The 72,089-nt window shown below is 35.3% G+C and overlaps 2 protein-coding genes and 1 non-coding gene across 3 annotated transcripts; 2 read left to right on the top strand and 1 right to left on the bottom strand.

The window, feature by feature from the left end:
- The first annotated feature begins 20,700 nt into the window (after positions 1 to 20,700).
- On the top strand, positions 20,701 to 20,807 carry LOC136207737 (small nucleolar RNA R71). Its single transcript, XR_010676865.1, has one exon. It is a non-coding gene; the product is annotated as a small nucleolar RNA R71 (small nucleolar RNA).
- Positions 20,808 to 25,892: 5,085 nt separating this feature from the next.
- Positions 25,893 to 26,973, top strand: LOC136206629 (uncharacterized). Its single transcript, XM_065997769.1, has 3 exons — positions 25,893 to 26,434; positions 26,533 to 26,589; positions 26,662 to 26,973. Exons 1-3 carry the CDS (start codon positions 25,979 to 25,981, stop codon positions 26,770 to 26,772), a joined length of 624 nt encoding a protein of 207 aa, XP_065853841.1. The 5' UTR covers positions 25,893 to 25,978; the 3' UTR covers positions 26,773 to 26,973.
- An 11,893-nt stretch (positions 26,974 to 38,866) lies between these two features.
- On the bottom strand, positions 38,867 to 41,717 carry LOC136206084 (transcription elongation factor TFIIS). Its single transcript, XM_065997007.1, has 3 exons — positions 41,506 to 41,717; positions 41,173 to 41,366; positions 38,867 to 40,055 (listed from the first exon to the last, which is right to left on the bottom strand). Exons 2-3 carry the CDS (start codon positions 41,335 to 41,337, stop codon positions 39,195 to 39,197), a joined length of 1,026 nt encoding a protein of 341 aa, XP_065853079.1. The 5' UTR covers positions 41,338 to 41,366; positions 41,506 to 41,717; the 3' UTR covers positions 38,867 to 39,194.
- Between the last annotated feature and the right edge of the window lie 30,372 nt (positions 41,718 to 72,089).

Here is a 72,089-nt window from a genome sequence, read left to right as displayed (position 1 = left end):
AAAATAGTTTGAAAACATTTATTACATAAATATACATATATGAACAAAGGATTAAAAGCTTAAAAGTTGAGAAAGAGGGACCAAAACAGCATTTTTTACATTCCAGCAGATTTACCGACGGAAAATCCATCGGTAATCAGCAATTAGTGACAGAAAACGCAAATTACAGCAGCACTCCAATTATTTCCAGATTTATTCAAAAGCTTTAAATTAAGTCTAATTCAATCGTTTTGGATTTCCGAACTACCAAAAATGGACCATAGTCAATAACGGAAGTTCCTAAAACGACGTTTTTATTTTAAAACGTTATTTGGAAATTTCTTTTTTAAGAAACTTATAATTACAACGTCTTTTAATACCCGAACTACCTTTTTATCGGATCACGGTTCGTATTGGGATATCAAAACGAGGTTTTTATTTTAAAACAAAACCAAATTTTATTCAACACGAGACGAAAATTAAATAAATACGCAAAATTAAATAAAACGTGGTAAATAAATAAATAGCTAAATAAATAAAATTATAACATAAAAATAAATAAAGGAAAAGAAATAAATTAAATAAAATAAAACGAGTCTAGTCCTCGGATAATACCTTAAGTTCGGTATTGACGATTGAAGTCGGTTGATTCCACGAATCGTGCTTTCCCGGTATTTTTTGTGTTTTTAGTAAAATCTTGACTTTTAGGAAATTCGGAATTTTTAGAAAAAAAAAATGTTTTTTCCCAAAAAAAAGTCACTTCTCTCTCTAAAATGCTAGAGTGAGAAATTCCTCTCCCCAAAAATCCTCTTCCTCAAATGCATGGGGATCCGTGCCTTTTATAAGCATTGGATCCCCGGACGGAATGGGCGACGCCCGAGCAAGATCGGGTGTCGCCCAAAGGGGTTGGGCGGCCGCCCAACCTCTGTTGGGCTATCGCCCAACATTGTTGGGCGATCGCCCAACAGAGTTGGGCGAGCGCCCAACAATCGTTGGGCGCGCGCCCCATCGATGTTGGGCGCTCACCCGACGATGGAACACGGGGCGCGTCTCGCGCCGTCGGGCGCACACGCCCCGTGGCTGTCGAGCGCGCGCTCTGCGCCGCCGGGCTCGTGCGTCCAACGGACGTCGAGCGCGCGCCCCGTGCTACCGGGCGGGCATCCGACCATCGTTGGACGCGCGTCAGCTGCTGCTAGGCGCTCGCACCGCGCCGCTGAGCACTCGCGAGCCGCCCAATCGACGACCACGAACCATCGCAACTTCTCCTTCCTTATTATATATTTTTTTTGTTTTTAAAACTTCCGGAATCAACCGTTTCAACCGTCTTGTTTACAGGTTTTCGTCACAGGTCCTCCGACTCGGTGTCTACAATAGGATTGGCCTGCTAAACCTGAAGCTGACCAGAAGCTGTCTCCTAAAAGAGTCGTTTTGGACTTAACGGCTAAATCATTTCAAATGATCCATCTTCAGGTCTTCATCTATATAAAGACAATCAAAATCCTTGGATCATTGACGACACAACAAAAAGAAAAATACAAGAGAGAAAAATACAATTTCAAAGCACTCAAAAACAAGAAAGAGATCTTACACCCATTTTCTATTCCTGTGTAAATGCTAGATTGATTGTTTGTAATCATCTAAAGTGTTCTTCATTTGAAAAAGAACAACTTGTATCAATCGTGATATTGAGAGTGTTGTGCTGAGTGTTTGGTTGTAAACATTCAGTGGAAGAGAAATCTAAGTACTGGGTTGTGGTGCTTAGTAGGAGTTGAGTAGAAGAATAGAGGACGGTACTCTTGCATATTCAACTGCCTTGTAAACGGTTTGTGCTCTACCTTTAAAGAGCTCAGTATTGGATTCTAAAAGCCTGGAGGACTCTGTGGACTGGACGTAGGCAGAGAGGCCGAACCAGGATAAGTCGCACTGAGTAATTTCTAACTCTCTTAATATATATATATATATATATGTGCATGTGTTGTCTGTTGAATTTACTCAGCATATAAATCATTTAAGTTGATACTGAGTAAATCAGAGTGCTGAGTTGGAAGCTGACCACAGAAAGTCTCAATTCCCAACTCACGGTAAAACAACCTTAGTCAACTTCTGACCAAAGTTGTCTTACGTTAAGATCGGCCGTGCTGACCAAAAGCTGAGTTAACAAACTCATCAAAATTATAATTAAATTAACGAAAAAGTTACATTAGTTCCTAAACCCCCCCCCCCCTTGGAACTAATTACATGGGACCAACACGACCAACATCATAATAGTCAAGCACGTTGACGTCGATGTAGGGGAGAGCCATGACGGTGGAAGAGGAGATATTTTGGTAGGTGAGTGCCTCCCCTTCAGTGAGAATATGAAAGGGGGCGCGGCACTGGCGGGTGAGAGGTGGTGTGTCGTCTTGTTCGGGTGGGGGTGGTGATTGTGTTGGGTTGGAACGGGAAGAGCGGGCATGAGTGGACCGCGGGGGACGTCTATCGGCGGGTCGTTTACTTTGAGTCATGGTGAGAGGAGGAGTTGAGTAGGGAGAGTAGATGGAAAGATGGAGTGGATGTGAGGGAGAAAGGGGGAAGAAATAGGGGGTTTAAATAGGGAGGGGCTAGGAATCCAAGGGTTTTTTGGATTCCCAGGGGATACGCGGGGCGTGAAGGGGCCACCCCACGCGTATCCCACCTCTTGACTAAATTTTGTCCATTAGGGCCAAGGCACACGGGGCGTGCGAGGGGGCACACCACGCATACTTTGGTCTCTGACCGAAAAGGAGTGGAAGGATGGAGAGTACGCGGGGCGTGCATGGGGGTACGCCCCGCGTGGATGGTGGGAGTTGAATCATTTTTTCCGTTTTTCAAAGTTGTTTTTAGTTTTTTATGGGTTTTAATGGTTTTTAATTTTTTTTATGGGTTTTAATGAGTAATTAAGGTGGTGGTTAAATGAAAAATTAATTATGGAGGGAGGTTAAGAGATTTTGAATTTGAAATGAAAGGAAGTGATTGGGGGTTAGAATAGGTGGAGTGGGAAAATGAGGAAAGAAATGGGGAAATGGGGAAGGTGATGTGAGTGGTGGAAGAAAGAGGTGGAGTGTGAGAGTGGTGAATAGGGGGATAGGGTATCATGGGGAGTTGATTTTCGCAACTCTCCATGGACACCCGGAGCATAGCATGGGGCACGTCCCGCGTAACCCTTTATTTTCAAGGAAGTTAGGGAACCGAAGAGTACGTAGGGCGTGGTATAGGGTACGCCCCGCGTAATGTGCTTTTTAGCACCAAAACTGAGCAGGAGCTCATCTACGCGGGGCGTACCAGTGTGTACGCTCCACGCAGATATTTGGAAAAAATGGGATTTGTTTTTTTTTCTTTTTTTTGTATTAAAATTGGACGAAACGATCTCGAAAGAAAGAAATGCGTTACGTTTGTTTAAAAACAGAAGGAAAACGAAAACACGAAAGAAAAATTTAGAAGAAGATGAAAATACATAAGAAGAAAAATAAAAACAATCTGAAAAACGTATATGATACATATAGATAAAAGGTTTGGGAAATACAAATCAGGGCTACGTTTATAGTCGGAGTAGCTCGACTTTCTCGGCGGGTGTGCTTATTGCAAGATATCCAAACCGGAGCCCGATGGATCCGAGCCGTGACTGTTAAGAAGAGTTATTGCTTGCCCGGATTCTCTATTCTTAGCCCGCGGGTTTTGCTCGGTATTGGTCGGGAGAGTTCCTAGCTGTCTCTCCTGTTGTTGTCAGTTTAAATGAGCCACTTGGTGACTCAAATCCCTGCAAAACACTTCATTGTTGGCAAGACGGGTTAGAATGTCCTTTAACAAGGAAGTTACCGATTGGCCTTGCACGTTGTTGGGAGGTTGGGCATTCCGACCGCCGGGGACGCTTTGGGATTGCCCAAGCCCGTGCTCCCTATATTCTTGGTGGAACTCGGGTGGGGGCCTCAATACGTTATTGTTATTACTGTATGACAGATTAGGATGCTGGTATCGAGGTCTCCACCCGTTATCGTTATTATTGTGGTGGTTAGGATAGGAGTTTGAGTTAGAGTTGTACCTTTGGTTACCTCCTACATAACTTACGTTCTCGGTATCACCGACAAAAGGGGTGCCGGTGTTGCAATTTCTTCCGTCGTGATCACCACCACAATGGTTGCACATCAGGACCTGTGCATCTTTGTTGAGGCTCAATTGTGCTATTAAGGCGTCTAGTTTCTTGTTCATCTCAACCATGGATGTCACACCCTTTAAAAAAAAAAAAACATAACTCTGAAATATCATAAATATACATGTGTATATATCATAGTGATAATTATCATATATATATAATAATCAAACCTGTATATTAAAGTAGTCATATAACTTAATATTTATATAACCAACAAAGTTTTGGTTTACTGGTTACAATTTAAAATACCCCCTTTTTCTTCTTCTTGCTGTACATACATATTGACCAACAAGGTCACATAAATAATATTTCTAATCAACTTAGCATTAAATTAGTTCATATATAAGATGTAAAAAAACGTAATAAAGCTAATTAAAAGAAATTAGTTAATCAAAACTTTAACTTCAAATACTATTTTTTTATGAGCGTAAAATGTACCGCAACTTATTTCGCACAAAAAAAAATATAGTTTCGATGTCGATTGAACTAACAATATATAAATTGACAGAGTCTCGGTAATTAATAAGGAAACAAAAAATAAATAGAATCCTAATACTGGCGACTTTGCATATTGACCGATCGGAACCAACATCCCTAATCTTTTATTCCTGAAAAGTGGTGGTGGCAAGGGGGTGAGTTGCCGACTCAATAAGATAGTTAATTAAATACATAGAGCAACCACATACGCATACAATAATTTCGTGCATTTAAATTATAGGTTATCAAGCAACATGTTTATCAATTTAAAATTTAACAGTCCTTTTTATTTAAGGGCCCTGCTTATCACAGTCTAGTAATACTCAATGGTTGTTTGGCCAATAAAATCATATCATGGGATACCCTATCGTAACAAATACCTGGTATCTCGTCTCTTATCTCTAGGTACCCTGTCGAAACAAATACTCGGTACCTTAACACCCTGTCGTAACAAATACCCGGTGTTTATATTTCATGATCACAATATTCATTTTACGCATTTCAGTGGCAACCATTGAATATACTATCCTAGATAAGCTTTTATTCTTATAATTTTTCAGTCCTGCATATTATCCAAAGCTTATCAACTGTATCATAATCGATTTTCATTCTATCCCCAGTAAGTCTCGGTCTAAAAACCATTCATGTCCTCACAACCATCAAAATCAAATTCAATTCATTCACGTCACCACAATCATCATAAATATCAAGTATACATATCAAACATATAAATCAAATCAATAAACAATTATTTCAACGAGTCAAATATAGCACCCAAACATACAAGCACACATACTACATATTTAATTAACCACTTACCTCTAACACCAAAAGCAAGTCTAATTAAATGTTTTCTCTGGATCTATCTTCCGCTTGATTCTCATGTCCTAAAATAATATTTATAATTTCATTAACCAAAAGTTCACAAATGCAAAAGTACTATTCACTTATTTATTAAATCTATCGTCAAAGTTGTATATATAGGAATAGTATATATAGAGAGAGAGAGAGCCATGAACCTGTAACTTTTAATTTAATTGAGTTTCTATCAAAAACTTAAATCACATACCATTAATAAAATAATTATATATTATTTAGAAAAGGACATGAAAGTATAAAAAAAACATTAATGAAAACTTTGTCTAATTCCACATACACATGTAAAACCCTCAAATCCCCAAATTCCAAAAAGAACAGCTGAATAGATTTGACAAATGGTAGCATGGCATAAAAAAACAATTATTTTTTAGTTCATTGCATACCTTGGAATGAGGAAATCCAAAACCCAATAAATAGAATTGAAACCCAAAATCAGTTGTGGCTAAAAGAGTTGCAGGAGGAAATTAGCAAAAGATACTGCACTTTTCTTCTTCTTTTGTTTCAGTGAAAGAAAAAAGATGGCGCACACAAATAATCTTTTCTCTCTCGCCCTTTTTTTTGAACCCTACTTTATACATATATATTTTTTTTTAAAACAAAATATTATCTAATAATATATATATATATATATATCTGTTTATTCGTAAACAAAATAACTTATGTATATATATTATTTAATTGTAATAAAAAAATGATTGCAAGGAATAAAATGTATGAGTGCTTTTATTGTCTACAACTATTATCGTTATTTTTTTTTCCGGGCGTTACAATGGAACCCTTTGGAGCCTCCTTTTCCATGGCGAACGCTTGATGTCTCGGGGGTCCGGTAAGCCGATCTTCTTGCCATTAAACGCTTTTTCTCGCGAGCTCATTGATGAACTCATATGCTTCGCTTGCTGATTTCCTAAACAGGTCCCCACCTGCTGCGAAACCCACGGTAGCACGATTAGTAGGCGTTAAACCATGATAAAAAAAAAGTACTTACAAGATTGTGCTTGGGGATGTCGTGGTGTGGGCAACTTCGAAGCAATTTTCAGAACCTCGCCCAAGCCGTATGAAGGGCTTCGTACTCGAGTTGCCGAAAGGAAGTGATATCATTCTGCAACTTCACCGTCTTGGATGGTGGGAAGTAATAGGAGAGGAACTCCTTTTTGAGCTCGACCCATTATGTGATAGTTCCGGCTTCCAATGAGTGCAACCATTCCAACGCTTGGCCTGTCAAAGAGAAAAGAAAAAGTTTTAGACGTACGGCCTCAACCGGGACACCATTTTGCCGAGAAGTATCGGCACCCATAAGAAATTTATCAAGATGTTCGTTAGGGTTCTCATGAAGTTCTCCTCCGAATTGACCAAGTTGTTGGATCAATTGGATCATGCTCGTCTTTATCTCATATGTGTTGGCCGGGATGGCGGGGGCGACGATTCCATTTCGATTTTATGGTCGATGCGGAGCTAGGATCTCCATCATTGTTCGGGTGTCGTTTCCCCCTCCATTCGGGACGTTGTTTACCGGTGGGTTGGTTTCATTGTTGACGTTGGCCATCTTTTCTCTCCGAATCCTACAAAGAGTTCGTTCAATTTCAAGATCAATAGGAACGAGAGTGTCACTCCGAGATCGGGTGTGCATAAACTCAAGAAGTAAACAAAGAAAATATGAACAAGGAAAAAAATATTGTCAGTAAAAGTGTATATAAACAATTTATACAAAGATAATGCTTAGACTAACAATAAAACGTTTTGGTCTAATATTGCAAAAAAGTATAAATCCCCGGCAACGGCGCCAAAAACTTGATGCATGTCCGGTAGAGTGATAATAATATGATGATAAGTGTGTGCTAGGGTTATGGATGTGATCTTTCTAAATGCTCTAACTCTACTAGACGCTACTACGTAGGGGCGAGTGTACCCCATCGTATCAAGTAATAATCCGGTTAAGACCGGGTATCGAATCCACGGGATTTATAACTACAAGTATTAAACTACTCGGTTTTACACGTTATCTAAACGGTGAATACTTTAGTTGGTTGGGTGACAACTATAAACTACGGGTGAGACAATTTTCATGTATTTCGAGCCCTTTTAGGGGGATACAGGTGATGATAAGTTATAACCTATGATAAACGACACGAAATATACACGATTAATAGTTTACTCTTGCAAAGACGACTATTTATAGACCGAACAACTTCGTGAGGTTCTAGAGTCGTGATTTCCCCTTAAGGCGGCTCTAATTCTTAGGATCAAAAACTAGGGCCCGTAAGTTCCGTGGCTCGTCAATTCCTACGGTTACCGGTTTGTCAACTCCTGTGAGGCAACACCTATGTGATTCCTAATAGATTTCGGAGCTCGTAAACGACCTACACAATAATCAATTATAAGTATCAAAGCAAGCAATAAACATTAACACGTATAGTGAAAACGGAATCGTAAATCATGTATTATAAATATGGAATACAAAAATACGGGATACAACCAAGCCTAGTACATAGAAAGAGTACAAGTTAATTAACAAGTAGAAAGGGAAGAAGAATCGGCCCTTAAGACTAGCTAACTGGACTTAAATTCGTCTCTTAGGACTTGGAGGTGGAACTCTCGAGCTTGGTGAATGCGGATGGAACGGAACTTCGGCGGAGTAACAGGAGGATTATACAAGCTCTCAAGGTGTGACGAACTCTAATACATAGAAAATTGAATACTGAAATGAGTGCTAATCACTCTTACTTATACATCAAGCTCGGGGGTAGAATTGTAAATACACAAGTTGCATTATTTCTGCAGTTTTCCCATGACACGCCCCGCGTGGATAGGCAGGCGCCCCACGTGTTTGCCTATTCCGTTGACAATTTCCTGCATGAGGATCAGATTCAGGCCTGATGTCATAAACATGCCCCGCGTGGACAGGCAGACGACCCGCGTGTTTGCCCATTTCGTTGATAATTGACTATGTGTGGATCAGATTCAGACTGTTTGTCATAACCACATCCCGCGTAGGTTGGAGTACGCCCCGCGTGGTTGAGCTTCTGGGGTTCAATAGCTTGAATCATGCCTTTGACGCCCCTCGTGGCTTGGAACACGCCCTGCGTACCTGAGCTTCTGAAACTTAGATTGAAGAATTGCTTTTGTACGCCCCGCGTGTATCGATGGATTTTACTCCTTTGCTCGTACCTGCAAAATACAATTCTCGACAACCGAGTTAGCTTGACGTTTATTTTTCCGAAATTGACTGAAAACAAAGGAAATTAATCAAAAGCATAAAATTTATTTTTATTTTGTTATTTTATTAAAAATACATTATTTTTGTAATTAAACTCACTTATTTAGTCCATAATTAAACCGTAATTCACGCTAAAAGATAGGGACAAAATGCCCCTATCAATCCTCTATGTAGGATAGTGACGTAAACATATATTGTAAATTGTAAACGCTTTCTTTTATCTATAATATGTAAAGTTTATATGAGATTGAAGTTTATATGATTGGGACTTGAAAGCATGTCTGTAACTGATGTTGTGTGAGATATCATGTGAAGCTAATGAGGGGGTTATAACAATGCTTCTCGAAGCCAATGTTTTCTTATCCTAAAGAACAATAAATTAGACCCGGGGAGACATTTGATATCAAACGAATATAAACTCACCATGTGGCACTTAAGAGAACTGGACTAACACACGAGGAAAGGGAACATATCGCGCCTCTACAGCCAAACTAGACAATACTACTCCATATTAAAGATCTCGACTCGGGAAGTCTTAAAAGATCGAGTGAAGGATCCATTTATTACAACAATCATGCTCAATCCCATGAATCTTGGACCTAATGGACTTGAGGAATATAAGGCTCCGATATCTGAGCACACATTCACCTGTCAACAAGTGACACGTAGCACATCCCGCTCTCAACTCTCAACCTTCTTCTAAAGTTCGATCATATTATAAATAGAGTAAACCCAGCTCAAGATACACTAATTCATTCATTCATTAAGCTTACATTACATCTTTGATTTACTATTGTGTTTATCCTCGATTTCTACCTCAAATTGACTTTGGCATCGAAACGGGTTATGTTGAGCGATTTCCGCAAGTGCACGGTATACGCTTGTAGTAATAAAAGATATCGAACCTACAGGGAACGCTTTTTAACTAAAACTTTATTTAATTCGGTTTAGTCACGTGTTTAGGTTTAATAAAAGAAATACGTTTAATTGATTGAATTGGTTTTGGTAAATTAGGATTAGATAGAAGGATTATATCGAGTTTAGAGAACAGTTCCGTCTTTGTGGTTTTGATTACAAGACAGATATTTCCGCAATTGGAATAAAATAGAACTTATTTTCATAAAGCAAAGAAAACAACTTTAACTTTGTAAGATTATGGACATGTAACAATATAGCGATTTATTCAATTAAATGGCTTCGAACCATAGAAATCCCCCTGATGTTGAGGTGATTCCTACCTTAATCAAACTAGTATTTTATGTCTGATAAGCCGCGATCAGCGATCATGTCATCCATAAAAACTAAATCTGTCAAGTGTTCAACAAAGTTCTTATATGAATAAGATGGAATAGAACGTTTTAATAAAAACACCAATTTATCATTTCGAAAATCATTTTGTCAGAACAATATCAAAATAACAACAGTAAGAATTTATTGAATAAATAAGTATACCATTAATGAAATATGAATTTTCACAAGTTAACAGAGAAGTAGAAACTTGGATAGCATTGTAACGAAAACTTTGAGATCCGGGTTGTCAATCTTTCTCTCAAACTCCGTAGGTGCGTCAAACCTCATGCGCTTCAGCCGTCAATTCTTCTCGCTGGATCTTCGGAAGAGACTGATCTCGTCTACTACCAGAATGAAAACTAAACTAATACTGTTTATAACTAATCTAATAACAATTCGTGTACAACACGATTGTTTATACAGAAATGAAATATAAACTTTCTGATTCTTTTCTGAATCAGAAACTCGACATAACAACTTTCTTCTCTAATTTCTCTAACTTTTTCCAACCTCGATTTCTGAAATGGATCACTTATTTATAGTTGTTGAAGGGTTGTAAATGATGGGTCGTGTCCGCTGGTGAAGGGTTGCTTTTATCCGAATGAACAGACGCGTTTTTCCGATTTAAAACATGTGTTTTGTGTGCAGAAGGGTTCGCTGTCGCGACTGAGATTCTGAAAATCTCAGTCGCGACAGGGGGTATAGGGGCGAGTTTGAAGACTTCGTTTTTCCCTCGAGCTGACCTCCGTAAGTCGCGACTGAGATTCTCAAAATCTCAGTCGTGACAGAGAGATGTTTCCCTGTCTCTCGACTGCTTTTCGTCCTCCTTGAGCGTTCTTCTGACTGATATGCATTCTTGGTACGTTTTTTAGGTTTTTCCTCCATTTTAGCTTCGTTTTCGCTCCGTTTTCGCTCCTATTTGGATTTAACCAAATAATTAAGTATCTTGCATCAAAGAAGTAAATAAAGACGTAAAAGTATTCCAAATGAATATAATTAGCATGATTTTAATGTAAATTTAACGTATTTATGTATGATATTTTAGGTATATTTTGGGCTTAACAAACTCCCACACTTAAGCTTTTGCTAGTCCCGAGCAAAATTTCACTGAATTTATCCTTTAATCAATCTCTTTATAAATAGAACATATATCCATATATTCCTTTTTAAATTAGTTAAACCGAAAGATAAACTTTTCATGGAAAATTTATACGCAAAGCATCAAACTAGCTTGTGTAAAAGAGATATATTACTCGTCTTGTATTTCAATTTTTATATTGAAGTATTCGGGACGGTGTAAGCACGCATGTTTTTGAATCTTTCGTCTCAAGGCATTTCTAAGCACAAAATTTCCTTTCCCAGACCTAAACTATTACAAATATAGATTTATTAAGGACTTAGGTTTAATATATTTTCTTTAGTTACGCCCAAGATAAGGGTGGTCTCGATCGTAACTTTATACGCATTGTATTTGCTTTCGTGTTCGTTTAAGAGGTACCGACCATGCCATGGGTGGACGCAATCGTTACTTAAAACTTTAAACACGTTTAATTTTTGCTTTAATTTTTTAACGTTCCTTTCATACCTCGACCGTGATAAGGTTGGTCGCAATCGTGCCCAAAAGTAAACGGTACTTAATGTTCTTCCCTTTCATACCTCGATTGTGATAAGGTTGGTCGCAATCGTGGCCAAAAGTTAAGAATACGACTACTTGATTTAATTAACATGAAAATAAAATTGGGAAAGAAAAATAGCACATTCATCCTATATTGACTTTAAATTCAACATGTATTATGGCTAAAGTTTCCTTAAAAACTTCAATTGGTTTTTAATGTAAGACGAAAAATAATATCGAGCTAAAAAGCTAAAGTTGTTAGTTCGATTTATGCCTATAAACCTAATTGAAAATTGAAAATAAGATTTATATTTATCATGAATTCATGATATAAAGTAGAGATTTGAAACTAAAGAAATTTTACTTATATACATTTACTCGGGACGTTTTTTATAAAATCGTATCGGAGATTTGTAGAAATATTTGTAAAAATATAGCCCGTATAGAAATATTATTTCTACCAATAATAATAACCTTAAAATATGCTTAACATTATTTGAAAAGTAGAATTTATTTGAAACATATGAAATATATACTTTAACAAAAATTATATGTTTATGAAAAAAAAATTGCTATTATTTTTGAAAAGTGTTGCACATTATATGAAAATGTTGCATTTGTTTTTGCAAAATGTTGCATATTATATTTTACTTAAACAACATGCATTTATACTTAAATAAATGTTGCATTCATTCGCATTTGTTGCATTCATTCGTACTTAAAAATAAAATGATATATGAAATATCCCCTCCCACACTTAATTTGGACCATGTCCTCATTGGTGCAAAAAGCGATAAAACACGAAAAATAGTACGAAAAAACCATACGAACTAGAATTGAAGATAATAGAGTACCATAACATTCAAACATAATAATAAAGAAAATTGTACCAAACATAAGTTGAAATATTGTACCAAATTGAACAAGACATAATAATAAGAATAACGGAAATGAGTTAAAGATAGAAAGGATAAAACCGATCAAGGTGAAGGTGGTGGAGAAGGCGTAGTCGCAACTCCTTGGCGTCGGAAGAAAGAGAGCAACAGGCGACGAGTAGATTTGTGCTCACGACTCAACGTAGTGATCCTTGAACTCATTTCGGCATTGTTGGCAACGACTTCATCTAACCGCAAATTCATGTGACGGTTATGCTCGTTCATTTGTGTCAAAACACGTTGCCAACCAACTTGTTCTTCTTCATTTGGTTCCACATTTGCTTGCTCGGTGGCATTAACATCAACATTCTCTTCCTCCTCGTCCTCGTCATCAAATTCCTCTTCATCCTCCTCATCATCATCTTGGGCACCTAAACCTTGAGAACCCGAGGCTTCACTACTCATGGTAGCAAAAACACGTCTTGTGCGATCCGCATAAGAGATAAAGGCGGGGGGTCCCAATTTCTTCAATAAATTGGCCCTTTGAAGTGTCGTGAGATCCAAAGAAGGTAAACCAACATGAGGCATATTTTGATAATCCGCCAATTCACCTCGAGCGCCCAAAACAATGCCGGTAATTAAATTACCCATAGGCACTTGCTTATTGCGGGACTTGGAAGCTCGAACTAAATTAGTAAATATCATCTCAATACTATCAATTGTCAAACCCTTAAAAATAGCATCAAACACAACCAAATCACGAACTTGCACTTTTGAACTTTCAACCCGACCAAATAAGGAGAATGATAAAAACTTGTGAAAGAAGAATATACAATAATCCTTAATTAGCTTACTAGATGTATTCTTTGGACTAAAAACATCTAAACCGGTTAAAGTATTCCAAACCGAGTGTGAATCAAAAGGCTTGGGCTTGGAATAAAAATTCCGAGTAGGAAAACCAAACCAACGGTTCATGGCCGCATACCCAACATCATAACGAACTCCATCACTACGAAAAGAGATAACTCCTTTCTTCTTGCCATAGGTTAGAGTAACCAAAAACTCAATAATATGCGATTTAAGACTAGGAAAACGCATACTAGCAAATCGTTTCCAACCAAGAATGGAAAGAAATTCATCAATACGCTCGGTAAAGGAAAGTGTGTTTACCGTGTCAGTGTCCAGAAAAAGCATGTCGATGAAATCTATTTGGACATTAGAAAATCGGCGATATTTGCGTCCTTCGGCTTCCGACGTAATATCGAACGGTGCTCCATATTGAACCCGTAATCTAGTGATCTCGGTTGCCTTAGCTTTATTTGCAACGGTCTTTTGTCTAGGCATAGTGATTTGTTTGTGAAATTTGGGTAATGGAAAGAAGAAAATAGGAAAGGATGAAAGTTAGAAGAAAAGATAATGGTGGTGAATTGAGGAAGAAGAAGATGAATAGGGTAAATATTTATGGGGAAGATGAGTGAATCTTGGTATTGGGAAGAGAAAAGAGGATTGATTGGTGTAAAAAGAGGTGATTTAAATAGGTGTAAGTATATGTATTGATTAGGATAGGTAAATAGAGTAGTAAATAGAGTAGGAATAGGAAAAGAGAGTGAAATTTCGCCCAATCCCGTCCCTGGAAGTCGTAAGTCGCGACTGAGATTTTCAAAATCTCAGTCGCGACAGCAAGTAGGGAGAGGGGCGAAATTTTGCTGAAAAATTTTTCCTCTGCTGTCTCAACTGAGAATTCGAAATCTCAACCGAGATTTTGAAAAATCTGGGTAAAAGTGGGACTGTTTTTTATGATTTTAACACTTCAAAACCAATTCCTCTGTGAAGTAAGTGACATTAATGTGAATATTAATCCCTGAAACTGAGATAAACAAAACTGAAATATTAAATCAAAGGAAAACCAAAGGTTGTTCCTTAAATAAAAGAAATAAACTAATGAATTAATGCACTTTTATTTATTATAATCAATACCATGATATATATTTACATAGAAACATTATAAAAACATAAATTACAATCAAACAATCATATATATATTAAAAACAACAGACAGAAACGCATAAAATATATCCCTAAGTAGATGACAGACGACGTGCATTGGCTCTGTTAATCTTCGCTTGAATGAAGACTTGCCTCTCTGGTGCAGAAAGGAATGTTGGACCAGAACGAAAAACTCGTTTGACAAGTCCCTCGTTCTCCAAGAACTCGCAGTCTAAAATAGGGAATGGTTCTGTATCAGTCCAAGGGACAGAAATGGTGCCCTTGGCTCCTAATATGATTCCACAAATGATGTTGGCAAACCCAATCTTCCGTTTCTTCGAACGGGAAGCAGCAACTAACCCCTCCATTAGAATCTTTGAGGAGTTCACAGAGTTGCCTTGGAAAATGTCGCCCAACACATAGAGATCAGTATCTTTCACAATATTGCTACTGACTCGACCAAAAAGGCTGTGACAGAGGAACTTATGCAGATACAGCATGGAATTAGAATTAATGGATTTGTTGAAGGCAAGACGTGGATTGAATTGCCAAAATCCTGTTAGCATCCTCCATATATCTCTAGAAGTCATATCCCTTCTAGGATGGTGTTGAGTTGTGTCTCGGGGTGGAAATCCAAACCAATTGTGAAGTTCTGGATATCCAAAAGTGAATACCTCCCCCTCACAACGAAAACTGAGACGAACACGTCTCTTGTTGACGAACCTAACGGTGGAGAAAAATTCCAGAACCCAATTTCCAATTATAGGAAATTTCATAGAAACAAATTTGGACCAACCCAAATTAGTGAGATAGCGATCAATGTCTTCGCTTATCCCGAGTTCCTCGTTCAGAAACTCGTCTAGATACAACATGCCAAAGAATTGAGCATATCTGAATTGCATAAAGCGTTTCCCCTCGTCATGGTTATAAATTGGAAACCATGCACCATAACGATCGGAGATATCAACTTTTCCTTTTTGAGAAGAAGTGCGTTTTTGAACATTTTTCAAAGACTTAGTCATGTCTGTGAGAGAAAAGAAAATGAAGTTTGTAGGATTTGAGAATTTGAGAAAGAAATTCAGAAAGATGAAATGAAATGGAAGAAGTCTGATCCTACAGGAATATATAAATCCTATAAGTGAAAGATTGTGTCTGTTAGAAAGAAAAAGGTGTCAAAGTGATACCTCTTTGATTCAACTGACAGAAATTTTAAAGAAGGAAGACTATAATCCCTTACAGTTATTTCAATTGTAAAAAGACAGAAAATCTCAACTGAGATTTTCGGAATCTCAACTGAGATTTTCAAATCCTGAAACATGGAAAATCTCAACTGAGATTTCTGCATATTTAATTTCTCAATAATACTTAATACTTAATGAAATCATTTTCAAAACATGACTAAATTAAAATTTTAATGTTAATAAAACTCATTTGTACACAAAAAAAAATATATAAAAATAAATAAAAATTAAAGTAAACAAACATTAAAAAAAAAATTAAAAAGAAAAAGAATAATAATGATGAATATAAAATAAAAAAAACTATAAATTAAAAACATGAAAACTAAAGAAATTAATTTTCATAAAATTTATCCACGGATTCAATTGCTTGAATTGGAGCTCCGTCGAAGTAAATCTTGCAACGATTACTATTGACCTTAAATCGTTCGCCATTAGACTTTTCTAGCTCCAATGTTCCGTAATCAAATGTTTTAACAACCAAAAATGGTCCAGCCCATCTAGATTTTAGCTTACCTGGAAATAATTTTAATCTCGAATTAAAAAGTAAGACCTTATCCCCAACATTAAAGTTTTTAATTTTGATTTTGGCATCATGCCACTTTTTAATTTTCTCCTTATAAATTCTTGCATTTTCGTAGGACAAGTAGCGTAATTCATCCAACTCGTTTAAGTCAAACAAACGCTTTTTCCCTGCGCTTTGCAAATCATAATTAAGGGTTTTTATAGCCCAATATGCTTTATGTTCTAATTCAACCGGCAAATGACAAGCTTTACCATAGACTAATCTATAAGGTGTCATCCCGATAGGCGTTTTAAATGCAGTACGGTATGCCCATAATGCATCGTTAAGTTTATGTGCCCAGTCTCTTCTAGAAGACGAAACTGTTTTCTCAAGTATCCATTTGAGTTCTCTATTTGAAATTTCTGCTTGACCATTCGTTTGAGGATGGTACGGTGTAGAGATACGGTGGTGTACCCCGTATTTTCTCATAAGTGACTCAAAAGCTCTATTTACGAAATGGGTACCACCGTCGCTTACCATAACCCTAGGAACTCCAAATCGACAGAATATTGAATTTAAAAACTTAACAACTACTTTAGAATCATTTGTCGGGGTTGCAATTGCTTCAACCCACTTTGAAACATAATCTACGGCTACTAATATGTAATTTTTGCCAAAAGAAGGAGGAAAAGGACCCATGAAATCAATTCCCCATACGTCGAAGATTTCAACTTCCAATATGTTCGTAAGAGGCATCTCATCTTTCCTTCCTATATTCCCTGTTCTTTGACACTTATCACAGCGGATAATAAATGAACGGACATCTTTAAACAGAGTAGGCCAAAAGAATCCGCATTCAAGTATTCTAGCTGCTGTTTTGCTTACGCTATTATGACCTCCGTAAGCGCTAGCATGACATTCTAACATTATAGAGTCATATTCAAACTCACTAACACATCTCCTAAATATTTCATCGCCGCATGTTTTGAACAAGAATGGATCTTCCCAAAAATATTTCTTAACTTCTGAAAAGAATTTCTTCTTTTGCTGAGAAGTCAATCCATCTGGCACAACATGTGCAGCTAAGTAATTGGCTATATCCGCATACCATGGAGCTATGACACTTTGTACTTGCATGAGATGTTCATCGGGGAAATCATCTCGAATGCCTGATGTTTCACCGATGGGACCATTTTCATCCTCAAGTCTTGATAGATGATCGGCGACCAGGTTTTCAACTCCCTTTTTGTCTTTGATCTCAATGTCAAATTCTTGCAATAGTAAAACCCATCTAATAAGACGTGGTTTCGCATCTTTCTTAGCAAATAAATATCTTAAAGCTGCATGTTCAGTATAAATGATGACTTTAGATCCTAACAAATAAGATCGGAATTTATCACATGAAAAAACTACTGCTAACATTTCTTTTTCAGTTGTGGTGTAATTTAGTTGTGCACCGGACAAAGTGTGACTCGCATAATATATAACATGAAGTTTCTTATCCTTCCTTTGACCTAATACACATCCTACAGCTAAGTCACTCGCATCACACATAATTTCGAAAGGTAGATTCCAATCAGGTTTCGATATTATAGGTGTACTGACTAAAGCCGTTTTCAAAGTATTGAAAGCTTGTAAACAATCCTTATTAAAATCAAAAGTTGAATCCTTCATAAGCAAATTAGTAAGTGGTTTGGAGATTACAGAAAAGTTCTTTATAAACCGTCTGTAAAAACCTGCATGACCCAAAAACGATCTTACTCCCTTAACAGTGGTTGGTGGGGGTAATTTTTCTATAACTGAAGTCTTTGCTCTGTCCACTTCTAAACCTTTTTCAGAAATCTTTTGACCTAAAACAATTCCTTCGTCTACCATGAAATGACATTTTTCCCAATTTAATACTAAATTCGTTTCCTCACATCTAGACAATACTTTATCTAAGTTTTGTAAACACGCATCGAAAGAATCTCCATAAACTGAAAAATCATCCATGAAAACTTCCATTATGTCTTCAATGAAGTCGTTAAAGATTTCTGTCATACAACGTTGAAAAGTTGCTGGTGCATTACATAGACCAAAAGACATTCTCCTATATGCAAATGTTCCGTAAGGACATGTGAAGGTTGTTTTATCTTGGTCATCCGAGTAAATGTAAATTTGAAAGAATCTGGAGTAACCGTCTAGGAAACAGTAAAATGCATGACCGGCTATCCTTTCGATCATTTGATCAATGAAAGGTAGAGAAAAATGATCTTTCCTAGTAGCTTTATTTAGGTTCCTATAGTCTATACAAACCCTCCAACCGGTGGTGGTTCGTGTAGGTATCAGTTCACCTTCATCATTTCTTACAACAGTTATGCCTCCCTTTTTAGGTACACAATGGATTGGACTAACCCACTCACTATCCGAGATCGGATAAATGATTCCATTGTCTAAAAGTTTAGTAATCTCATTTTTTACTACTTCTTTCATGTTCGGATTTAAGCGTCTTTGCCTATCCGCTTTAGGTGGCTTGTCCTCTTCTAAGTGAATTCTGTGCATTACTATACTAGGATTAATTCCTTTTAAGTCTGAAATTTGCCATCCCATACTTCCTATCCTATTTCTAACAACTTCTTTCAATTTTTCTTCTTGATCGCTTGTTAATTTGTTAGAAATAATTATAGGTAGAGAATCGCCTTCGCCTAAGAAAGCGTACCTCAAATGACTGGGTAACTCTTTAAGTTCTAATTTAGGGGGTGTTACAATTGAAGGCGGAACTGGTCCATCTTCTCTAATCAAAGGCTCTGGGTCCTTATCATCTAATTCCTCATCTATTATAGGTTCAATTATTTCTTCACTTTGAATTACATCATTGACACATTCCTCGACTAAATCAAGTTTCATACAAGCGAATTCCTCCATAGGGTATTTCATCGCTTTGTTCATGTTAAACTCGACCTTATCTTCTCCTATCCTTAAAACTACCTTCCCTTCCGACACATCTACTAGAGTGCGTCCCGTGTTCATAAACGGTCGACCAAAAATTAAAGGGCAGTTTACATCATATGCAAAGTCTAATATAACAAAATCGGTAGGAAAAATAAATTTATCGACTTTGACTAAAACATCTTCAATTATACCATATGGCCTTTTAGTGGGTTGATCCGCTAATTGCAAAACCATATTGGTACGTTTGATATCTTCTTCTAAACCTAACTTGTTAAAAATAGACAACGGCATTAAGTTTATACTTGCTCCTAAATCACAAAGACAACTTGGGAATTCAATATCTCCCAACTTACACGGAATAGTAAAACATCCGGGATCCTTAAGTTTAGTGGGCAAATTACTTGATACTATTGAACTACAGTCTTCAGTTAACAAAATGGATGAAATTCCTTCCCAACTGATTTTCTTTGAAATCAAATCCTTTAAAAACTTACCATAGTTAGGAATTTGTGTGATTGCATCCATAAATGTCAAATTGATGTGCAAATTTTTAAGTTTATCCAAAAACGTTAGAAGTTGTTTATCATAGTCCTTATTTCGAACTTTGTGTGGAAAAGGTGGCTTGGGTACAAAAGTTTTGGTACCTGCGTCAGATGGTGAACTATTTGTGATTAAGATATCTTCTTTGGACTTTGGTAAATCAGTTCCCGGTAATGTTACATCTTTGGGCATTTCAGGCCCTTGATAATTTTTTCCTGAACGAAGAGTAATAGCCTTCACCTGCTCTTTCGGATTTTCTTCCGTATGGCTGGGAAGACTTCCCTCTTTTCGGGATGGAATTGATTTAGCAAGTTGACCAATTTGGATCTCCAAATTATGGATGCTAGATGAGTGGTTTTTAATAAGCTGATCGAATTTATTTTCGATCCGTTTAAAACCATCGTCGTGATTACTTATTTTTCCACTGATAGCATCTATAAACTTGTCGATTTTAGAAGATAAAGTGCTAATCGTATCTCTTGACTGATTTTGATAATTAGTGGTACGATTTTGATTAGCACTGGCATTACTGTTACTGTTATCTTTCCAGTTAAAGTTAGGATGATTCCTCCATCCAGCATTATAGGTATTAGAATAAGGATTATTAGTTTGGTTTTGCCCTTGGACAAAATTTATCTGTTCGATCTCACTCATATTTTCGTAGTCCACATCCGTTTGGATTGGATTACCATTGGTATCGCGTGGTGCCATAAACTTGTCAATTTTGTGCGATAAAGCAGAAAATTGGGCTTGTAGCATTGCGACTGGATCAAGTTCAACTATACCTTTAACTGATGGTGTGGTTGAGGATGATGGTTTTGCCACCGGCATATGTCCACGTTCCACGGGCCACATACTGCTGTTGATTGCCATTTCCTCCAAAAGTTCTCTCGCTTGGGCTGATGTTTTTTTCATAAATAGCCCTCCCGACATAGCATCTAATGAACCCCTAGTTGTAGGATTCAGTCCATTGTAAAATGTTTGCATTAAAAGTTCAGCGGGTAGTTGGTGGTGTGGGCATAAACGTTGAAGTTCTTTAAAACGTTCCCAAGTTTCATAAAGAGTCTCATTGTCATTTTGAGAAAAAGATGTTAACTCCTTTATGACTCTTGCGGTTTTTGCTAAAGGAAAATATTTAGATAAAAACGCTTGGGCTAATTGTTCCCAAGTGGCAAAAGTTGCGGCTGGCATAGAAGTTAACCATTCTTTGGCTCTATCCTTCAAGGTGAAGGGAAAGAAAGTTTGATTGCTTCTGCAGTCACATCTGGAATTTTAAAAGTATCACAAATTTCAAGAAAATTTGTTAAGTGGGTGTTAGGATTTTCGTTAGGTAACCCGTAAAATGTTACATTATTTTGCAACATATTAGGCAAAGCTGGCTTAATTTCAAATTGGTTTGCGGTGATTCTAGGTCTAACGATACTATTGGTTACACCGGCCACACCTGGCCTAGCGTATTCCATAAGTGTTGGTGGGTCTGCCATTTTTTCTGGCTCGGTATATGTTTTTACTGGGGTCTTATTTTTGTTTTTCTTATTTTTCTTGTTCTTCCTAATGGTTTTCTCAATTTCTGGGTCTATAGGGTCTGGTACAATGCCTGAACTTCGAGAACTGCGCATGAACCTAAAATCTTGCACGAACCGAAACTACCTACAAAACAGAATTTGAAAAATAAATAAATTAGTAAATGAAAACTATTAAATTATAAAAGTTAAAATAAGTATGTTTAAACCTAGATTCGAAATAAAACACGAAAAATTTAAAATTTTGTCAAAAATTTTGGCGTTCCCCGGCAACGGCGCCAAAAACTTGTTGAGCGATTTCCGCAAGTGCACGGTATACGCTTGTAGTAATAAAAGATATCGAACCCATAGGGAACGCTTTTTAACTAAAACTTTATTTAATTCGGTTTAGTCACGTGTTTAGGTTTAATAAAAGAAATACGTTTAATTGATTGAATTGGTTTTGGTAAATTAGGATTAGATAGAAGGATTATATTGAGTTTAGAGAACAGTTCCGTCTTTGTGGTTTTGATTACAAGACAGATATTTCCGCAATTGGAATAAAATAGAACTTATTTTCATAAAGCAAAGAAAACAACTTTAACTTTGTAAGATTATGGACATGTAACAATATAGCGATTTATTCAATTAAATGGCTTCGAACCATAGAAATCCCCCTGATGTTGAGGTGATTCCTACCTTAATCAAACTAGTATTTTATGTCTGATAAGTCGCGATCAGCGATCATGTCATCCATAAAAACTAAATCTGTCAAGTGTTCAACAAAGTTCTTATATGAATAAGATGGAATAGAACGTTTTAATAAAAACACCAATTTATCATTTCGAAAATCATTTTGTCAGAACAATATCAAAATAACAACAGTAAGAATTTATTGAATAAATAAGTATATCATTAATGAAATATGAATTTTCACAAGTTAACAGAGAAGTAGAAACTTGGATAGCATTGTAACGAAAACTTTGAGATCCGGGTTGTCAATCTTTCTCTCAAACTCCGTAGGTGCGTCAAACCTCATGCGCTTCAGCCGTCAATTCTTCTCGCTGGATCTTCGGAATAGAGACTGATCTCGTCTACTACCAGAATGAAAACTAAACTAATACTGTTTATAACTAATCTAATAACAATTCGTGTACAACACGATTGTTTATACAGAAATGAAATCTAAACTTTCTGATTCTTTTCTGAATCAGAAACTCGACATAACAACTTTCTTCTCTAATTTCTCTAACTTTTTCCAACCTCGATTTCTGAAATGGATCACTTATTTATAGTTGTTGAAGGGTTGTAAATGATGGGTCGTGTCCGCTGGTGAAGAGTTGATTTTATCCGAACGAACAGACGCGTTTTTCAGATTTAAAACATGTGTTTTGTGTGCAGAAGGGTTCGCTGTCGCGACTGAGATTCTGAAAATCTCAGTCGCGACAGGGGGTATAGGGGCGAGTTTGAAGACTTCGTTTTTCCCCCGAGCTGACCTCCGTAAGTCGTGACTGAGATTCTCAAAATCTCAGTCGCGATAGAGAGATGTTTCCCTGTCTCTCGACTGCTTTTCGTCCTCCTTGAGCGTTCTTTTGACTGATATGCATTCTTGGTACGTTTTTTAGGTTTTTCCTCCATTTTAGCTCCGTTTTCGCTCCGTTTTCGCTCCGTTTTCGCTCCTATTTGGATTTAACCAAATAATTAAGTACCTTGCATCAAAGAAGTAAATAAAGACGTAAAAGTATTCCAAATGAATATAATTAGCATGATTTTAATGTAAATTTAACGTATTTATGTATGATATTTTAGGTATATTTTGGGCTTAACAGGTTAGTCGAACAACGACCACCTTTGACTTTGTTTCTGTCCAATTTCAGGTCTCCAAACGGTCAGCCACATCAAATAGTAAAAAAGCTAAGGACTAAATTGTGCATTATCAAAATATGAGGACTAAATCGTGAAGGAAAATAGACAAGCCTATGCGCAGCGGAATAATAAAATTTTATCTATTTTATCTATTCCCCTTTTCCAAGATCTGTTAATTGTTATTTCATATAAATAGGGATAGAAAGTAATACCTTCGGTGAAGAACTATCTACGGTTGCAAACGAAGTGCCCACAACTCTTAATCAGTGTATCACGAACAACAAAAGAAACAACACAGAAAAGATAACTAATCAGTAATCAACCTTAATAATAGCAATCACAATGATTGCCTCTAACAGAAATCGATACGAGATCAAAGAGAGAGTAAGAAATAATGTAGATTAGCCGAGACGAAGACGGAACAGTTCCTCCTCCTTTATTATTATGTTGGCCGAATTTATGGGGTTAGGGAGTCTATTTATAGACTTCTCTAAACCCTAATCACAGTTGTGTTAGGTAATTAAATAATTGGATTCTTATTCGGAATAGGATTCCTAATTAGATAATTAAACAAACACTTTACTATTATCTAAATAATAACTAATTATATCTAGATAATTATTATTAATCAAATTAATAATTAATTAATGTTAGGGGTAATTAATTAGAGTTTCAATCACATAAAAACTTCTAATTAATATTATCAGATAATCTTTTAATTTAATTCATAATCAAATTATAATTATTAATCAAATTAATTTATCCCTAATTAATATGTAAATTTCGGTCCATATATAGTGTCTCACTAATTACATTTTCGTCCTCCGATTCCAAGTCCCATATGCGACCCATTAGGTTCTTTATTGCCACTAGCCGTATATATCCTTTGAAATTATTCATCACGATTAATTCCAACACATATATAACGGAATACCGTCGCGAGCTGTTACTAGCAGAACCTATGATATTCCCCCAGAGCAATTAAGAAGTCAGGTTGATAACTGACGTTAACCTTTCTGCATTAGGTACACTATAATACGATCCTTCATCAACTATATCTTGTCGGTCAATTCCTTATAACCATGGAACGTGTCAAGGTTACATATAACGAAGAGTCCGGTTTTACTTGTACAGGTTGAATTCACTCTGAAAAAATAAGTTAAGTGAAATGTTCATTTCTACTCTTAACTGTATCACCTTGCAAGGATTTCAGTTAATTCACCACAAGCGGCCATTTGGATATATCTCCCACTTATCGGGAGTGACGAATGCTCAATCTGACATTAACTATTCTGCAATTACTTTGTGTGGTACCCAACCCTGCTCTCACACACCCCAGGCTCTCACCTGTTGGATCGTGCTCGCACAGAATCAAAGTATCAGACTCCATAATCCAGAATCACTAATTAACAAATGTTTGAGTCTGAGGATTAGTTATACCTACTAATACCAATGAGATGAACAGTTGACACATTAGATAAATCAATCCATTCTGTTATCTCAAGTCGGGTCCCAATCCTAATGAACTCCTTCACCGGATCCATGTAACTGTCTAGATATCTAAATATCTAAAGCTTGTGAGATCAGCTTTCTTTCTCGACAGAAAACACTGTTACATGCAAGTCTCAACAGTAATATGTCAACCCCTATAACATATTACTTGACTTGGGTTGATTTTAAGTCTATTGGTCTATTATAAAGTATAGTCTCACTTCATGCTTGTACGAACACTTTATAACTACTTAAATAAACTTAGGATTACTTTCTTTATAAAACATTTGTGCTTTTATATATAGTTACATTTTAATGCTATATATCTGATTAAACAAATGACTAAATAAACAATTTATTCATTAATATTTATATCCTAAAACAATTGTCTTTAGGACACTAAACTCCAACAAATCGTGTATTAGGTAAACATATAGAACTAGTAAATTAGTTCCCCCGATATTTTAACGGAATGAGATGCAAAACTATTCATAATATTGACAGTCACGAGCAATTTTACTCTTGATGTCTAAAATTGTGCAATTTACCCTTAAAGTTGGTAGTCAAGAGTAATTATACCCCTAATATTGACAAGTTGTGTCAATTTAAAAAATAATTCATTAAACTATTTTTTCAATCATTATTCTTGTTTTCTACATTTCATATGTGCATCATTTTATCATTTATTAGTAACAAATTACAAACATATGGGTAAACGTGAAAAAAATTAAAAAAAAATTATACTGTAATTTATACGAGTTGACAAAAATCTAAATATTTCATCGAATTTAAAATATTAACCTCCAATTTTATTATTAAATATTAATTCAACTCGGTTTATTTTTTTTACCAACTCGCTTTACTTTTTATTTGTTTCTACCATAGCTCTATCTATATTGAGTGACAATTCATTTAGGCTAAATGACTGAATAATAAATAATGTGTCAATTGAAATTTCTTTTTTAATAAATCAAGGTAAAATAGTACTTTAAGCATAAATATTAGTAATAGATTATTAAATAAAGTGTGGTTAAAGAAATACTAAAATATTCCATAATCAATATAATAAATTAATTAAATTATGAAGAATATTAATTATGAATCATGATTAGGGTTGAACAATGATAATTGGGGATTAAGGAGCGTCTTTGTATTCTCAAATACATTAGTATTTTTTTGGTTAGTTGTGTTTTTAAGGAAAATTACAAATTCAAACGCCTGTTTTTAAGGAAAATTACAAATACATTAGTATTTTTTTGGGTTAGTTGTGTTTTTTGGGTGGGTTGTGTTTTTGGGTTAGTTGTGTTTTTGGGTTAGCCGTTAGCGCCTGTTCCCTTTTAAATTCAAACGCTAATATTCCTCTCTCCCTTTTTATTCTCATCTCATCTCATCTCACAACTACAATCCCAAATCTTCTTCAACATGCACAGCCTCCAATCTCCCCTCACCGGAGATCATAAACTCCATCAGAAATCCGGTCGGACACCTCTGCAGCCCAAGAACTCGCCTGCAATTCCGCTTACTGAGATCCAAATTCTAAAGCCGAAGCCAAAGCTGAAGCAGCAAGAATTGATTGTTGCCGAATCTAACAAGGAGAACAATCCGATCCATACCACCAACACTCCATCGAAGCTCATCATCGACCTTCTGGATACGTCTCTAGAGGAGGAATTAAGCGCGATCAGAAAGAAGCTAGAGAGATTGAAGGCAGAGAAGGAGAAAGCAGAGAAGATGTTGAATGAGAGGAATAGAATTTTGGATCTGAAAATGAAAGAGATGGAGCAGAGAGGAGAGATCCAAAAGAGCCTCGAGATCGAGGTCGATAGACTTTACAGATTAAAGGAACTCCAATCTTCTTCTTCTACTACTACTACTATGGTATTTACTCCTCAACTCCAATCTTCTTCTTCTTCTTCTAAACTAAGTACTGGAAAAAGATAACAAGACATAGAATTAATTTGATTTTGATTTTTCAGAGAATCTCTCCATTGCGATCTCTAAGAGAGAAGGAACATGAGAAGAAAATATGCGAGGTAAATGCCAATTTGGGAGTCTTGTTATTTCTATTTGAGTAATGAGTGAATAAGAAGATATTGGCATTGCAGGAAATGAAAGGCAGCAAGGAAATGGAAGAATCAGTTAGTGCGCAAAGTCCATGTATGAGTTCGTGTTCGAGTTCAAAGTCGATTTCTTCCCAACTGGTCACTGTTAAATGATTTTTTTTGTCTTGATGATTTCATTTTGTGTTTGCTTCATCTTCATTTTCTTATTCTACTATCTACAGTATTTCACTGTAGAATTTGGGAACCCACAGAAATACTGAGGAATTTAAATTTTAATCAAATAGGAGATGATGGCCACCAAGTATTTCTTTCATTTGCTGATTATTGAATTATAGATTTAATTGTTCCAGAATACATCATGGATCCACCAACCTCTATTAGAAATAAAGAGATTGTAAAGGAATAAGGAACAAGTAAAGAACAGGGGGTAAAAATTTCAAAAATTCCTTATTACCATTATTAATTTCAAGTCATTTAACTTTGTCTTTAATTATAACACCTTGTAAAACTAACGATCTCTAATGATAAAGTGTGTATTAAAATTCTTTAGAATCACATGAAATCACTTTTTCGATTTGTCGGAACTTTCTCTCACTAAACATCATTCAATCTCTCTTAGACAAACCAAACATAACCTCAAAACAAAATAAAAATAAAGAAATAAGGTTGTTTAAAGTATATGGATAAGTATAAGATAAACCTTGTGATTTATTCGATTGTAAACACAATCGACATGATTTAAAACTTGAGAAACAAGTACTTGATTTCGTAAAAATTATTCAAAATGTTAACGTTGTCAAAAGCAGTCTTGATCACATGCACTTTAATAATAACATAGAATTTGGTCATTCACCGTTAAATCTAGACTTATTAAAATCCTAAGGTGTAGATTCAAAACATCGTGAGACTTAGATTTAATAAACCTAAATCTAACGGTAAATGACCAAATTCTACGTGGTCGCATGTACACATTTCTGTGTCAAAAGTCGAATATATGTAGTAAATTTAGTGAATATAAGGAAGTCAAACTCATATTCAAACCAATCACATTCATCAACCTCACATGATTCCCTCTCCCTTCTTCACAGGTTCCCTCAAAGACATCTAAGTGGTTCTTTCTCTCTTTCAATTATGTTATTAGAAACACCTGCTAAGATGTTAGGAGTTAGTAATTGTCTATCATGTGCAGTTGTGAGAAGTAATTTCTGAAATTGTTTCCTTTGAAGATAATTGTTGCATCAAGAACCATAAACTTCTGCTTTGCATGTCGGAGATGGAACTATCTTTCCCATGGTTCCAATTCTCATAATTACAAGGCATTGAAGTGCAGGAGGAATCAGAGTTCAAATGTAATTTTGTTTTATTTTTCATGTTTTCATCATGGGTTTCTCCTTCTCCATTAACTTCTTCCTCTTATTCAATTACAAGAGGTGTAGCTGATGAAACACTACCAGATCTTCTTTCAATTCCGGTTTGATTTTAACTGGGTTTCACATTTCATTTGAGCTGAAGAAGAAAGAGATAGAGGAAGGAACAGAGGTAACTGATAAAACATAATCTTCTGTTTTCTGATCTTTTTTCTCTGTTTCCGGTCTAGATTCGATTTCTGGATAGTGGTCAGGAAAACCAACCTCGTCCGGAACGAGGGAAGTCACATAATCGCCAGAATTATAATTCGTCCATCTGGGTCAGCGAAAAGAAGTCGTGAAATGAACCTTTTGGCCTCCGTTGGAATTTTGCTTTGAAAGCTTTTCGGTAGATTTTCAATCTCTGTTGAGAAGAAGAAGCATGAACATTCAATTTGACACGTAAGCAATTTTCAATGGTGTTATATTTTGGACTCTTTTTTTTGCTAATGGAATCAACTTTAAACCACGTGGTAGGTTGCAAATCACAATATAAATCCATCAAATCACAATATATATTTTTGTATTTTTCTCTAAAATATAATTCTCATCATTTTTATAATAGAGGACGACTGTTGCGGAAATGACTAGCAAATTAAAAACTAAACCATAAAACAAATAAAGAAAACGCTAGAATTTAACAAGGTTCGGTCAATATTATTTGCGTCTCCCGACACTACCAAATAATATTTCAAATGAACAAATATTACAATAGAAAAAGAAAGAGAAATCAAATAAGCCTTAGAATTATAAGAGACTTGTTGTGGGATGCTTTAAGCCTAAAGCTCAAAGCTCAATATATAACATTAGAAAACTTTTACTAAGTTATGTTTTTCTAATATGAACATCTCATTTTCCTATTCTTCCCTCTTGGCTTCTAATATGGGATTTTTAAAAGAGAGTCGAATTTTTCTACAATGACATGTTATTAGAATTGTCAAGATTGAATGACTTTGATATTCAATGTTATCAGGTTTGGAATTACCAATAGATAGACCTCTAGTTTAGGTCATATTGAGTTTTTTTTTTAAATACAGCAACTAACCCAGTTTTTTATTTTAAAAAAAAAACACATTTTCCTCTAGTACTAAAAAACATAAAAAAAAATTAAAATAGAAATAGAAAAACCTTAATCCAGTAAATAATCCTAACTTCGTATCTCCTTCTCATAATGAATATGTTGTAGGAAGTAAAAACGATGAAAATGATTGGCTGAATATAAGAGAAATAATTAATTGTGATTTTTAAAATTGTGATTTTTTAAATATAATTTGGACTATATTTTAAATTTTAGTTTAATATATTATTTGTGTATATATATATTTTTTTGAAGCAAAATATCATTAATGAGCCAAAAGTCGGCAAAAGTTTAACGCAGAAAGAGGAAACCCACTAGGGATAATATCAAAGTAACACTGACTAGCAAATTGAGAGGCCGCTCTAGCAAAAGCATGAGCTAACCCGTTTGCTTGTCTTCTAATAAAACAGATAGTGTAACCGTTTTGAGATGATAAAAGTGTGCGACATCGTCCAATAATATCACCAAACTCAGACTGATCCAAACTTCCAAAAGTAACAACTTTAACAGTGGACAAAGAATCAGATTCAAATAGAATTTTATTGTAACCTGCCTCCATGGTCCATTCAAGTGCATGTAAGACCGCCCAAGCTTCCACCTCCCTAACTTCCATAATTCCTTCCACCAGATTTGTCAGAGCCGAGATAAAGGCACCATGTGAATCTCTAAGTACTGCACTACCTCTTGTTTTTCCAAGAATTGTAAATATGCTTGCATCTGTGCAACAGGAAACAACATCAGTCGGTGGTCGGTGCCATAATTTCTGGCAGTCGTCCTCCCTAGGTATCGCAGAAGGAATTATACTTCGCTCCCTAGTCGTCTTCCAGTCCGCAAGACAATGTCTACTCCTCATAACGACTCCAACAGTTGTTGCGGATTTTTGATTCCAAAAGTAGTCATTGCTCGCCTCCCACCATGACCACAACAACATCATAAAGATCTCAGAATTTTTTACACCAGCTAATCTGCAAAAATAGAAAAAGAAGCCAGCAAAGTTATCCGCATCAAGGCTTGAATGTTCAATTAAATTAGCAAGGCCCGCCTCCCTCCAAGTCCCGTGCACACATAACACAATCATCCTCCATGTTAATCCCCCGACTCCTGAGCCGGTGACGAGTTGGGATACAATCACAAACAAGCCTCCAACAAAAAATGTCTGACTTTAAATGGCACCTTAGCTCTCCATATCTTTTGCCACTCCCCCTCAACTCTAAGATGTGTACTGCTTGGTATTTCCTCCATTCCAAGGCAGTATGCACTACGAACCGAATAACACCCATTACGGGAAGCATTCCATATAAACTGGTTTTTTCTTCCAGATACACACGGAGTTGACCGAATGATGGCCATTACATCTTGTTCCGAAAAGATTTCTAGTAATAGTTCAACATCCCATTCAATTGTTCTAGGGATAAAGAGATCGCTTACTTTTAAATTTTCCAACCCTTCAACCATTGTAGTAGAGATCGTTATAGAAGGCGAATCTCTTAACCATGGATCTTTCCATACAATAATAGATGTACCATCTCCAATTTTCCACCGCCCCCCTTTTTGCAACAATAACTGAGAACCCCAAATACTTCGCCATATATAGCTTGGTGAGTGACCCAACCTAGCTTTTAAAAAATCCCCATTTGGATAGTATTTTGCTTTAAAAAATTTACTGACCAAAGACTCAGGGGCTGACTGTAACCGCCAACTTTGTTTTCCCAGCATTGCTAAATTAAAGGCAGTGAAATCTCGGAATCCCAATCCACCATCATCTTTATGAATACATAATTTATCCCAAGCCAACCAATTTATCCCTCTTGACCCGTCTCTCTTATTACCCCACCAAAATGAATTCAACATCTTTTGAAGTTCTTCAGCAGTTGAAATAGGAAGCATAAAAACACTCATAAAATAAACCGGCAAAGCCTGACCTGCTGCTCTGATTAGAGTATCTTTACCAGCTTTAGATAAGGGCTTAGATCTCTAAGATTGAATTTTCTTCCATAGTTTATCTTTTAAGAACGCAAATATCACCTTCTTCTTTCTTCCAACAAGTGAAGGTAAACCAAAGTATTGACCTGTATTGATAGGTTGAGAAACTTCCAAAATAGATGAGATCCCCTCTACAAGCATTGGATGTACATTATTGCTACACAGTATGCCTGATTTAGAGAAATTGACAGCTTGTCCCGAAGCATGCTCATACAAATTTAGCAACTTCTTTAATTCTCTACACTCCTCAATATTTGCTTGAACAAACAGAAAAGCATCATCAGCAAACAATAAATGAGAGATTGATGGAGCCCTTCTATTCACTTTAGCTGCATGAATAACCCCCCTTCTTTCAGCATCCAGCATCAAAGCAAACAACCCTTAACAGATAATAGAAATAAATAAGGCGATAGTGGATCTCCTTGCCTCAAACCTCTTCGGGGGGGAAAAGGACCAACAATTTGATCATTAATTTTCGGGTAAAGTTCAAATAAAACCCTTGTGGTTTCACTAATTTTCAGATAAAGGAATGTGATTTACTTTTTGTCAAAACAAGGATTGAGGTTTCAAACTTTGATTAATTCTATTACAACCATCTTTAACGACCTAAAAATGAAAATTTTCAAAAATTAAAGTTGTTCAATGTCATATTTTCTATGGAACTACATTTTCGATTTTCGAAAATCATCTTTTTTGGAATTTTCTCTCTCTAAACATTAACTTTCTCTCTCTTTACCAAACATCATCTAAACAATCTCAAAATAAAAAAAGTTAAAGAATTAAAGTTGCTTAGAATATTAATAGTTCTTAAAATATGTCATTTTTGAAGTCGTCAAAGGTGATTTTAATAGTGTCAATCGAAAAAGTCCTTATTTTGTTAAAGTTAAAAACTTCAATCCTCGTTTTGACAAAAGGTAAACCACAATCCTTTATCTGAAAATTAGTGAAACCACAAGGGTTTTATTTGAACTTTACCCTTAATTTTAATTGAATATTTAACTGATTTAACACACAATATTATATATCCAATCCACACTTCCGAGAATCCCAACTTCATGAGAACATGTGACAAATAATCTCAACTCACTCTATTATATGCTTTGTTTATATCTATCTTAAGTGCAACCTCCCCCCTTTTTTCTTCCAATATTTCTTTTCATACTATGAATTATTTCAAAAGCAATCAAAATATTATCATGAATTGATCTACCTTTAATGAAGGCGGATTGAGATTCAGATATGAGATTAGGAAGCACTTCTTTTAACCGATTTGCAAGAACTTTTGAGATGATTTTATAAATCACATTGCACAAAGCAATGGGTCTCAATTCCTTCATAGACAAAGGTTGTTCACATTTCGGGATGAGGGTAATAATTGAATCATTTAGAGTAGAAGGGAACTTACCCATCTCCAACCAAGATTTACATGCTTGAAAAATTGAAGGACCAATCAACAACCAAAATCATTGAAAGAAGCCAGCATTAAAACCATCCGGGCCGGGGGACTTGTCCGGGTGCATGTCAAAAAGTGCCCTTCGGAACTCATCAAGGGTAAATGGTTCAAATAATCTTTCATTATTCAGAGGTGTGGCCTTTGTTTTGATTAAATTGCAAACGGATAACAAATCACTGATCCTACCTGAATCATTCCCTATTGCCTACCCCATACCAGCATCATCAAACAAATTTTTAAAATAAGAAATCGCCTCTTTGCATAACCCATCCGTACTTGACGTCGAACTCCCATCATCCCTTTGTAATTTCACAATTTTATTCCTCTTTTGTCTACCATTTTCAAAAGCATGAAACAACTTCGTATTGGAATCCCCATCTCTAAACCAATCAATTTTTTCTCTCTGCCTCCAATGGTCTTCCCATTTAAGAAGTCTGTCGATCAATTTTATTCTTACCTCTTCATATTCTTCAGTCGCTGCCCCAGAGTCCGATTCTCTTAATTGTTCAAGTCTTACTGAGCACTTACTCACCTCCTCATGCTCAGCTCGAAGTGAACCCCTGCCCCAACGATCAAGAGAACTTGACATATTTTCTAATTTATCCAGCAACGGTATAAAATCGGCCTTATTCCAACTCTTTTTCACTGTTTCATCCAATGTTGCCTCTCTAAACCACTTCCTTTCAAAGATAAATCGGCCGACTCTCAATATCTGTAATTGTGTTTACCAGAATCGAACTGTGATCCAATAGGGGCGTTGTGATATTAAGCAAAAAGGCTTCAGGGAAAAGTAATAGCCAATCAGAATTGGCCATTGCCCTATCAAGCTTTTCTTGTACTTCATTCCATTTACCTATATGCCTGATCCATGTAAAAGGATAACCCCTCCAAGGCAAATCGAGTAAACCACAATCACTTATCGCTTCTCTAAATCCTTGAAAACACCAGTTAGGGTGATCGTGCTCACCTTTTTTATCATCTGGAGAAAGAAGATCATTAAAATCACCAATAATCGTCCATGGCAATGACGAAGCAAAGGAAATATAGCGCAGTAAATCCCAAGAACCTCTTCTTTTAGCCCTCTTCGGGAATCCATAATATCCAGTTCCCTTTAGCTGAATCCATAATTTCCATATTTATGTGATTATTAGAAAAAGATAAGAGTGAGCACTCTCCAGCCTCTCTTCATAGAACACACATCCCACCACTATGTCCTACACAGTCAACCACAAAGCAGTCAGCAAACTTAATTTTACTCTTAATGAATTCAATACGTGCTTTACACACCAATGTCTCAGACAGAAACACTACATCTGGTGTATGAACTCTAATAAGCTCACAAACAACAGGAATTGCCCTGGCATGTCCCAAGCCACGGCAATTCCAACTCGAAATTTTCATATGGATGGGCAGACCCCGTCGATTGGGCCTGCCTGTGATCCGTTTTTTGGAACGGTCTCCATGTTAGTTATCTTCTCATTTCCGGTAATGTTTCTCCCATATCCATCATGGTCATCACACGTCATCATGCTACTTGGTTTATTTGCATTATCTTTCAATGAATCTACATTTATCCCTACTGTTTCCGCCCTCCTTCTTTTCCTTTCCTCTGGGATAATTAGCACCTCATCCATAACCATCGCATCAGAAGACCCAATCCCTTCCTCTCTTCTAGTAGCCGTAACACCAAAGTTATGGGCTAAGAAAGATAAGTTCCTAACTTGCGTGATTGTTTGCTCCATTCTTCCTTGAAACTCTGCAGCATTCTCACATTCTTCTCTCAACCATCTTTCTTCCCCAATTGCATTGAGGCGTCTATTAGGTTCCCGAATACTTGCATCCCAGTTTCTTACCACAGAATCCAAAGGTTGTTCAAAAAACTTGGCACAATGCCTATCAATATGCCCAATAATCCCACAAATGAAGCAAAAGCAAGGTAATTTTTCATATTTAAAGGTCGTTGTCATCCAATTGCCCCCAGCTCTCCTAACCTTCTTATCTTTTTTCAGAGGTAATCTGATATCAAATTTTACCCTTATTCTAAGAAACATTCTCTCTACTGACCACTTATTTTTATTATCCGAGGCAATATATGTACCAATAAAATTTCCCAGCGCCTTCTCCACATTTTCAGAAAATAACCCTGCATTCAAACCATGCACCTGCACCCAGATGTTCACAAAATGCAAAGGAACTGTAGTTGGTTCTTCTCCTTGGCCAATTTCTTGTAACACAAGCACATTATTATCAAATGACCATGGACTACCTTCCAACACCCAATTGAGATCATGTTTATGGTAAAACCTAAACAAAATCAGCCTCCCACCTAAATCCGCTTTATCCGGTCTCCACAAACTTGCCATACGACTTTTAAATATATTGAAATTAAAAATTTTGTCCGTAATTAACGAACCAACTAGACACAGTTCATATGAAATTACTTTCGGCTGATCTCCAATGTCAGGGAACTCTAATCCATTGTCGATCTATTCCAGTTGATCTGTTGTTCCTTCCATTACTGCAGCCACCGCTCAGAGATCGGACAAGAAGATCAGAATCCGAAGAGGACGGTCAAAAATCACAGCCACACGCACACAGATCTTGTAAACAGAACAACATATCACAGCCGCACACAGATCAAAACAATAATAATAATTTTATTTATGATTTTTATGTAATGAACCCTAGCAGATTCGCCACCAGAGAATACTCTGAGATCGTAAGCCGTCGTCCTTCAATCAGAACTACCCGTCGCTCACAGATCCAAAACCAGAAACCACCGTTTCCCCCTACCAATTTAAGTCATTTAGTTGAACCAAGTGACCCATAACCCAATTATAATTCGATTTGATTCTGACAATATATTGTTGATTAAGCTATTTTATTATATCTATTAAATATTTTTTTTGAAGCAAAAAAGAAATTAGATTAGATATAATATTTTTAATTTTCCTTTGTTACTATTTTGACAACTCATTTAAAAGGCCTCTAAAATAAGTCAATTGCATCTGTTAATAGGAATTTCCTAAATTCATCAAAATCTTCATCAAGCGATGAAGAAACGACCGAGTCAGAGAATGAAGAGTAACAGAAATGTGAATTAGTAATTAATAATGAAACAATAGTTCTGAAAGATTCAGATGATAGATATTTCAATTTGTATATGAAACATGATATGCTATTTATAATTCAAGATTTTGAATTCATAAAACTGTTTAATGGAATTTGTATAGGCTGTGTAATTAATGAATTTATTTTATCGATAAAACTGAAATAGTATTTATGATATTAATATAGTTGTTATGATATAGGAGAAGAAAAATAAATTCATTAATTACACAACCTATACAAATTCCACCAAACAGTTTCATTAATTCAAAACCTTAAATTATAAATAGCATCTCATGTTTCATATGCAAATTGATATATCCATCCTCTAAATCTTTCAGAACTATGGTTTCATTATTAATTACTAATTCACCTTTGTGTTACTCTTCATTCTCTTCGTTTCTTCATCGCTTGATGAAGATTTTGATGAATTTAGGGAATTCCTATTAACAGATGCAATCGACTTATTTTATGTTCCTAATCAATCTTTTTCTTCTTCTCGAAAATGGTAAGGTAGCTACTACCGATGGGGTGATTATATATATTTGGCTGATTACATGCAAAATAAGGCAATGAAGTGGTGAATTTCCAGTCGACAGTGGTGGTAATGGAAGTGGAGGAGGAGAAGGACACGCTTTTTCTATTGAGGACCGGTCTTATTTTTCCTCCTACATCAGCTTCATTCTAATGAATTTGTATTTATGATTTTCTAATTCTTGGGTGATTGATTGTGTTTTTACACTATTACAATTTTGGGGTTTGTTGGATAATTTTTTGTTTATCATTTTTCTTTTTCGAATCAAGTAAAGTTTTTAGCAAAGAGACACCTCTTTGTGTTCTTTTATTTTTTCTTTTCTTCTATTAAAACTAATAAATCTTTTATGGTTAATCTGTTGAAAGTAGGCGTTAAAGGTGGTAATGAAGGATGAGACAAAGAAAGTGATATAGACATGACATGTTTTTATTTGATGATTTTTCCCTTCCATTTCAAGTTTTTTATTGGCATATTGTTCAGCTGATTAATATAATAAGTCTATTATTATTATTATTATTATTATTATTATTATTATTATTATTATTTATGTAGGTTATTAGTCATAGCAATATTCATGGTTCATGAAGTTGCTTTTATAAAATTATTAGTTTTAATTGATTAATTTATGGGATGAATTCAATTTAATAAATTCAAAATTGCAGTTAGTGAAAATTAAATTCATTAAATCTAATACTTAATTAGATAATTTTGACATGTACAAAATATATTCTAGTTGAAAAACTAGAAACTAACAATAGAATCCTATAAATTTATGTACAAAATCAATGATACAAATTTATCAAGAGTTAGAAACACATTATTAGAGTAATTAAATGAGATGAAAATGAAAATTATAAACTATAATTTATCAAAAATGTTTTAATAATTAAGTATTCATAGGGTTATCAAAATTTCTCTTCCATGAGAAATATTCCTCAATATTCTAATTAATTAAGGGTATGCTTAAAAAATTTATAGAGAAAATTATAATGAACCCTATTTTTTTTTCTTCTTTTCCAATTATCAACTGGCCATACAATATTTTACCCGTTTGTACTTGCATTTTTCTTTGTGTAACCAAGTTTGGAGAAGCAAAAAGAATCACGATTTATTGTGGAAGAAACAAAATCATTCTCTCCTTATCTTTCAATCTAAGTTCCCCAGACGATTTTTTTCTTTCTTCATTTTCATATTTTGTTTCTTTTATGTGTTTTTATTTTTATTATTATTAAATTTGAATTATAATTCTTGAAAAATCTTTTGACAGTCATGTTCCTAAATTTGATTTTTCATTTTAGAAAATTAGGCCAAGACATCAAAGGTTATCATAGAGCCAATACACAAGACACGAACACGGAAATAACAAGATATCCAAATTCAAATTTGATGTTATAGAATAGAAATTATTGTTTGGTGTATGTTGAAAATATTAAAAACTGATCCTAAATTTATTTTAAAGAAAGATAAGTTGATTAAACAATATTATATAGAAAGAAAATAAATCTTTCGTTAATGAATCTTGAAAACCAGTAGTATAATTTTATAAAAAAAAATTATCATTGATGACACCTAACACGAGGCGTTTGGTATTTTATTGGGATAATGATAAAGGTTTGGATAAATATAAAAGGATAAATGGTTAGGATAAGGATAAAATATGATAGTCGAGAATTATTATTTAATGTTTGGTATGTGGGATAGAAACATGGATAAAATAATATATTTTATTATTTTAACGTTATGTAAACTTCATAATATTAATTTGAGGTATAAGATGGACTTTTTCATCCTATTAAAATCGCATGAGCTTATCCCACCTCCTTATATCACCCCTTCTGGGTATAGGATTTGAGGGATAAGAGGTTTATCCCTCATCTATCTCACTTTTCTATCTCCTAAACAAACACGGGATAACTTATCTCGTGTTTTTTATCTCTATCCCACTTCCTATATCCCTCCTAACAAACACCTTGTTTGAACTTAAACAATGATTCATCTCGTTGAGTAGTTGCGCTTGCGGTTGAGAGAAGTTGACTTGGCTTTTTGTGTGAAAGAAAAACCTTCGGAAAGGTTTTGTGAAATCTTCTAAAATGTTAATGGGTAAAAGAATTGGAAGCGGTCACTCACCTCATTCAATAAAGAGACACTAAGGCCTTGTTTGATAAACCACTTAATTGCTTAAATTAAAATGTTAAGCACTTATTTAATTTAAGTGCGTTTGATAACGGTTGTTTCTCCACCACTTAAATTAGTTAATTAAGTTAAAAACCACTTATTTTGATAAGTCAAAATATTTAACTTAACATTTTAAGTTAAATATTATCAACTAATATTTTTATATAAATTAAATCATTCAATATTTTCAGCACTTATAATATTCGGCACTTAAAATTCAGTACTTATTTTTCCAGCACTTAATTTTCAGTTTTATCAAACAGCACCTAAGAGTGAATCCGGTACCGAAGGAAGACTTCTTTTATGAGAGTAAAATATTAATATTATTATATTCAATCATATGTACTTAAAAAAAAATATTACAATTTTCGATTTTGTATATAAAAAATATCACCCCGGGCAACGAGCGGCAAAACACTAGTACTCTATGGTTCTAGCATGCAAAAATGAAAGATTAGTAGTTTACTCTTCCATGCCACACTACCTACTCTCTTTCCGGAATCTCCACATTCAGAGTGCAAAAACACAGAGATGATTATATAACAACAATCACTATCACAAACATAAATCAAAACAAAAGCTAAGATGATACGATTAAGCTACCAAAGAAAGAAAGGAAAAAATGATCTCTTATTGAGACCATCACAATTCTCTAAACAAAACATCACAAGAAGCCTGGATAAACCTTAAAACAAATCTCCCTACCAAATGTATATGAATGAAAGTTTAGTTTTCCAGACATCAGACACAAATTCTGAAAGAGGTGATTCACCATTCTGATTGGCAAACCACCAGTACCGTGTCTATACTGCAGAACCGCATCCTACTGTGTTTTCACTAGCAGAATTTCCAGTGGTTGTTACAGTTTACACATGTTACGTATGTCGTCATAGGTTCATCTGCACTCCTTGTCTGCATTTGATAATAAGTGGTCTTACGCTGACCACATCGACCACACTTGAACTGATCTGTCGTGGCTTTAGGTGCACCACCACGTTCGCAATCAAATAGTGCTCTCTCTTTAATTTGCTTATTTTCCTCTTGTCTTTGATCACTAGCCATTTCTTCAGAGCTCATATTGATGAGCCTCTCTGGTTTTACCTCTCCAACAAGAACTTTTCTCCTAAAATCAGGGTTCTTTTGGTCCTTGATGTTGAACATTACGGATCTATACTTGGTCTTTTGGGCTCCATTAGATCGACCCCATTTATCAAACATTGCAGATTCCACTGATACTGCAACTCGAATTGGGTCACATGCATTTACTTCATCCCTCCTTTCCTCATCAACCTCGCTAGCAACTTTGGCCAAGGCCTCTACAAGAAGTTCGCGAACTTTGTCACGCATAGCATCATTAGATTTCACCATTGCTGTCAGCTTTGGGGTAACAGGGCCTTGTGGTGATCTCTTCACATTAGAAACTTTCTTCTCCTCTTTTGCTATCTTTGCGATATTGACTGTTCCTTCTCGAGCCATTTTTTCAACCTTCACTACGTTTACCTTTTGAACCTTCTCAACTTTGACAGTTTCCACCTTTGAAAACTCAGGTTTCACAGAGCTTTTATTTTCAACAGCACCATTTTTCTTCCTAGTGGTCTCATCAATGACTATCTTTTTCCACACCTCTAGCAAATCAGAGGCCAAAGTTTGGATCTTTTCCCTAGGGTGCTTCGTGAGAGGTCGAAGTCGTTTCCCAACCTGAAAAAATGTGGAGAAAAGTAGAAAACCTCAATAAGCATCCACTAAATGGATCAAATCACAAGGAAACAGCAAGTCAAACTCTATTAAAATAAATAAATCAAATAGTGTTGCAAACGACTGGCCATAAAAATAAAAAAATAAAAAAAATAAAAAAAGAGAGCTAGGCAAAGACCATCAAACCATGAACTTCAATAGCCATAATTTGGATTGGCTAACTATCAGGAGGGCAAATAAAGGCGCATTATTTTGAAATCCAGAGTATATTTACAAGGATGATCCACATGCAAGATACAGTTAAGTTAAAAAAGTTAACTTTATCTCTATTTTCCCACATTGTCATGGAAGATAAGGAATATAATTGTGATGTGCAATGTTGTCAATATGGAAACCAGTCATTTGATTGAGTTGGATTTCCCCAGCTAACATGCTATAGATAAATCAATAGATTTTGGACAAGTAAAATCAATGGATGAAAACATGCTACTTCTACAATGAAATGAAAGCATAACTACAACATAAAGTGGAAAAGCATGGGAATTACTGTTTGGTTCTTGTTCACAGTGAAAGCATGGCATGTAAAAAATTAAACCTTATCTTTGTTTCCCACAATATCATGGAATGGAAGGAACATAATTGTGATGTCAGATGTGCAATGTTGTCAATAGCAGGAAACTATCCATTAGTTCTGGGTGGATTTATCTACTTACTACAAAATAGATGAAATCAACGGATAAAACCAGATACTTGTACATGTCCATAACCACAGGATAAAGCGGAAAAGCATTGGAATTATTCCTAGCTCACATTGAAAGCATCGCATGTATATCAACTTGATAGGCAAGTATATAGCAGTAATAGTACATCCTAGTTCTACAACTAATTAAATAATCTAACAATAATTCCAACTATTAATTTTGCAGCTTCAAGGAAACCCATAACCTAATTGACAGACAAGCTTAACCACCAACAAATTTGACAGGCAACAGGGGAGACTATGACTAACATTAACCAGCAAAGAGGAACAAAAAAAATTGATTACTAGTTTTCTAAATTGGGGGAAAAATAATCGAATTTTAATCCGTGGATTAAAAATAGTAATAATAAAATTAATTACCTGAGAAGACACGAGAATGTCATAAGTTATCGGAAAAATCTTGAGCTGTTTTAGCGCATCGACGCACCTTCCAACCTCCGGTCCACTCGAGGAAACCGCGTCATTGGACGCCGCGTCAGCCGCTTTCCTTGCGGCCTCAAACAACTCCAATAATTCTCTCTCCATCGATTTCCAGATCCCTTAATGCCAAAACTCTGAAAAAACGAAATTGGAAAACCAAATTGAAGGATATGCGAGTATGCAGTCGGAGGAATAAACAAGAAACAGAAGAGATGAAACAAAGAAAAAAGATCTGATGAAGATCTTGGCGTCAAAAGGAGAAATTGTGATTACCAGAACAATCCGGCGAAGGATATCGATATGTTGACCGACAGAGATGACGGAGAAGAAGCTCCCTTATTCTATCTGTGTGTGTTGGTGTGATTGTGTGGGTGCAGGTAGAGGTGTGGCTTTACCTGCTTATTTTCCGAGAGACGACGGCTACGTGGAGGCGGAGGAGATAATGAAATAATAGAAGGAACACCAAGTATTTTGCTTAAGCTACTACCCTTGTGTATTGTGTTAGCTTCGCCTCTTATTTCTTTTGGGCCAATTGATGTTTGGGCTCTATGGCCTCTTATTATTACGGGTCAATTACATGAATATCATAACTAAATTATGTCGCCAAACTTAATTCTTAATATGTCATTATTTTCTATATATTATAATTTTACACCCTAATTTAAAAATGATAGACTTTAATTCATGAATCATAAACCCTAGAATATATATTTTAGATTCCTAATTTATAAATTTCAATCCTTAAAATATATTAAAAGTACTGATTTTACTAGTTTGATATAATCTAAAATTATGACTTGACATAATTATAAATAGTTTTTTTGAAAATGAATTTTTGTGTAATTTTCCCTATTACATTACACATTACTTTTGAGCCGATTCATGATTGGGCTTTATGGCCTTATTGCCTTTTGGACTTCTTATGTTCAAAATCATAATTAGTATAAAATTACAATTAAATTATACAATTAAAAATTAATTCGCATTATTTTTTTATATATCACAAATAAAATATGTTTAAAAAATTTAGACTCCAATTCTTAAATCTCAAATCCTAATATACCATTTCGTTTACTTATTTGTTGTTACAGTTTGATTATTAGTGTTTGGTAAAACTACAATTTCATGTTGATGTTCGTATGTAAAACTAGTATTGTTCTCGTGCGTTGCGCATGTTGATTAAATTTTTGTATAAAAATTTAATATTTTTTTAATTATATATCATTTGCATATAATGATAATAATTTTATGTTTAAAAAAAATTAAATTTATAAAAAAATATTTTAAAAAATAACTTTGTATAATTTTTTGTTCTTGAAAAAAATAGTTAACGAAAAATTTCATGTATGTGTAGTAGTAGTAATTGTGTTGAAAATTGTATTTTTTTATTAATTAAATTATAAAGTAAAGTAATAAGTAGTTAATATTTTATTTTATTAGAAAAATAGAGCATAATGATTCAAAAAATATTTTGCTTCATACAACATTTCGCTTCATAAACTTTGTAAATTCCTGCATTAAAAAATAATATAGTAGTGGGTTTTCATTATACATAATTATAATGGGTAAATTCTAAAAAAATCATCTGTGGTTTCATGTATTTCAAAAAAAAATCTTGTGGTTTGTTTTTACAAAAAAAAAAGGATTGTGTTATGAGTCGTTACCCGAAAAACGAAAAATGACTTAACACCGTTAAAAGTGCTGACGTGGCAAAGGGTAAAACGGAAAAAAATAATTTTTTTTATTTTTCTTTCTCTCTCTCTCCTTCTCTCTCATTCTTCTTCTTCTTTTTCTTCTTTATTCTTCTTCTTCTCCTCCTCGCTTCTTCTTCTTCTTCCTTTTTTCTTCTTCTTCTTCTTCCTCTCTCTCTTCTCTTCTTCCTCATCTCCTCTCTTCTTCTAATTTTTTTTTAATTCTTCTTCGGAACGTCTGAAATCCAGACATTCATCACGTCTGGATTTTCCAGACGTTGAAGAACATCTAGATTCAGATGTTCTCCAGAATTCTGGAAATTTCCAGAATTCTAGAATTTTCCAAAATTCTGGAAATTAAAAGAAATAAGAAGAAAAAAAAAAGAAGAGAAGAGAGAGAGGAAGAAGAAGAATTACCCTTTGCCACGTCAGCACTTTTAACGGTGTTAAGTCATTTTCCGTTTTTCGGGTAACGGCGCATAACACAGTCCTTTTTTTTTGTAAAAAAAAACCACATGGGGTTTTTTTTGAAATACATGAAACCACAGTGGATTTTTTTGAAATTTATCCTAATATAATTGCTAACTTATTTTTTTAAAGTAGTTTACAATAGTTTAAATGGAACTACATTGTATAAATATTTTCTCCTTTTAATATGATATATTTTATATTTTAATAGTATTGAATAATTACTAAGGTGATGTTTAATAAAACTGAAAATTAAGTGCTAAAAAATAAGTGCTGAAAGTATTTAATGATGTAACTTTTATAAAAAATATTAGTTGATAATGTTTAACTTAAACTGTTAAGTTAAATATTTTGACTTATCAAAATAAGAGATTTTTTTTTTTTTTTTGAAATAATGTCAAGTTTTATTAACTTAAATCACATGAAAGAATATTGCTAAGAAATGATGGTGGACATGCCCACTCACCCCGAACAGACACAACATTGACCGCTTTTACTAGAGCATGAGCAGCCGAATCCGTTGAACGCTTAATAAAGGAGATAGAGCAGGGCTCTAAATCTCGTAATAAATGAATACAATCAGAAATAATGTCAACTAAATACGAATGAGCTTCTAAACCCATTTGAATTGTCTTAACTATGACGATACAATCCGACTGAATTTGAATTTTCTCACTAAAGCGATGCATCTTAATCAAATTTAAAGCTTCTTTGATAGTTATGGCCTTGGCTAGCCGAGGACTGAGATTTCCTTGAAAAGCTCTCATCTTAGCTAGAATGTATTCTCCATAGTGATTACTTGATGATGTTATAAATGGAAAAAGAACTTTTGATGCAAGAATTGAAAAGAAAATAAGAAACTTGTCAAAGGACAAGACAAAACCAAACTTGTCAGATGACAAGACCCATATCCGTTGAACAGCAGCGGAGATGAAAGAACTCCAAATTCCCCTTTTAATCAACATTGTTTAATTCGTCTTCTTCTCTATTGGACATTCCTCTGTTTTTCTCCCATCTTCTGCTGCTTCTTAGAGCTCTGCACAAGTTTCCCTCCGTACCTCAAGTTTTTAGTTTGTGAGGATGTAAATTTTTTATTTTTAACTTAATTAACTAATTTAAGTGGTGGAGACACAACCGCTATAAAACGTACTTAAATTAAATAAGTATTTAATATTTTAATTTAAGTGATTAAGTTGGTTATCAAACAACATCTAAGTTTTTTGGTGTTATATATTTTATATTATGTAGATTTCAAATTTATATATATAATTCAAATAAAATTAAATTAATTTTAAAAATAAAAATTGATTAATTTTTTTATAGAATTTTAATTAAAGGTGAATGATTTATTTATTTTTATAAAAGTTAATGATTTGTATCTTTTAGTAATTTTATACATTTTCATATTGTTTTCTAACTGGGGTTCTTTAAAATAATAATAATAATAATAAAATATGAGATTAATTAAGAAATATATTAGAATACAATGAAAAACTAAAAATTAAATTAAAATTCAACATTATATCTATGATACAAAAGAATTATAATCTATGTTGAAATAGAAGCCACATCAATTTATTATGTTATAAACTATTACAATTTTTCTTATGTAGCACATTAAGAGACTTTTCAATTTAATATGTTACATATATACATTTATAATTTGTAATAAAAAACTTCAATTACATAAAAAAACATAAAAATTAGATACAAATTCATCTTAACGATAATCATTTTGCTTAATGGAATTTCATGATCACCAAAGTATTCGAATTCAATTATTCATTAGGTTACAATAACCCAAAATATCCAATTGAATCATCTTAATATGATGAGTCCCCTATTTTCATTTCGTAATATAACATCAAGACATTCAATCAATTTGTTATTCATTCTTCCATTGTATACAATATCAGTTACGCTCGCATATCTCACTTTTTTTACTTCATTAATATTTTCGAATAATTATATATTCTTGAATTTCGAAAGTAAGAACATGAAATAAACAACGGAATAGAAAACAAAAAAGAAGGGTTGAAAACGAAAAAATTAGGAGAGAATTATCTTTGTCTTATTTTTTTATTTCTAAAATAAGAGAGAATGTGAAGATGTAGACATATAAAGAGGAGAGTGGAAATGTTTTTTTGCTCATTAATAAAAATTCTATTTTTTTTCTTAATTAAGTGTTAAGTCCATATATTAATTTTAGTTAAATAGAATCAAATCACAATTATAACCACTTAGTACAAAAAAAACATTTATAATTAATATGTGAAATTAATTCTATTAATTAGAGTCATTCTACTCAAAAAATTTAGAAATTGAAGAGATTCAAATAAAAATATTTTTAATTAATATTTTACAACAACTTGTCATATGATCATGTTTCATTTTCATCTGTTCATCCGTTAAAAACTTTTCAAATACTAATAATTTTGTACAAGCCACAATATAATGGTTAATAACTATATATGTATGTGTTACAAAAACAGGGATTTTGAAGGCTAAAAAAAATTGATGGCAGAGGTCGACACCGCCGCCGTCGTGACCTAAACCACCGTTTTCGTTCGATTTTCTACCATTCTCGTTCGATTTCTTCCTTTGATGATCGATATGGACTCGTTTACTGATGATCACGTCGGAATTAGAGTTCTCTTCAATCCAAATCTCCGCTTTGGAGCCCCCATACCCTCTACTAAACCAGCGTCGTCATTCTCTTTCGTTTTGCGACGCAACATTCTGGTAACCCCTCCCTCCATGGCCACTGTTTCAGAAATCGGGGGGATTCGAACTGTGAAGATATCGTAGTCTGCTTATGATAAATGGCTGGCTCTTTGCGAACACTCCCTAATCGGGTGGCTGATCTTAGCAAAGGGGGAAGCACCGTGGAAAACAGCAGAGCTCAAAACCAAGCTCGGTAATGAATGGGGCTTGACAGAACACTGGAAATTGATTTCCATTGGTCGTGGATACTATCAGGTCTTTCTCCCGACAAGCAGAGCAAAGGAGATGGTGATAGGCAAGGAGGACCTTAATTTAAAGCCTGGCATCTTTCGGCTTCAACCATGGAAGGCAAACTTCGATCCCTTTGTGGAAAAATCAACAGATACACAGGTATGGGTTCGTTTATATGGTCTATCTTGGGAATATTGGGATCCTCAAATCCTCTCGGACATTGCGAGAGGGATAGGAGGTTTAGTTCGTTTTGACAGGAGAACCATTGATGGTGGGGTAGGTCATTTTGCCAGACTCCTCATTGATATTGACTTAGCAGGGGAAATTCCCACTCAATTGGGAGTCGAAAGAGAGGGAAAACAGTTCTGGATTGATATATCTTATGAGAATCTCCCTAGTTTTTGCAAGGTTTGCAGTAACATTGGGCATTTGGCGTACGAATGCCGGAAAAATTCGAAGCCAGCGGCTCAAATAGCTAGACTCCCCGAGAAGGTGCTTATACCAGAACCTAAAAAACAGGTGTGGATTGAGAAACCACAGCAGGAAGATAAGAATAACTCATTGATTCCGGTTACCAAAATCAACAAACAGATCATCGACGCTCTGGAGAACCCGTCTGATATGGAAGATGATAACACTGGAACAGACTCCGCCTCTGAAGGTGCTGATGTGGAATGGGGGACTAAAACCGCTAAAGAAGGCCTTAATAAGCAGTATCCGTCGAATGAGCCGGAAGTGGAATGTTGGGAGGAACTTTGTGAAAGAGCCACATCGCCTGGAAATTCTAACATCCTTACCCCAGAATCAAGCTCGAAAACCAAAGACACTTCAGGTATCCGTTCGGCAGACGAGATGGACGAGGAACAACAGGATTGGGAAACGATTACAAGCAAAAAATCGGCTGCAAAGCAGAAAACAGATAAAAACATATCCCGTGCAAGACGGATCAACAAGCCGTCAGTTTATCTCAAATGACGATTATCTACTGGAATTGCAGAGGCGTGATGAACGCAGGTACGCAACGCTATCTATTTAAGATTTTCACTTCTCATAAGCCGGATTGGTTGTGTATTGCTGAGTCAATGGGGGATTTTATATCTATAAATCAGAGATTTTGGGATCAATTGGGTATGAAGTTAATTGCTCAGAATGATAGGGATAGGCCAACACTGTGGCTTTTTCAGGCTTCCTGATTAGTGTTACAGAGCACGATGATGCACAGAGGGGATCAGTATATTTTAATCAGATGCAGCTTAAAGGAGAAAAATCATTATTTATGCTTCGTGTATGGTAGTATTTGGGCAAACAAAAGGAAAATCATGTTTGACGGAATAACAATGCTTCAGCGTGCAAACCCTGGCGTTTGGCTTTCGATAGGTGGCTTTACTGCAGTCCTCGGAGCACATGAGAAGTCTAGAGGTCCACCTGCCCCTAGGCCAACTTGTGAGTTTCGTGAATTCGTAGATGACGGGGAATGGCGGAATGTCCCCACTGTAGGCTCATTCTACACTTGGACTAATGGCAGGCATGGTCAAGCTCGTGTATAGAGTAGGGTGGATAGAGTTCTGGTGTCAGAAGATTTTGCTTCAATTTGGACATATAACTGTACTTCCTTGATCAGACACTATTCGGATCATCATCCCTTGCTCTTTCATTTTTACAGCGATCCGTAAAGAGTATCTCGGTTCCGTTTTCAAACGATGTGGATTTCCCATCCGGGACTCAAGGAGCTTATAAAAAAAATTTGGGAAGCTGATCATCCAAACTTGGGCCCTATGCAATTACACTGTTATAAACTAAGGGGGCTTAGAAGTATCCTGAGGACTTGGAATAAGGACTATTTTGGTCAGCTGGACATGAATATCGAAAATAGTGAAGCTGCTCTGAATGAGATTCAGCTTCAACTTGCAAACGGGTTCACCGAGGAATTTCATGCGAAAGAACTATAAGCTCATACACAGCTGGATTTCCATTTGCTGCAAAAAGAAACTTACTTAAGGGATAGGAGCAGGGCCAATTGGCTATATGTGGGGGATCGAAATAGCAAATTTTTCCACTGAATGGAAAATCAGTGAAAATTGTCCAATGGAATTGCGGCTATGCAGATTGATGGCAATATTTCCATGGATCAGGCCCGAATTGCAGAACATATATCTGATTATTACGGCACCTTATTCACAAATATGGTTACGAATCGGCAGGATCTCTCTAGGGTCGAGACTGTAATCCCTAAGCTGGTTACCACAGACATGAATGCGAACCTTCTGCGCTGTCCGTCTGAATCCGAGATTCATCAAACCGTCATGTCAATGAACCCGTCTAGTGCGCCGGGGCCGGACGGCTTCACCGGGCAATTTTATCAGAGTTACTGGGGGATTATTGGTCCAGATGTGTGCAGAATGGTCCGTTTGTTTTTTGAACATGGTGAAATAAGCACTGGTTTAAATTCAAATGTTCTCTCTCTCATCCCTAAGGTTGATGGAGCCTTACGTATTGATCATTATAGACCAATTGTGATGAGCAAATTCAGTTTCAAAATCTTGTCTAAACTTCTAGCTGACAGATTAGCGGAAGTTGCAAATGTCATTGTTTCTCCCAATGCTTGGGTGGTAATATGAGCTTAAAGATTGATATTGCTAAGGCACTTGACACTTTAGACTGGAATTTTCTCCTCGCGGTTTTGGAGGCATTCGATTTTTCCCTGCAATTCCGAGATTGGATCCTTAACCTGTTTTCTCCAGCGAGGATTTCAATTATGACTCAATCAGGTTCACATGGTTATTTTGCTTGTTCAAGAGGTGTCCGTCAGGGAGACCCCCTCTCACCCATTCTGTTTAGTTTGGCTGAAGAATTCCTTAGTCGATGGATGGATAAATTGGTTGCTGAAGGTAGCCTTATTCAATCAGCGTACTCAAGTTCTCAGAATTTCCCCACACTTATTGTATGCTGATGACATACTGCTATTTTGTCGTGCCTCAATTGGGAACGTCAGAACTTTAGTATCTGCTTTTGAGTATTATGATTCAATTTCGGGTTAGTGGGTTAATTGGCAGAAATCGAAAGTGTTTTTCATGGATTCTGTCACGACTAGAAGGCAGATTAAATTGGCAGAAAAAAAATGGGATCCGCCTTGGGGATCTTCAAGTTCGGTATTTTGGCATTCATCTATTCATCGGTGCCCCGCGTTCCTCTTTTCTCAGTCCGTTGGTGGACAAAATCTCGGGGAAATTCTCAAAATGGAAGGGTTCGGTGCTTTCAATGGCCGGGAGATTGACGTTAGTAAAAGTTGTTATCTGTGGCTCGTTGACACATTATTTTCTGGTTTATAAGTGGCCGCAAAAATTGCTCAAGAGGATCTCTTACCATATGAGGAACTTCGTATGGTCGGGTTCCATCTCTGGGAAGAAGCTCATCACCCCGTGGTGGGACGCATGCTTTCCCTCGTTCAAAGAGGGCAGTTTAGGAATTAAAAAGCTGGATACTTGGAATATGACTTTAATTAGGAAGTTGGCTTGGGGGGTGTTGGCAGATTCCTCCTTTTGTTTCAAGCTATTACGATTGCGTTTCCTAAATGAGGGTGGTTTGGTTCGTCCAATTGCTTCCTCCTCCATCTGGTCCTCCATCAAATCGGCTTACAAGGATCTGTGGGAACACTACAAACGGTTCATTGGCAGTGGCGTGGGTTTGCATTTCTGGAATGATGAATGGTTGATCCCCACGGTGGCAGCCATAGTCGGTCTGAGTAACATTGATAGAGCGAAATTTCGGGGCCGTGTGTTTAGCTACAGGCTCAATGATCGTTGGAACGACCTTCTGGTCTTAAAAAATGAAATCGTTACTGCAATCCGTGAGGTTAAGACGCCCAGTGTCACTGATGATACCTGTATTTGGAAGCCGAGCTCGGATGGGCTTTTCACGGTCCGCATGTTCTATTCCTGGCTCTTGGGGAAGGGGCCACCTGATCCTTTACATCATCTATGGCAGCCATTTATACCCCCCGTCCCATTATTTAATTTCTTGGAGAGCAACGATTGGTCGGCTTCCGACTCACGACTTGTTAAAGCGCAGGGGTTTGATTATTGTTTCCAGATGATGTATTTGTTTAAACAGTGATGAAACGACAACGCATTTGTTCATTCAGTGTAGCTTTGCAGCGCAGCTTTGGGACGCTATCCCATCGCTCTTCAGTTAAAGACTCATATCAGTTCCAAATCTGCAGTTGAAGATCACAGAAATGGTCGAGTTTCAGTTCGGTTCCCAAATACGGGCTATTTGGTTGAGTGCAGTGGTTGTCGTGGTGTCGATTATTTGGAAATCACGTAACGATTGTCTTTTTTAGGAGATTACGCTGAATATTCACAATGCACTCCATTTGCTTTGGGTTCGTATTCCCCATTCGGATACCATGGGATGTGGCTCGGTCTGGAATTCGGATGTTGAACACATGATTGCGAGCTCCCTATCCACTGGATGCCTCCTCCAAGCGGTTGGATAAAGGTGAATTCGGATGCTTCTGTCACTAACAGTTCCACAGGCGGTGGTAGCATCTACAGAAATAGTGAAGGCTATGTTATCAGTGCATTTGCCATGCCGTCAGTTCATCAAATTACTCATATGGCAGAGTTGGAGGCGGCAATCTGTAGTGTTCGTTTTGCGGCAGAGAGGGAGTGGAATAACCTTTAGCTTGAATGTGACTCCGCTTATGTGGTTGCCATGTTCCGCACTCGCTCATCACGGGTGCTATGGTGTTTGCGCGGAGAATGGGTTGAGTGCCTTGGCCTGCTGTCGCGCTTATGCCTTGTGGTGTCTCACATCTACCGAGAAGGCAACCAAGTGGCGGATAAGCTTGCAAACTATGGTCGCCTACAATCTTCGATTCAATGGTGGAACAACGCCCCTGATTTTTGTTTTGATTTGATTAGGGATAATTTGTGGAATCGGCCTTCGTTCTGGTTCGTTTAGTTTCTTTTGCTATTGGTTGTATGAACTTTACTTTTTAGTTTCGTTTTAATAATACCCTGGTCGGTGTTTCAGGAAGGTGCCAACCTAGTTGGGATGTTCTTGGCCCCTCCCCCTTTTAATAAAAAAACAAAAGCAATTGTCTCAATATCCCATAATTAATGTATATTTTCAGATTTTAAACATCAAAAATTATTTTTATTTACCTTCATTTTGAGTTCATATCTAGCATAATCCAAATTCTTCAAGAATAATTGGACACTTACAATCTCTCTATCTAGAGGAGTGGGAAAAAACTTAACTTATTGATAATAATAATAATAATGTAGAATCTATAATAAAAAATGAGAAAGGAACTTAAAATGATAATAATGATATAACATAATTTATAATTGAAATAAACTTCGTTGTAAGTATAATGTTGCAATAACTCTTTAATCATTTTCTTCAATATGTCTCCAACTTCAATGAGTCATTATTGTGTGAAACTTTATATCTATTCGTACCAAAATGCATAAAGATAAAAAATACAACTCATATCAGTTAGATAAACTCAAGTTAAAAAAAATAGTGCATTTCTCGAGGTTCTGAATTTGAAATAACTTCAATTAAACCTAACAGTTGAGTTCATATAAAACCGAAAATCTAAATTTTAGTTAGAGTTGACAATCGAAACGATTACACCTAGCAAGATATACTAAAAAAGAATGCAAATATATAAAATCTTTATTTTAGTCATGTTTAAAAAAAGACAAATAAAAAAACATCGATAAGGTAGTGAGAGATACAGAACCTGAGTAACGACATAAAGGAAATTTTATCTCTAAAAAATGGAACTATAACAACTATTGTTTTATAAAATAAAACAACAACACAATTGAGAACAAAAAAACTACTATATATTAAAAAAATCAAATAATTACCTTGAAAAACATAATAATTTTGACACTTTTGTGTTTTCTTATTTTAGTTGTCATACATCTTCTATTTCTATCGGGTTTATTCAATTGGAGATATCAAAGTTTGAATTTTCCAAATTTTTAAAAGGTAAGAGCAATGCGCTGAAGCTAATATAGATTTTCTTAAGAATTCGCTCCTCCAAATTAAAGAAGCTTGCATGGTAAAAAAATAGCTTGGTGCATCATCTCATTGTTAGAAAGGATATTCAAATTCGTTGGCTGCCTTCTGATTCTAACTACTTCAAGATAAACATGGATGGGTGTAGCAATGGTAATCCTGGTCCTATAGGAGCGGGAGGTGTTACGAGACCACGAAGGTAAATGGAATTTTGGGTTCTCGCTCAATATTGGCAATTGCTCTGCTATTCAAGCTGAGACGTGGGTTGTTTATAAAAAAAAGTCTAGTTATCGTTTGGAGCTTTTGTATTAAGCAGCTAGTGATTGAAAGCGATTTTAATCTGGTTGTTCAATGGCTTAACGAGAAAAAGGTAATTCTCAAATGTGTAATAACCCTATTTTTATCTGTTTTGATTTTCTTAATAGAAATTGGGACACCAGAATTACTCATAGCTACAAAGAAAGCAATAGAGTCACAAAAAAGCTTGCCAATCTTGCTCTCACGCTGTATAACGGTCTCCATGTTTTCCACCAGTGTCCCTTTAGTGTTCACCAAGAAATTTGGCATGATTTCATTGGTACTAAGCAGTCCAGGAGCGTGATTGTGGACTAGTTTGGTACTTTCTCTTCCTTTTTTTTATTATTTTCTAGCTCTTTGAGCCATCCGTTGTATATTAGAAAGTTTAATTTCAAAAAAAATCTCTACAGTTTTACGAATTCGAAGATCGACACTTGTGGGTTTTTTTTTTGCCTTAAAAATAACCATGTGGTTTGTTCCATTAGCAAAATTAAGACAAAATGGCTAACACTGTCAAAATTGTTGATGTAGTGAGAGAAAATTAGTCAAAAAAAATTATTAATTTTTTTTACTCTGAAAATGTGAGATTTCAATTAAAAAAAAGAAAAAAAATTACCCCCTCTTCTTATTTTCCTTCATCTTCAACTATCTTTCTCTTCTATCTGCTCTTTGATGCACAATCCTTTTAACAATAAAAGCTTAGAGCTCTAATGTATTTATTTGAGTATAGCTTCGATTGGAAACTTTCGCCTCCAAAATTTTCTCAATTTCTCCAAATTCAAATGCTCAACCAAATTTGTAACTTTCAAGAAAAACTCATATTATATAAAAATCATAAAAACAAAATAGAATATATAAAATCAACTCCACCTAATTTATATAATTTTGTTTCCTCTATTTTTTCAATATATATATGGGTGAAATCCAGTGTGACTAGAGGTTAGAGTGTGACAATGAGCTTATTCTGTGACATAACAAAACAAACGTAGGGTCTCACGTTATCTCCGTTCCTGTTCTTACTCTGCGCAGAGGGTCTCACAGCATTGCTCACTGAAGAGGAACGGATTGGGAACCTACATGGCTGTCGTGTGGTGCGTGGAGCACCATCAATTAGTCACTTACTATTCGCTGACGATGCCTTTTTATTTTTCAGAGCTTCAATTGCTGAGTGCAGAGTCATGAACAAGGTGTTGAAAGATTATGAAGCGGCTTCAGGGCAGGCAGTGAACTTTGGGAAATCTGGATTTTTGTGTAGTAAAAATGTGGCCCCTGAACTGGTTCATGCTATCTCTAGCATACTAGAGGTAAATTCACCGATTGATACTGGGCGCTACTTGGGGCTTCCGTCGTTAGTTGGGCGCCAGAAGAAAGCTATATTTGCCCACTTGAGAGACAAGCTCTGGAGGAGATTGCAAAATTGGAGGGGGAAGTCCCTCTCTAAAGCGGGCAAATCTGTCCTTATAAAAGCAGCGGGCCAAGCAATCCCGGTCTATTACATGAGTGTCTTTCTATTTCCTGTTTCTACAGCTGAGGAACTCCAACGGATGCTCAACTCCTTCTGGTGGGGTACAAAAAAAGATGGGTCTCGTAGTATCAATTGGATGAGTTGGGACAAATTATGTGTGTCCAAGGAAGAAGGAGGCCTTGGCTTCCGTGATTTCACAGCCTTTAATTTAGCCATGTTGGGTAAGCAAGGTTGGCATCTTATGTCTAACCCAATTTCTCTTGTCAGCAGGATTTTCAAAGCTAAATATTACCCATTGGGGGACTTTATGCATGCTCGGTTGGGTAGCTCACCGAGCTTCATTTGGAGGAGTCTTTGGAATTCTCAACTTGTGCTAAAAGCTGGGCTCAGATGGAAGATCGGAGATGGAAGGTCTATTAATGTGTGGAATGACCCCTGGTTATGGGATTTACAAAATTGTATGGTGACTACTCCTAAGATTGAATCCATGAGTGATCTTACTGTAGCCGACATGTTTATCCCACACACATCCGACTGGGATGTGGAGCTTATAGAGGAGATTTTCCTTTAAAGGGATATACATGAGATATTACAATTACCACCTAAGTCTGAAGGTTGTGAAGATAGAGTTGTTTGGAATGGTAGTCAGTCCGGACACTATACTGTGAAGAGTGCATACACACTAGCTACGGACTATGTCACAAGCAATGAACACTTACATGCTTCTGGTGAGTGGGCCAAAATCTGGAGGATTGAGGTGCCCTATAAAATCAGATTTTTTGTCTGGAGATTAGCACGGAACTTCTTACCGTTGAGGTCCAATCTAACTCAAGAGGAGTACATATCCCGAACTGTTGTGTATTCTGTAGCCTGGACCTTGAGGATAGCTGGCATGTGTTTATTGAATGTAATTTTGCTCAGTTGGTGTGGCAAGAAGCGGGTCTGGAGAGGAAGGTGTTGGAAAGTGCAGCGGGAGTTGATAATTTCACAGGATTTATGTTTTCTGTTTTGACAGGTACACCCGTAGGAGCAGCCCAATTATTTTTAACTGTCCTATGGAGCGTGTGGCGTCAAAGGAATGGGAAGCTCTGGAAGAATGGAGCTGTATCACCAAGACGTACAGTGTAAATGGCGCGAGAAATGCTCAGTGACTGGGCCCTCAGAAAGCAGAATCTGGACGAGCAAGGTAGGCCGCCGGCAGCTGGTTGTTGGTCTGCCGTCTCCAGGAAACAACTGAGGGCTCAAACGCAGCAATTGGCAAGGTTACCAGCAGCCCGAAGTCTTAGCAGCAGGGGAATTTCTGCAGGCCAGCAAGACACGGCAGTAGCAGCACCACCTGCTGTATCACAACCATGAAGAAATGACTCCCGCCAACTGCAGATAGGCCATGCATCAATGATGTGGGTAAGACCGCCAGTTTCTTTCCTCAAATGCAATACGGACGCAGCACGGTTTGCCGACTCAATGCAGGCTGGTTTGGGGGCGGTTTTACGCAATTGTGATGGGCAATTTGTTGCAGCACGATCACATTACATATCCAGTCATCCGAGAGTCGAAGAATGTGAAGCCTTGGCTGTTTTACATGCACTACAGTGGATTTATGCGAAGGGTTTTAGCAGAGTAATCTTCGAAACAGACGCTAAGGTAGTAGTCGAGGCCATTAACAACACTTTAGATAACATCAGTGAGTTTGGGGCGCTTATTTCTCAAATTCGTACTATCCTTTTTCATAATGACACATACTCCGTCATTTTCGTACGGCGACAAGCGAACGAGGCGGCCCACGCGATTGCTAGGTCTTCTCGCAACTACACTTGTCCCATGTTTTTTGATGATATTCCAAGCTTTTTAATTCCTGTATTAAACTCTGATTGCCCTTTAGAGGCTCATTAATCCTATTTGCATTCAAAAAAAAAAAAAAAAACAAACGTAGTTTTGATGATAATTGAAAAAGGCAAGGTGGAAAATTTGTAAATAAAAGGAAAGAGATGATAGAGAAAATTGTTTTATTTCTTTTTTTTAAAATACATTTTTCCGACATTTCTAACCTCGTTTTTCGAAAAATTTTATACTATTAGACTCTTCTAAATTAGACAGTCATTTTAAGATCCTTGAAGCTCAAGTAAAAAAAAATTCCGGTAAACGGAATCCGGGTGGGCGTTTTCTGGTGAAAAAAACAGTGTCCAGAAAATTCTCAAAACATTTCAGAAAATGTAAAACATTATTCTGAGAAACTTTAATTCTTGGGTAAAAGCGAGATTTCTTACGGTTTAGTCCCAATGAAACTTGTTCCTTAATTTTATCCATTTTACATGCTTCAACAATTTGTTGGGTCAAAAACGTAAGGAATCTCGTTTTGAGCCAAGAATTAAAGTTTCTTAAAATGATGTTTTACATGTTTCAGAATTTTTTGATAATTTTCTAGACACGTTTTTTTGTCCTACTTACATTGTTCTGACAGTGTACGAAATTGTTCCAAATCAGTGTACCATTTGTTCCAACATAATACTTATATTGTTCCAACAGAATAAATCAGCGTACCAATTTTTCTAACAAAATAGTTCTATTATTCCATCATAATACTTATATTGTTCCAACATAATAAATCAGTTTACCAATTGTTCCAAATCAATTTTATTATCTACGTCTTCAATTTCATATTTGTTTCTTAGTATTTAATATAGTATCTTCAAATTTATATTAGTTATATTATTTAGAAAATAATTTTAATTCTTATATTGTTCCAACAGAATAGTTATATTGTTCCAACAGAATAGTTATATTGTTCCAACAAAATATTGCAATACATAGTGCTGAAAGGTGAGACCAAAAAGTGTCCAAAAAATTATTAAAAAATTGTAAAATATGTAAAAATCATTTTAAAAAACTTTAATTCTTGGCTCAAAACGAGATTTCTTACGATTTTGACCCAATAAATTGTTGAAGCATGTAAAATGGATAAAATTAAGGAAATTATTTTATTCGGACTAAACCGTAAGAAATCCTGAATTGACCCAAGAATTAAAGTTTTTCAAAATAATGTTTTACATTTTCTGAAATTTTTTAAGAATTTTTTGGGTACTTTCTGTTTTCTCGCCGGAAAACGCCCACTTAATCGCCGGATTCCGTTGATTTGGGACAAAACCGTAAGGAATCTCACTTTGAGTCAAGAATTAAAGTTTCTCAGAATGATGTTTTACATTTTTTGAAAATTTTTGAAAATTTTCTGGGCATTTTGTTTCTCACAGAAAAACAAATCGCCGGATTCTATTCACCGGAATTTTTTTTTACCCGAGCTTCTAGGATCTTAAAATAACCGTCTAATTAAGACGAATCCAATAGTATAAAAGTTTTTGAAAAACGAGATTGGAAAAGTCGGGAAAATTCATTTTAAAGAAAAGAAATAAAATAATTTTCTCTTTCCTTTTATTTACAAATTTGCCACCTTCCCCTCGTTAATTACAAAATTTGTCATTGTCATACAATAAGTCTTGTCACACCATAAAAAATGTGTCACGCCTGATATATTTATATATATATATATATATATATATATATATATATATATATATATATAAGCATATGCTTCTAAGAAACCCTATTATTATGCTTCTAAGTCATCTTAATTTGACATTTCAAAGCTACAAAATTCTAAAAATGAAAACCTCTTTTTACCTCTTCCCCTATCTTATTTCATCATCAAAGTTTACAAACCCTCCATCTTCCCTTCTCTGAATTTTCCATTTATGAATGTCTTTGTATTTATTTCATTTCGGTTTAACAAACCCTTCATCTTCTCTTCCTTCAATTCTCTTCCATTCATGAATGTAATATGTTGATAGGGACGTTTATTTTTATCTTTTGGGATAATTTACGGTTTATTTTTTAGCTAAATTATTAGGTTTAGTGCTAGTTTTATGCATATTTCAATAAATTAGCGACAAGTAATAAATTATGTACTTTTAGTTAATTTTTGTAATTTTAAATCTCATTTTGCTATACATAAAGTAAATAAATAAATCAACTAATCTCGGTTTTCATAGTTGTGCTTTGCAAGATTAACGTACGAGACGAAAAAGGCGATCAAAACAGGTCTAATTTCTGATGTCCACACGGAGCGTGCCACACTCCATGCGAAGCTTGGCCTGACTTCACGCGATGCCCGCTGAAATACGGCAGTCAACCTAATCTTTGTCTCTGGTCAACGCGGAGCGTGATATGTTCCACACGGAGTGTGGAACCTTGAGAAATTATTGATAAACTTCAGGAGCTCATCCACGTGGAGCTTGGCCAGCACCACGCGGAGCGTGGACCAGATCAAGGCTACAGCAGCAGCTCCATTTTTTGCGACGATGCAATTTGTTTCAACGATGAAATATTGATTTTCAGAAACAGAATAATGACCTTTAGCGATGACAAATCAGTTTTCTAGACCAACGAGAAAAGAAAAGGCAAGAAAAAGGGGACAAGGTGTGCAAGGGAGAAAATAGGCAAATAATGAAGCATCATATGCTTCATTATTTCGTGTGGGCCCCAGCTTCTACATCAAATTCAAAGTCTTCCTTCAAATTCAAAGTCTTCTTTCCACATTCAAAGTCTTCTTACTTAATGTAATTACAATTATGACCCAAGCTTGATTTGTGTATAAATAGGAGTGTTTGGCACTCATTTAGACATGGAGATTTTTGTGTAATAAAACTCTATCAATTTCAATTTTCTATGTAAAGCTTGTGTATTCCTTCCGTCACGCCGTCGAAGTTCCGTTCCATCCGCATCCACCAAGCTCGAGAGTTCCACCTCTAAGTCCTAAAAGACGACTTTGAGTCTGGTTAGCTAGTTCTAAGGGCCGATTCTTCTTCCCTTTCTACTTGTTAATTAGCTTGTACTCTTTCTATATACTAGGCTTGGTTGTATTCCGTATTTACGCATTCTACATTTATAATATATGATTTACAATTTCAGTTTCACTATATGTGTTATTATTTATTACTTGCTTTGATACTTATAATTGATTATTGTGTAGGTCGCTTACGAGCTCTGAAATCTATTAGGATTCACATATGTGTTACCTTACCAGAGTTCACAATCCGAAAACCGTAGGAATTGATGAGCCACGGAACTCACATGCCCTAGTTTCTGATCCTAAGAATTAGAGTCGCCTTAAGGGGCAATCACGACCTAAGAACCTCACGGAGTTGTTCGGTCTATAGATAGTCGTCTTTGCAAGAGTAAATTATTAATCGTATATGTTCCGAATTGTTTGTCATATGTTATAAGTTATCATTATCTGTATCACTCCATAAGGACTTGAAATACATGAGAATTGTCTAACCCGTAGTTTAGGAGTAGCTTATAATTATCACCCAACCCAAGTCTAAAGTATTCACCGTTTAGATAACGTATAGAACCGAGTAGTTTAATGCTTGTAGGTATAAATCCCGTGGATTCGATACCCGAACTTAACAGGATTTATTACTTGATACGACGTGGTACACTTGCCCCTACGTAGTGTCTAGTAGAGTTAAAGCACATAGAGAGATCATAATCGTAACACACACACATAACTTACCGCTCTACTAGAGGCCCTATCATATGTGCATAAATAACATTCTTAACCTTGAGATAAGTTTCTTTTAAAAAAAAAAACTTGAGATATGTTTCATCCTTTTCCCACTTTCGATCCCCCAACTTTCTGTCCAGTCGGCCAATGCTGAGATAGAGGACACCACTGCAACTACCACCACTTACTCTCTGCCATGCGTTAACACCTCCAAGATCCCTAATCAATTGGTAAATCTTCTCATTTCGATCCTACAAATTAGGCCTTCAACACGTTTTCATTGGATATTTCTCTCCATGCTAATATCTTTTTATTTTTTTATTATTTATAGTTTTTTAGGAAATATACAAGAAACTTACAGGGTTGGAAATTAAATGAATTAATTGAGGGAAATGTATTTTTGTTGTAAAGAATGTATCCTCTGAAGATCAGTATAAATACTGGTCTTCACCCATGTTTTCTGCAATTGGTATCAAAAAGATATTTCTCTAAAATATCTTTGATTGTGAAGAGTTTTCACATGGTATTAGAGCAACAAGGAAAATAGATCCAAGTTGCAATCTAAATGATGAAAGGAAGAAGCTACATCAATGTTGTACGAGGCAGAGATGATTTCTTTCTCGATGATATCGAGGAAGATGAAGAAATTACAATGCCACCGATTAAGTCCCCAAAACAGAAAAATAAAAAACCTAATGCTGAAAATAGTCGTAATCATGAAGTTGAAGCAGATCCAATTCAAGTCGGAGTGAATCCATCAACACAACGCCCTGATCGACAAAGTGAAGTTCATCAAACACCAAAAATCTTCAAATCAGTGCGACATTATGATAATACAGATTCTATACTTATAAATACTCATATGAATGGATCTAACTATATTTCTTGGCGTCGATCAATGCTTGTTGCTCTTAGTGTTAAGAAATGCACTAATTTTGTGCTTAAGGATGAGGAAATACCAGATCCTGATGCTGATATTGATGCATATGAGGATTGGATATAGGTGGACAATGTTTTCATGGATTATGAACTGCTTAAGTAAAGAATTGCATGATACTTTTCTATTTGCTCCCACTACATGAGCTCTCTGGAAAGAGCTAAAGCATGGATATGCAGAGGACAATGTTCATTTGTATTTTCATCTTAAAAAAGAATTAAACAGAATCACACTGTATTTTTCAATAAACTGAAACAATAGTGGGATGAAATTTTGGCTCTTAAACCGATTCTCAATTGCAAATATGGTGGAGCCAGAGAATTGATACAGAGTAGATGTGATGAGGATAAACTTTTGTATCTCTTATGTGGATTAAACATCAAGTTTGAGCATGTTCGCAATCAAATACTTCTGATGGATCCAATGCAAAATGTCAATCGAGCATTCTCTATGCTATTGAAAATTGAGAAACAAAAGGAGTCAACAACTGATGTCAATGTAGATTTTGCTCATATTGCAACTGCTAACAAACAATCTAATGTAGTGACCGCACTTGCAGGTACCAGATCTGTCAATAAATAAAAAGAAGACAAAAGTAATCTCTACTGTGATTATTGCAAATGCAAGAAGCATGATCGTAGCACATGTTTTCTCATTCATGGATATCTAGATTGGTGGACTGGATCCAAGAAGACATGTCCTACTAGTGCTCCAACAAAAGCTCTTCTTACTCATGAAGCACAAACTCCTTTTGATGAAAAATCCACTGATTCAGAAGGTGAGAAAGAGATGCGGAAATTGATTCAACAAGAGATTCAGAAATATAAGAAGAATAAAGGCAAGAAACAGGTTGATTTCACTGCTTTTGCTCGTACCAAGGATACAGAAGAGCAAAGTCATTATGCATCTAGTTCAGGTATGCCTAAGACTTATTTACTATCTGTGAATTATAACTACCACAACAGTCAAGTTGTATGGATAATTGATTATGGAGCTACCTGTTGAGCGATTTCTGCAAGTGCACGGTTTCGCTTGTAGTAATAAAAAGATATCGATCCCACAGGGAACGCTTTTTAACGAAAACTTATTTTAATTCAGTTTGATTCACATTTTAGGTTTATAATATGGAAAATCGTTTAATTGGATTTGGTTTTGAGATTGAATTAATAAGAATCAGATTAGAATATATGTAGAATGTTAGAAATCAATTTTGTTTTGAATATGAATTACAAAACAGAAATGTTTAGTGTTTAAAATAAGAGATTAATTGTGTTCGTTTGCATTAAGCAAAGAAATCAACTTTAAACTTTGTATTATTATAAAAGTGTAATATCGTAAACTCCTTCAATTAAAAGGCTTTGAACCGCAGACAATCTTCCTACGGTCGGGATAGATTGCTACCTTAATCAAATTAACACTTATTTGCATAAGAATTAATTTGCCTAAGTGTTCAACAAAGTTTCCTTGTAATGATTTTGAATTTAACTACGTTTTAATGAAAACACCAGAACTCACTTCGGATCAGTTACAGAAGTGCTACATAAAAATATATTGAATTGCATGAACTTTATTAGATGAATTGTGAATTGATACAAGTTTACAGAGAACAGAAAGCATGGAAGCATTCGAACGACATTCAAGTTCCGGGTCGTCAATCCTTTCCTCAAACCTCGTCAGAGAGTTTGCCAGGCTCTAGGGTTGAATCCGCTGCTTAATCTTCTCGTTGAATCTTCGGAATAGAGACGGGTACTTCTACTACCAAAATATAAACTAATATAAACTGATCTTATTCTAAATCTAAATGCTACTGTGTATGTAATTATTTGATAAACAATGTGTGTACGGCAAATTGCTTTACAGAAATGAAATATAATCTTTGACTCATTTCTGAGTTAGAGTTTCTGCATAAACTCTGCACTAATCTTAATAATCTAACTCTCATATCAACTTTGAAATCAATACTTTATTTATAGATGTTGAAGAGTCGTGATTGAAGGGTCGTATCCGTTGTGAAGAGTCGTATCCGCTGCGAAGAGACATTTCTATCCACCCGAACGAATGCGTTTCTTGGCATTTAAACATGTGAATGTAGTGCTTGCTAAAATTTCTGATCTTACCGAGAATGGAAATTCTCGGCCGAGAATGGGGAAGTGATTTTTGGTCTTCGGAACACAAAGGAGAGATGTTGGGATTTAGCGTGTCGCGACTGAGAATTTGGATTCTCGGTCGCGACCCATAATCTCTACCGAGAATTTGGATTCTCTACCGAGAATTTGGAATATTCTTCTCGTTTCTGACTTCGTTCCCATCTTCCTCGTATCGGTGTGCTGATTTCTTCGTCTTTTGGCTCCTAACTTAGGGTTTTTCCTTCGTTTTTGACCTCTTTTCGTTCCTATTTGGATTTTACCAAATATTTAGGTATCTTGCATGAAAGAAACATATTCGGACGTAAAAGTACTCTAAATAGATATAAACAACACGATTTCATAGCAAAACTGATGTAAATATTAATGATATTTTAGGTATATTTTGGGCTTAACACTACCACTCATATGAGCAGCTCCATAAACAACTTCTCTAATATTAGAAGTTTGGACAAAGCAAGACATGTTTACCTACCTGATGGCTCAGTCAAGCTTGTTAATAAGATTGGAGATGTGAAGCTAAGCTCCAATCTCATTCTGCATAATGTCCTGTTCATTGATTGTTTGATTACAACTTGCTTTTTGTTGCACAACTACTGAAGGATACAAGTTTGCAAATGACATTTACACCTTACAAATGTATTTTGCAGGACCCTATCTCTAAACATATCCTAGTTGAAGGAACACAACAAGACCACTTATACCATTTGTCTAATTGTACTTTTAATTCCATTTCTAATAATGTTGCTTCTAGTACTTTTTTACATGCTACTAGTGATACAAATAATGGTAGTTTGTGGCATAAATGACTAGGTCATGTATCTGTACATAAACAGAAATCTATCCCTGTATTTGACAATTATATTGAGCATAATGATTGTGACATTTTCCTAAGGTCTAAACAACACAGAAGACCTTTTCCTACTAGTACTTCTCAAACACATAAACCTTTCGAACTAGTTCATATAGATTGTTGGGGGCCTTTTCATAAACATTCAATCATAGGGGATAGGTATATGCTCAATTTAGTAGATGACTATACTAGAAACATTTGGACTATGCTATTCAAGCATAAGACAAAAATGCATCACTTGATTTTTGTATTCATTAATATGATCAAAACTCAATTTGAGATCAATATTAAGAGCATTCGAAATTGACAATGGGACCGAGTTTGTAGGTACCTCATGTCAAAATGTATTGCATACTCATGGGATTATTCATCAACGAACTTATGGTTACACTCTACAACAGAATGGCATAGTGGAACACAAGCACAGACACCTTATAGAGACTGCCAGAGCATTGCTTCTGCAGGCTGGTCTTCCCATTAAGTTTTGGGGGGAAGCATTACTTCAAGACACTATGTTGATTAACATCATGCCTACAAAGGTACTTGGTTGGATCAGTCCTTATCATAAACTTTATAATTAGTTACCACCTTATGATCGACTGAAAGTTTTTGGATGTTCATGTTATATAACTAAGACTAATCCTTATAAGTCCAAATCTGAGGATAGATCCTTTCCTGCCATTTACCTAGGCAATGCTCCACATCAAAAAGGTTTTAAAACCTATAATTTATCTACACAAAAGCTTATTGTATCTCGTGATATACATTTTCAGGAGGAGATATTTCCCTACAAGAATATCACACAACTTGATGATGATGATGTTCAAAACAAACATACACCCATTTTCCCATCTGTTGTAACAGATGAATCTGATTGTCATTATCAGTTCATATCTGCATCTACCATATCACATTCCCCCCAACTGATTCAACAAAAACAAGGTATCAATCAAGATATAGATCTTACTTCTCCCAATTTGTCTGTCTCATCTCCTCCAAATAATAGTCTTTTAATGCAACCTTCAAATCTATCTGATATACCTATATCTCCACCATTTGTTCCAGTTCTCCCTATTAGTAGACACACCACTAGAATCATTAAAAAACCAACAAAATACAATGACTTCATCTTGAATGTTGTGGTAGTAGATTCAGAAGCCAGTTTTGCTTTCACAGCCACTCATGAAGCATACCTTGTCAACCTTAACAAGATTCATGAACCCAAATCATATTCTGAAGCTAAATCTGATCCTAAATGGTTAGAAGCTATGACTAAAGAGTTAAATGCCCTTGAAGCTAATCAAACCTGGACTATGGTCCCTTTACCCCCTAACAAGCAAACTATTTCATCGAAGTGGTTATTTAAAGTTAAATACAACCCTGACGGCTCTGTGGAGCGTTATAAAGCACGATTAATAACACATGGATATACACAGAAGGCTGGAGTGGATTACAATGAATGTTTTGCTCCTGTTACAAATATAACAACTGTGCGTATATTCATTGCCATTGCATCAAGTAAAGGCTGGCCAATTCATCAAGCTGACATAAATAATGCATATCTTCATAGCCATATGGATGAAGATTTGTACATGGAGCCTCCAACAAGATATCATGTTGAAGAACCTGGACATGTTTGTAAACTACCAAGTCTTTATATGGTTTAAAACAAGTCGGACGTTAATGGGACTTAGAGTTCAGCAACAAATTGAAAAGTATGGGGTTCAAAAAGAGCATTCATGATTATTGCTTGTTCATTTTGAAACAGGGTTTTGATTTAATTGTCCTCATTATGTATATTGATGACATCCTCATTATTGGAACTTCAGATAAGTTAATTCGGGAGATAAAAGAGGAGCTTGATCGCACATTCACCATCAAGGATTTGGGGATTGCTCATTATTTTCTGGGTGTGGAACTGACTCGATTAGATTATGGCATATTACTCACTCAACAGAAGTATATCCTTGATATGTTAAAAGATGAGAACATGAGTAATGCTAAAGTGGCCAGTAGTCCGTTCCCTTTTGGTTTGCAATTTGATGTAATTTCAGATCCTTTTGAAGAACCAGAGCAATACAGAAGATTAATTGGTCGATTTTTGTACCTTGGTTTCACTCGTCCTGACATTGCGTATGTCACGCAGCACCTTAGTTAACATATGAATTCTCCCTCATATGTTCATATGAAAATTGCTCAACATGTACTTCAGTATTCGAAAGGCATAATGTCCATGGGATTGTTCTATGCTGCAGATCCAGAATTCCAGTTATTTGCATATTGCGATTCAGATTGGGGAAGATGTAAAATTACATGAAGATCGGTAACTGGTTATTGTGTCATGTTAGGCAGCTCTTTGATAAGTTGGAAATCAAAGAAATAAGGAATGGTGACAAAATCTTCAGGTGAAGCGGAGTATCGAGCAATGGCAACCACTGTATGTGAGATCAAGTGGTTAACATACCTTCTTGCTGAGTTCCAGATCCAAGTACAACTCCTAATTCCTCTGTATTGTGATAATCGGTTAGCAATTTACATTGCTTCAAATCCAGTATTTCATGATCAAACAAAGCATATTGCCATTGATTGCCCTATTGTTCGTGAATACTTGGAGGACAAATTCATCACCACACCACATGTGGCTTCACAATCACAATTGGCCGATGTGCTCACTCAGGGACGGGTCCAGTATTTTAGAGGCCCTAGACAGGGTCGGTCCTGATTTTTTTATGGTCCTAGATCAAAAAAGAGATAAAGGCCCTTAATAAAAAAAATGTACTTAAAAGTTTAAAATAGAAATTTGGACATATTTTAGATCTAAAATATCATATTATTTGGTCATTTAAAAAAATTACTATATACAGTAAAAAATAATTTGAGACCATTTTGGCTCAAGTCCTAGGTGATCACACTCATGGCTTATGTTCAGGGCCGGTCCATAAACATTTGAGCCTTTTTATGATTTATTATCCTACTAGATTATAATTTTCATTTTTAATTTGTAAAAATATTCAGCATAAAAAATTTGATCGGTACAAGTTGTTATGTAATTAACTCAATATGTTATATTACAAAAAAAAATTATTTTTTATTAAATCACGTCATAAAACTCGAATACCGAGCTCATTCCATACAAGCCCAAAAAAATATATATTATTTTTAAGGATAAGAAATGATTTGCGGTGGTCCATAACGTTTTGCGGTGGTCCATAAATATTCGGATCTTCTTATAAATTGTTGTCCTACTAAATTATAATTTTCATTTTGATTTTGTAAAAATACTCACCATAAAAAAATTGATCGATACAAGTTGTTATGTAATTAACTCTTATATGTAATTAACTCAATAGTATAAGTAAATTAGTGAAAAGTAATTGTGTCCTAAAATATATTGTAACAAGTAAATCAATATATATTAGTCATATTTCTTTTATTCGTCATATTTCTTGGTTTTTGGTGATAATTCGACACACACGTTTAGAGTTTGGCTCACACTTCTATTGTATCATCAAAGACGATTGTGGATTACGAAAAAATCTTCTTTTTTCGTTCATAGTTCATCCAAAAGTTTAGTATATTAAATTTATTCTAATTTTATTATTTATGTCCTTTAATTTAATAAAATTATTATTTTGTTTTTCAACTAATGGTAAATTTACCGTTACTTTTTTTTAGAAATTAGATTATAAAAATTGATGATAGTTAAAATGTTAAAATTTGATGACATTGATAATTATATTATAAAAAAATGAATATATAATAATGTGCTGAAACACAACTTCCATGAGTTTTTTTTTATTATTATGATAAAAATAATTACTAAGGAAATTAGATTCTCAAAATATTTAATTTCAGAATTAAATTAGGCCATGTTTGATAATAAAAAAACTACTTAAATTAATATGTTAACGACTTATTTGATATAAGTGTGTTTGATAAATATTTATATTAAGTACTTAATTTATTCAATTAAGTTAATATTTCACTTAATTGGATAAGTAGAATTTTTTGACTTATTTCTACCACTTAATATCGTAAGTGAGAGTTTTTAATTATTTTCATTTTATTTGACTTTTATATCCTTTTAATTGCTAGAAGATTTTGTGGATTATGCATCAACGTGTTCTTCATTTTCCAAACAAGGATTAATTATAAAAGCATCGTTGTTGTTTTTTTTACTTTGCAATTTTTTTTTCTTCTATGTTAACTTTTCTCTTTTCCATGGGTTATATTTGTTTCCTTTGAATTAATCGAAAGGGATAAGATGTAAAAATACCTCTAATGTTTACAGGAATGAGCAATTTTAACTTTAACGTCTAAAATGATGCAATTTTACCCCTAACGTTGGTAGCCAAACGCTGAGTCAATTTCAGACATTATTATGAAACACAGATATTTTGTTCATTATTCTGCACCAATTGCACTTAAGTTGATTCTAAAAAAAAAATTTCATTTTTTTTTTGTGATTTAATAATAGAATTGGAGATTAATATTTTTTAAATTCGGAGAAATATTTGAATTTTTTTTGTCCAACTCGTACAAAGTACAATATAATTTTTCAATTTTTTCACGTTTAATCATATGTTTGTGATCAGTTACTAATGAGTGATAAAATGACGCACATGTGAAGTCTAGATAACAAGATTCAAAACCGAGAAGACAATTTGATGAATAATTTCTCCAGTTGACCCAATTTGTCAATGTTTGGGGTAAAATTGTTCTTGTCTGCCAATGTTAAGGGTAAAATTGCACCATTTTAGATGTTAGAGGTAAAATTACTCCTAAGTGTAAACATTAGGGGTATTTTTGCACTTTATCCCTAATTGAAACTATTGAAAAGGATAAAATTGTCTTATTCATAGTTTTTTACTTTTTCGTATGGTAATTATCAAACAGATTAATTATACTCAGCACTTAATTTTCAGTGTAGACCAAACGGTTTTATAATTTAATACTTTCAGCTCTTATAATATTCAGCACTTAAAATTCAGTACTTAATTTTTCAGCACTTAATTTTCAGTTTTATCAAACAACACCTTAGTTTGAGTAATGAGATTGTTAAATGTTGATTATAACTTAAGCATTAAATCAAAAAGGCCTTAGAATGATTAAAGGTCCAAGCCTTAATTCTGGCCAAGAATCTGGAAGCCCAGAAACTAGAAGCGGAACAAAGAAGGCGTTGACATTGTGTCAAATCACGCCATTCCTAAATTAGCAGAAAAGGACAAGCTACATAAGCCATGTCCCCCCTAACATCTCTATGTATTATCCAAAAATGGAAAGAATGCAGACTACAAGCCTGCAACGCCAAAGTCAGAAGAATGTGTGGCTTAAAAGATAGAGCCCAAACTGTGAAAATGGTAACCTTTTGGATAAGTGGCACAAAAGTCAGAAGTAGACATCGACATAAGCCATTTACTCCAAACGACTAGTTTGAAATTCAAACGGATCCTTTCTAAAGCTTCTATTATAAAAGCCAAGACCATGCTCATTTCACACTAACGAAAAAAATGCTGAAAAGAGATAATAGTCTTCAAGTGAAAACTAGAGCAATATTGCAATACACATTTAACTTTATATTTGTGTAAATCCAATAGAGAGATAGTACTACAAATGTGTTCTACATTAGAATCAATTTTATATTTGTAAATCATAAGCTTTGTTGTTTGTTTTGGTTATAGGCAAATAGCTAGAGAAATAGATAGTTGAGTGTGAGTGTAAAGGAATGTACTTTACATGAGCTCTGTCTATTGTATAAAGGTTTGTGCTATACCCGTTAAAGAGTGCTTTAGTGGATTAAAGCTCAGAAAAAGGTATTATGAGGACTGGACATAGGTGAGAGGCCAAACCAGTATAAATTTGTTGAGTAACATATTTCTTAACTCTGTCTTTATCACCTCTTATTATATTGCTTGCTCTAACTTATTTATCTCACTCATAAGCTCCAAACATTGTGCGTCATTTAAACTACTAATCTTGAAAATTCAGAAGCTCTAATAAAACGAGATGTCCTCTGAGCGCATTCATTAGAAGCGGAATCAAGCTTAGTAGACTGGCTAACTCAGTAAACTGAACTTGCCTCTGACTCCGAAGCTTGCCTTTGTGTTAAACCATTAAACGCCAAATGAGAAATTAATAAAAGGTTAAAATTAACCAATAGTTTCATTCACCCCTTTGAAACTAATCTAATCTTATAAGGGACCAACATTTATACATTATTAAATGTATTATCCATTTATGTTAAATAAAAAATTTTAAAAAAATTAATTTGTACAATTTAAAATTTTATTAACTAAAAATAAATATATATTATTTCAAAAACTACAATATATATGAAGTATTGTATATATTGTGCAACATAGTGACCTAATTAAATTATAAAATGTATCTAATTATTTATTGTTTTCTAAAAATGATAAACAAATTTCATAGCACGTGCATCGCACGAGCATTTGATTAGTTGGTAAATATAACACTACAGAATAATTTTAATGATAAACAAATAATAAGGATTACGTATGAGGAGTATTGTTGAAGATGGCATGTATTTTAATACTCTGAAATAGTTGACAATCAATTATTTATATTATTGGAGAGAGTGTGGGTAAATTACATACGTGGTGTACAACCTTTACCTGTTATCACACTACCTATAATTTTACACACTAAAGTGTACAAACTTCAAGTGACCTCCCACTAAAGTGTACACCCGGTTTTTGTTACTGGTCAACCCTGTTAACCACTTGGTCAACATGACACCTCATCAATTTTCACTCCTTAAAAATTAAAAGTGGTCCCCATATATTATTAAGTTGCTTTTATATCCTTAACAAAAAGAATTTTTCAATTCTCTCTCCTATATTTTTTTTGTCCAACATTATCTCTCTAAAACCTCTCTCCTCTCTCTCTTCACCATTTTTCATTTTTTCTGCAACTTCTCTCTCCCTTTCCCTCTCTAAAATCATCTGAGTTTCTTTAACTCTCTCTTAAATATGAGTTGGGGGAATGGTGAATACTGCACATTTCCCCTTTTTCATGTAATTATCGCATTATCCAACCCAGAAACCACTTTGACCTAAAGAATCCAAAAATATCGAAATCATCAAAGAAATTAGGAAAAAGAAAACAGAAGATAAAAGGGATAAATAAGAAAGCTACCTTGACCAAGTTTAAGGATTTGATGGCAGATGGCATCCATTTTCTTGCAATTTACCCAGGTAAGGATGAACTGCTTTAAAGGATGATTAATTTAAGTAATTAGTTGTTTATGATTTTAATGAATTAAATTAAATTAATCTGGTTTTATGGATTGTATTTCTTGGAAAATGGAGGGGCAAGAAATTAATTTTAGCTCTCAAAGATGTGTAATCACTCCCATGCTCCATGAAATGAAGATATAGTGTAAGGAGTGTTGTTGCAGATAATTTCTCTCTAATTGCAACAATCTTCATCATCTTGTCGCCAAGAAGAAAGATGATCGAATTCATCTACTAGGTCTTGTTTGATTTTGAGTAAGATTTATCTCTCTTGCTCAATACATAGATTACGAATATCTGCGGCTCCAAATATAAACCAAACAACTGATTTAGTGTCAAACACGAAGATGAAAAGAGCAAATAGAAGACGAGAAGACCCCAGATAAATTCTGGTTATGATGAATGGAAAAACAAACTCTGACATTGATGGATTTATAGTGTATGCTTTTCCTGACTTTAAGAGTTACAGGTTCATCAGTATCTCTTGTAGAATCAAACTTTGTACCATCAAACAATGTCCCGACATAGTGAATTGCATTAAATCAACTCAAAATTTCCCTTTTGATCAAAAGACGAAGAAAATTTGTAAATAGCAATGTACCAGTGATTTCATCATTGAACTTAGGGGTTTCCCAGTCGCCACGCTTGAGAGCTTCTTTCTTAGACCAGAGTTATTGAGCTCTCTCTCCTCGCCGACCTTGAGAGGTGGAGGTGATTCGATCACCTCTTTTAGTTCTTCATCGCGCTCGTCCTCATCTTGAACATCAGCAAAGCATGGGCCTTTTTCCATCACCATCCTGTGATTCGATTCTCCACCGATTGACAACACTGAAATTTGAACTCTCGTAGGACATATCTGTGAACGCCGATTATACGACAGGATGGAGTAACACTTTTGTCTTCAAGGGCATTATTGGTGAGATCTAGTGGACAAGAGTGGGAGAGAATCTAGAGTGAGACAGATGAGTTAAGGAGAGAGAATCTAGAGAGAGAAAGGAAAAGAGTGAGAGAGGAGTTGCAAAGGAAGGTGCCAAAGCTATTTTAGTAATTTTATAATAATGTGTCAATTTTTGACTTTTAAAATAGTCAAATTGCTGATGTGTCAACGTTGACTTGTGTTGACCGGTTATTAAAACCGGCTGTACACTTTAGTGGGAGGTCACCTGAAGTTTGTACACTTTAGTGTGCAAAATTA

The sequence above is a fragment of the Euphorbia lathyris genome, chromosome 9, assembly GCF_963576675.1.
Source record: "Euphorbia lathyris chromosome 9, ddEupLath1.1, whole genome shotgun sequence".
Lineage (NCBI taxonomy): Eukaryota > Viridiplantae > Streptophyta > Magnoliopsida > Malpighiales > Euphorbiaceae > Euphorbia > Euphorbia lathyris.
The sequence above is the reverse complement of the archived record's forward strand: the minus strand, read 5'-3'. Positions and strand labels throughout refer to the sequence as shown.

What these genes read in the sequence shown, in the direction of transcription:
- LOC136206629 (XM_065997769.1), top strand. Translation starts at nt 25,979, where the DNA reads ATGCACAGCCTCCAATCTCCCCTCACCGGAGATCATAAACTCCATCAG. An exon ending in CTTCTACTACTACTACTATG is followed by an intron (nt 26,435 to 26,532) that starts GTATTTACTCCT and finishes TTGATTTTTCAG; the next exon opens with AGAATCTCTCCATTGCGATC. An exon ending in ATGAGAAGAAAATATGCGAG is followed by an intron (nt 26,590 to 26,661) that starts GTAAATGCCAAT and finishes TTGGCATTGCAG; the next exon opens with GAAATGAAAGGCAGCAAGGA.
- LOC136206084 (XM_065997007.1), bottom strand. Translation starts at nt 41,337, where the DNA reads ATGGAGAGAGAATTATTGGAGTTGTTTGAGGCCGCAAGGAAAGCGGCT. An exon ending in ACATTCTCGTGTCTTCTCAG is followed by an intron (nt 40,056 to 41,172) that starts GTAATTAATTTT and finishes ACATTTTTTCAG; the next exon opens with GTTGGGAAACGACTTCGACC.